This window comes from Camellia sinensis, chromosome 11 (assembly GCF_055761805.1).
Source record: "Camellia sinensis isolate YWXY chromosome 11, ASM5576180v1, whole genome shotgun sequence".
NCBI lineage: Eukaryota > Viridiplantae > Streptophyta > Magnoliopsida > Ericales > Theaceae > Camellia > Camellia sinensis.
The window spans coordinates 98,541,563-98,613,651 of NC_138971.1; the positions used below are offsets into that span (position 1 = coordinate 98,541,563).

Sequence of the window (72,089 nt, forward strand, 5' to 3'; positions counted from 1 at the left end):
CCGATATCGCTTAAGCATTCATCCACTCACATTTGTATTCAAGCTAAAATACATTTGTATTTATTTTGTAGATACAAATGTGAGTGGATGAATGCGTAAACGATATCCGATTAACTTGATTTTTTATAAATAGGTTCGACTTGATGTATTCTAAAATGTGAACGGTTCGGATTATCAAAATGAACCCCGAAATGGTCCCAAATCACCGCACAGCAGACGCTACTGCGCGGGCTGCGCAGCAGCGTCCCCACTTCCTTGAATAATGCAATGGAGAACTCCCATTATAATTTTAAAATGGAGAGAATCATAATCCATCAATTTCTGCCATGACAAAAAATTAATGATATTACCATTAATTAATATTCTTTACCAACATATTTTAGTATAAAAAAAATGAACATATAATTGAAGATATTTTATTATTTGTGTTAACTTAATTACAAAAAAAAGAAGAAATAATTGTTGAAAAGTCCAACTTAAAGAGGGTATAAGGTATTAAGTCCAGTGGATATTTTTATTGGTGAGAAATCCTCTATTTGTGAAATACTCCGATGAGAAGTCCTTTTGTTTGTGTTTGTTTTGAAAGACATTTTATTTTTCAATTTTATTCCTTAATTTTTGTCGTTGGCTTTTTTTGACTATCTGTTCAAATTTATATCTATCTGTTCAATTTTTTTCCTATCTGTTCAAATTTTTTCCGTATATATTTAAGTTTTTCCCCTATATGTTCAAAATTTTCCCTATCTATTTAATTTTTTTTACCCTATATGTTTAATTTTTTAATCTTTTCAATTCAAATTTCCTTTATTTGTTCAAATATCTATCCAAATAAAACCTATCTGTTGAAATTTATTTGTTCAAAAAATTTTATCTGTTGGAATTTCTAATTTTTCCTATCTGTTGAAATTTATAGAGCATATTTTTTTTATCTATTTAATTTTGTGACTATCATGTGTTCTCTCCCTATCTGTTGCAATTTGTTTCTTCATCATCATCATCATCATCGTCGTCAACAACAACAACAAAACCAAAGGAAAAAAAAAAAAAAAAAACTAGTATCTATATACTCCCTCGGCATCATCAACTCAATACATGAAAAAACAATCCTACACGTTGAGATCATCCATAAAAAACATGGCTCAGGCTCCGTTTGGGAAGATAGGTTGTTGGCTTTTTTTGGCTATTTTAGCCATAAAAGACAAAATAAGTTATTTTAGCCACAACAAACAAAACATCACATCCAACCCATAATCATTACACTCTTCTCTCACAAAAAAGTCAAAAAATCAAAAAAGCCAAAAAGTCCTTCCCAAACCAAGCTTTTTAGCCCAGGCTAAAATAGCCAAAAAAGCCAAAAAACCAACCCACTTCCCAAACCAACCCTCAAAGAACGATCACTACTACAAATACAGATAAAGATCACACTTTTTTTGTGTGATGTTTGTTTTTTAATCACACATTTTAAGTTTTATTAAAGTGTGGTCTTTGAGAGTGTGATTAAAAATGCATTTTTAATCACACTTTTTAAGTGTCATTAAAAAATGCTTTCATCACATCTTTAAAGTGTGATTAAAAACATTTAGATTACACCTTTTAAGTGTGATTAAAAACATTTAGATCACACATTTTAAGTGTGATTAAAAACATTTACATCACACCTTTTAAGTGTGATTAATGAAATTTAGATCACACATTTTAAGTGTGATTAATAAAATTTAGATCACACTTTTTAAGTGTGATTAAAAACATTTAGATCATATCTTTTAAGTATGATTAATAACTAATAAAGCCTGTGATAAAAAAAAAAAAAGAATTCGACATATTTAAAAAATAATCAATATTATTTTTTTTGTATGCGCATTTTAGAATATAATACACACTATATACTATATTTTGAATCACAACCATATATTGAATGGAATAACGTCATATATTTCATAAATGGAAGTTAAATGTTCAAAAGTATATACAAAGAAATTAATAAAAAGTTTTTAACTGTGATTACGTATATTTAAAAAAAAAAAAAAAAACTTGAAAAAACTAAGTTCTTGAATTCTTTGACCATATTTTGCATCTCTCCAAGAAATTTCTGACCTGAAAAATAAAAAAACAAATTAATTCAGAAACCGCTAGAAGCATATGAAAAAACTTACTATTTTTGTAGAGATTGTTCTTGTCTTACAGAAGACAATCAAACATTTTCTCACCACACTAACTCTTCATCCCCTGCATCAATAGAAATAAATAATGAATTTGATTATTACTAGTATAAAATTTTTGTATTACCATTTTCTTAATTTTATTTTTTTAGGGTAAATATTTTATATTTTACATATTTATTTATTATTTTGATATGCACTATGTTTCATATATTTGTGTGCTGTATTTTTTAAAAAATATTTTTAAAATATTAAAAATTCATTTTATTTTATAAATATATTTTTAAATATTTTAATTTTTTTTGTTATGTGTTTGGTTACAATTTGAGTGTGGAGTTTTGAAAATAGTGTAGAGTTTCGAGTTATGTGTTTGGTTATGAGTTAACTTTACACTCAAATCATAATTCCAAAACTAAACCAAACGGAGCGTTTTTAAAGGGATTTTAATGCTCATGTAGGTTTCCAATGAGAGGTTGAGAAGGATCCTCGGGAATAAAATTTTCATGTATATAATTCTACCAACTATGAATTATCAGTGAATAGGAGCAACAAGCTGGTAATTACAGTAGATGTCCCAATACCAAAAAAAATAGCAAATTGAAGACTCAAATTTTAAGAGCAACAATTTGCTAGTTCGCACTAGTTTAAAGCTATATGCCTGAAGTCAAACAACATGTGAGAAAAGAACTTTATCATTCCCAAGAAAACTTTTTTTTAAAAAAAAAAGAGTCCAAAATGCAATGTACATACAGATTCCGTGACAGAGCAAAATGGGCAAAAGATGCAGCACGCCTTGCAGCCTCCTGTGATCCTTTTATCTTGTTCCTCAACGTCGTGCATAAACTTGCCGTTGACTAATAAGCATGGTAATATTTTGAAGAGCACTATAAGGTGCACACATTACATCTTTACTTGCGAAAAGATTTTTGAATCAACAATGAGTGAGTCCTACCTGAGATGACACTGTACAAAACTTATTAGCTATTTTGGTCACCTTGGAACTCAATATAATATTAGTTTGAAAACAATTCCAAATATGGCCAGAGGGAGCTATCAAATGAGATATTTCAGAATCATCTCATACGAATCTTATTTTATTTGGTAAATTGGTTATTTTCAACATGGGAAAACAGTACATATAACAGAGGAACAAAGAGGAAATGAGAAGGAAGATATTGCATTCATACCTTGAACCAGGAAGCCAACCACTTAGACCAACAATAGCCCTCAAGTTAACAGGGTAATCGATCCCATTTCCATATTGTCCCTGGGCAAAACAAGTTGCAGAGTAGAGGGCAGTTGCAACACCCATACTAAAACCCCCGATACCAAGTTTAACTGTAAATGAGGTAATACAAAAATAAATAAATAAATGAAAAAGTATAGAATTCCTAATCAACACGGTGGTAATTTATTCATGATAGTTGATGAAACTTTTTATCACGATAGATAAATGAACTACTAACTAAACACATGGAAATTAAGTAATTTAGTGGCCTATAATCAATGAAGTAACAAGGTAGAAACTTACTATCAGCAGGCTCTGTTGACAAGAAGTTTGCAATATGCGCTACTGAAGTGTCTAAACCTTCAAAATCATCAGGACTATCTTCTAAAAGTTCTCTAACGTCAAACCCTAATACGAAACCACAAAAGCACTTTAGATAATTGTATCAGTATCTCAAAATTGGAAGAAATCTAAGCTTTAATCTTACATGCAGTGCGAGGGAATCCACCAAGTATAGCCGCTGGGCAAGTAGGAGCAGTTGGGCATATCCACTTGATCTGCATCACAGAATTTCAGCATAAAAAAATGATATGTACCAACTAAGTTTTGCAAAAATCAAAGAACCATATACACGTGCATGGCCACGAGGCTAAGCATAAAGTTCAAAAATATTTCAAGGGATACGTGTCCTTACATTTAGAAGAGCAAGTTTTTCCAAGAGCAAGTTAATTACAAAAAAACATAAAAATTTAACTACTATAGCATCAAATACAACATTTTTTTTGTTAGTCATCAAATACAACATATTGTCACTTTAAATGAAATTCGAAAACAACAAGTGAATAATAATACACGCAATAATATGATCAAAACTACACAAATTCATAAACTTTATTTACTAATTGATTTTTCATGTAATAAAAAAATTTAAATTTTGAAACATGACTCACTTTGATAATGTATTAAGTGTCACATTAATAAATAAATAAATAAAAGTTATTATAAGATTTATCAATTTATGTAACATTACTCTTAATAGAATTTGGCCGAATGAAACACATGGAAACTGCACAATACTTTGTTGAGTTTTCAGAATTTGTTTATGAAAATCTTTCAAAATTGGTTTAGTCAAGAAAAATCAAAATCAAAATCAAAATTCATTACTTACATATGGTTTTTTTCTTTTTTTAAGACAAAAATAATTTTAAAAAATTAAAAAATATATATTTTTATATTTATTTCTATCAAATTAGTTTATAATTTTTAAAAAATAAAAAATAAAAAATGATTTTTAAAAATACACCAAACATGGATGTCTTTCTATGAACAACGTAATTTATGGTCTGTATTTCAAAACTCTGAAGATCTAAAACAATTCAATGGTTTTAAACAAATAACAACAAGAATATATGTTCGGACATCCACTTTGTTCGGAAACAAGTGGTTTAGATACATTGCACTAACAATATATATTTTGGGAGAACCCCAATATACATTTTGAGAATTCCAAGGGTTTGGAGAGTAAGTTCTAAAGTTTCAAGTTCCAGTTTACCAAGGGGCCATTGGAGGTTAATCCTGTTGTTACCTTCATTGCCTTTGGGGACTAGTTTTAGGCTCGAAATATAAGGTCACTCGAGTCCAATTGAACTAAGGTGGGTGAGAGATACCTCGAATTATTAAAAAAAAAAAACAAAAAAAAATTACATTCAGAGATTCAATTAATTCCATAATCCAGGAAGAGCTCTCTTGAAGATCTCCCCCAAAGGTACCAACTATGTGACGATATGGAATCAACTAAACTATACAAGACCTAATGAGCAGTAACAGCAAGTTATGCCTCGTGTAATGAATAACTCTCCTGCTAGCAAGGGCATCTCCAGACAATCTTCCCTATAGTGTGCAAAGCACATGCTATAATGCAGTTAATTCCTCAAGACAAGATATCAAAAGAATAATTAAATAAATCCAATTATGTACAGTGAGCAGTTTAACAATCATCATAAAATTGGCATGTTAAAATTTTCTATGCATTGAACAAAATGATACGCTAAGACTTAACCACAACCAACCCCAGCCACACTATCCCCATCCCACCAATACCTCTTCTTCCCTCCGCAAGGCAGAGTTCTCATCCATAAGGCAGGGTAGAACCTCCATAGTTTAAACCTTGGTACTGAAACAAGCAGATTACATGAAACTCTTCCACAACTAAAATCTATATTGATTACATCTTCATGTCAATGACTAGCCATTGCGAAAATTAATGAAAAGAATAAAGAACACATGCATGCACCATACATAGAAAGAAAGAGAAAGAAAACAACTTTCACTTACTTTTCACAAGCACCCTTCCTAAACTTTTCAGCCTGATAAATTTTTGCACCTCTGTCATACCGTGATTTGGTATAATTTGGATCTGACTTCCATTTCCTTTGATGCTTTAAACTCTAACAAGAAGAAAGATAACAAAAGTTTGCAATCTCCAGCCTTCACAAAACACAAAATGTAACAAAACAAAATTACTTAAGAAAACATACCGGTCTCTCTGCATTAAGATACCAAGGTGCAGATGACATATACTGAGGAATATGAGGGTTAATTTCTTTTCCATCCTCATCAACCTCAGCTGGTGCACAACCTGCCTTACGTGTTTCTTCCAATTCCAGCTGCTTTCTATGGTCCTCCCTAGATTTGAATGCCACCGCAAGTATCACAATGCCAAATCGAGAATCATATAGTGAATCGAAATCCTAAGTTTGGAAATCATGAATCGAATCGAATCAAATCGAGAATCGTAAACAAAATTAATCGAATAGTGGAAAACCTATATTTCTGAAAGAGAAATAAATAAACAAAAGAACCAAGTTTGTATATCATGAGAGATAAATAAATAAAAACCTCAACCCTACAGCAATCCAACCTAAATTTGAGGTAAAAAACCAAGTTCAGTTAAAAAAAAAAACACTACTACAGGAATAAAATGTTTTATGCACATAATTCTGGAGTTAGGTGTAAATGGCAAGATTAATACATGAATAAATTTTTTGTTAAACTATACTATCAAAAGGACATCCATAAAGCTAGATCTAGAAGGATGAGGGAATAAAATTTAGAGAAAGAATCTTTCCTTTTCTTACAAATTTTTACCAATACGAACCCCTCATGAAATAATGGTGGTTTTTATGTACCAGCTATACTCAGAAACTCAAAAACCAACATTGACTAAATAGATATCTTGAAGAAACTAAGACACAGCAGTTATTTACCTCTGTAACAAACCAGAGAGGGGCAATAGAAAATCCATAACCAGCAATCTCCTTGGTCGTAAGCTCTTTCTGTTGTTTTAACACGTCTGCATCATCTATGTGTTTAGGAACTAATGGCATTCCCTCTTCTAGAGCAGAAAGGTCTGCTTCACTGTCTTTTTTATTCAAATTCCCTTCAAGTTCAATTTCAAAGATGTTACGCTCCGCAATGCAGTTCAAAGGGGAGCTAAATCCAGCAGAAGACTCATTATTACAAGAGCGTTTTCTTATGATGCTACATATCCAATCCTTAATGAATGCTATTGGGAGATAAACTACCATTAGAGAAACTCCAAGATAGGTCACTGCAAATGGTTGCTTATAATCTGTAAAAATACCCTGTTAAAAGGATATGTATATACAAGTTAATATCTGGCTAATGAATAGAAATTATGGATTGTGTGATTTTTAGATAATAAAAAAGCTATTATGCATAAGTGCAAAATTAATTACGAGGAACAAGATATAAAAACATTGATGGATCAAATATTTAAGGGCAAATTACACTCACCTCACCTCCCTTAAGTTAGGGAAAATACAATTAGCCCTACACTTTTGACATAATTGCATTAGCCTCCCTTAACAGTTAAGCCCTTTTTTATTAGTAATTCATTAGTCATATGAATAAAAAATGGAGAAAAAAAAATAAAGCATACTTTTACAGTCAATTGAGGACACATGAAACACCACTTTAAATTAATGAGTTCTTGCATATTTATGCCACAAAACAACAGTTCATCAGGGAAAAAAAAGAAAAGTGAAGGATTTTTCAGTACTTAAAGTGCATGCCTTGGGCATATATCAATAGGCTGATTAGAGAACGGTTATTGAGGGGCCTTGGGAAAATAAAAAAAATTCAAAACTCTGTTCAGGCCTCCAACCTCCAATGCATATTTCTTTCTTAGTTCCAACTTCCAATGATTTTCCATCTTATTTTCATGTTAGTTCAAGATAATTCAATTTTTTCCACATGGAATAAAATCTTTTCCTTCTCCATTTGACTGAAAAAAGACTTTCTTTTTTGCAACTAAAATAAGGAAATCTCATTACCTTACAACATGACGGAAGTTGACAATGCAAGCAAACAACATTTTTAACAATTTAATTTCAGAACAAATCAGCATCCTCCACTAATTAGATCCAAGCAAACATGTTTTTAAGGGTGAAACTTCTGTTAGCAAGAACCTCTGAGTTTACACTAATCCTCTGTTTGGTTGCCAAGAAACCTAAACGGAGGTAAATAATTTGCAAGCAAATGATAGCCCGAGACCTAATTTTCAACTTTTTTCCAAAAACCATGACAGTCCAAAGTATTTAAGTTTTCACTTCTATTTTGCTTTATTTTCCTCCAGTTTTTCTGGGGGTACACACGAAAATGAATAATTGCAATAAGCTTTTTAACAATCAAACTAGTGTTATTGAATCTTTTACTTTTTATTTGAATCCCAATTGACATTTCAGGTTTTTAATTCAAATCTCATTGGCAATTCCTCAAAAACAAACAAGAATTCATCAACTTAGGCAAATGTATAAACTTCACCATATAAATGAAGGTACATGAGCTATGCATACAAACATGCAGAACATACATTGCAAATACAGAATTTTAAAACCTTAAACTAGAAATGAAATTAGAGAAAGAAGTATGACCACCTGGGTGACTTCTGTAGAGGTGACCCAAATGATTACAACAGCAGCAATCAGGAACAAACGAGCCCTGTATCTCCAACCCATCACAAATCGAAGAACGACCCAGATATCAAAATTGCAAAATATACACGAAAATCAACAAATTTCGATGCGGGTTTCTCTCAGATTATCAGATCTTCGACGTAAGTCTTTGTTGTTTCACTTGTCACCAACACACCCAAAAAAAAAAAAGACAAAAAAGAAAGAAAAAGGTTAGCTACAAGTTTACGAATCGATTCGCTTAATTTCTGAAAGAGAAATAAATAAACAAAAGAACCAAGTTTGTATATCATGAGAGATAAATAAATAAAACCTATATTTTTGAAAGAGAAATAAATAAACCTATATTTCCGAAAGAGAAATAAATAAACAAAATTAGGAAACAATGCACCAAACTCTGTATATCATGAGAGAAGAAGGCTTACCAAAGAGAAGAACAAGCACCCAAAAAAAAAAAAACACTCGCAAAGTAGCGAGAAAGACACCCAATGTCGCCCACGGCGAACGACCCAACGACGAAGGTATCGGCAAAGGTATCTGAGACGCCGCACCGCCACTGCTGCTGCAGCTGCTAGCCGTCGTCAATCGCTGCTAGCCGTCGTCAATCGCTGCTCACCGTCGTCGCTCGTTGACAGCCGTCGTCCCCCCTTGCCGCTGCTTGCAGTCGATAGAGAGAGAGATAGTATTTTGGGAATTTTTGAAATTGGGGATATTTTTGTTAACAGTAATGCTACAGAGACCGAATATAGAGGCTCGAATTTGGCTCGAAATTAGGGGGAAGAAGAAGGAGGAAGAGGAGGAGGAGAAGAAGGAGAAGAAGAATTCAACTGGAGGGGCCAACAAAATCGGGCGGAGGTGGAGGTGGAGGTGGAGGCGAAGGCGGAGGTGGATGCGGAGGCGGCGGCGGGCAGAGGCAGAGGTGGAGGCGGGGCTGCGATGCCGACGAGGGACGAGTTGCGAGATCGGCCGACGAGCTGGGACGCCGACGGGCTGCGATGCCGATGACGACCTGCGTTCTCGCTCTCGCCTCTTTGTTCTCTCTCTCGCCTCTGTTCAACTCAACGAAGAAGAAGAAAGAAAAGGAAGAAAAGAAAAGGAAGAAAAAAAAAAAATCAAAATCCAAAACGACGTCGTTTTGGATTTTGAGCAAAATTCAAAACGACGTCGTTTTGGATTTTGAGCAAAATTCGAGCCCCTAATTTCGGGCCCTCAAACATTATTCTTGTTCTTATACCCAGATTCCATGCATAATGCAGTGTCACTAAAAGTTTGCCAATTGGATATTGCCAAGCGAGAAAGTTATAACGGAATGAAGCAAATGCCCATTCCACTGCAACTCCTTCCTCCTCAAACTCAAACCCTAACCCTAACCCTAACCCTAACCCTTCTCCCCTCCCTCAACCCTTCCCCAAAACCCCATCCCAATACCCTCAACTGCCTCACTCCTCTCCAAACTCCCTCCGCACTCACTCCCCACCTCACCACCGCACCGATCCGCCGCAACCAACCTCCGACTCCGGCCTCCGCTTCCGCGAGAAGCTCCTCTACCTCCAAACCCTCAAAGTCAATCCCTCCAAAGCCTTCCACAAGAACCCGAATTTCCGATCAGCCCCACTCGACTCCCTCAAATCAGTCGAGAAATGCCTCTCCTCCATGGGCATCGACCGCTCTGCCTTGGGCCGCATCTTCGACATGTACCCCCAGCTCCTCACCTGCGATCCCTACTCCGATCTCTATCCTGTTTTCGACTTCCTATTGAACCACGTCAATATCCCTTTCCCCGATATCCGAAAATCGACCATTCGCTGCCCGACTCTTAATTTGCAGTGTAGATCACCAATTGAGACCCGCATTACGTTTCCTAGAAAATTTGGGTTTGTGGGGAAACAGGCATTAACTTGCCAGAGCACACTGTTGTTGGTTTCAAGCGTCGAAAACATGCTTATGCCCAAGCTGAATTACTTGCAAGATTTGGGTTTTTCGTATGAGGAGGTGTTGAGGTCGCCGGGGTTGTTGACGTTTAGTATTTCCAATAATTTTGGGCCGAAAGTGGAGTATTTCTTGAAGGAGATGAATGGGGATTTGGCAGAGCTAAAGAGGTTTCCGCAGTATTTTTCGTTTAGTTTGGAGGGGAAGATAAAGCCTCGGCACCAGCTCTTGGTGGAGAATGGGTTGTCTCTTTCACTGCCGCAGATGTTGAGGGTTAGCGATGGGGAGTTCAATGCGTGGTAGATTGAGATGCGATTGCGATTAGTTGATCAGAGACAGTCACAGTAAGTTTCCTTGCAAGTTGCAACTTATATTATTTATGCTTTGCTTCCATAGTGAAAGTTCACGACTCATTGTGTTTGATGGTCAAATGTACATTTTTTGTGCAATATAACGTCTTTATTTATTCATGAGAGACAATTGTTTCATTCCCTCAGTTGTTCTCTAGACATGAAGTGGAAGTTAGAAGCTATAGTAAGAAACCCAGTTTAAAAAAAAAAAAACACCCATTTAGTACACATTAATGTGTGTTTGAAAGGGAAAATATTGAGTACACACTTAACCTTTAGCATAATACACAAAATGGTGGTCCTAAGACTTGAACCCATAATCTCAAGGTTATTAGGCCTAGTCTTAACAATTGAACTAATAGTCAACCCTTAGTAAGAAACCTAGTTAACAAAATTAAATTGGTGGTAATTCACATTTTACACTTGTTTGTTGTTGCTATATTTTAGCTTACCCAAGGTTAGAACTTGATAAATATCCAAATATGAGTTGTTGTTCCTGGCAAGCTTGAAATGAAATTAGTAAATTCTTTACCATTCAAGTAAAATTTAAATTCGTAGTGCCCATGGAAACCAGAACACTAATGACCAAGCAATACTGCTAAATTTGGGGATGATAATGTGAGATAGTGGGGCAGGAAAGAAGCCTTTGTTTATCATTTATTCAGTATTATAGTAAACCCTTTGTTTTGAGACTTTCCGAAGGTTTGAACCTGATTCTGCGATTTATTCAACGCTAATATTCATTTTGTTAGAGGAAACTGCCATAGTGGATTGTCCTCAAGTTATGGACTTAAAATCATTTGCTTCTTTGATGCTTGAAATCTGGGCTTCAGTTATTAGGGAGTTGAATAATTGGGAGGGCATGTATTGGCAGTGATTGATGGGAGATGTCATTTATGTAATCAAACGTTTAGAAGCTTAAAGCCCACTTCTATGGTTCTTGTTCAAATAATATTTGCACTCTGTTTTTGATGATAGGATAGCTAGAGTTTTTATGCATGTTTCCTCTCAGCAAAGAATAATTAGTCTAAAATTATCCAATATTTGTCACAGAAACTCCTATAGTCTGATCCAACTAGAATGCCCAATTTTCTACTGCTGTCATGGAGAAGCTGGTTTTATAATCTTTCCACATACCTGACCCTTCATCAGTAATCAATCGTCACCATATTGGTCTTGTATGCATAATGTGGTCACTTAGTAGGGTAAATTATCAATAGGTCCTACTTTTGGGGCTTATTGCCTATTAAGTCCTATTGATAAATTTATCAAGTGATAAAATTATCAGTCTCTCTTGTTTTTACGAATAAATTTACAGCCAGGACCTGTAGGTAAATAAGTCTAGTTAATATGACTGATTGGTAAGTGTCACAACTTAGTAAGGGCCCTGTCGTGGTTATTGCTTGGAAAACAAAACACAATGTTGTTTATTCTGACCTATAGCTTTTGCTAAATTTCAAGTAATGGGTCCATCCTGCGTTCGCTGCACTCATCCTTTTTGGGTGATCCTCAGAGGCATAAGCTAGCTAGCAAAGACTTAAACAGGTATGAAGGCTTTGCTTGGTTCACTGATATATGAGCCCTTAACTTGTTGAGGATGCAAGAAGGGTGTTTTATCCCAGATTTGTGTACTAAACTATGTTATTAGAGTTCTACTTACACGACAATGTTATCTCCTTGCACTCAGTTTTCTAAAATTCCAGTCTTCCAAAATTAAAAAAATTATCATTTTATCTCATTACCCTCTCCATAATCCCGTATATATATATATATATACTAGAGGTTGTGCACACCCGCATGGATGTGCTTAAAATTTTCATTGTGGGTTGAAGTTGGCTATTATGGATTGAATAGGTAGTTATAGAAAACTTGTGCTTCAATTCTTTGTTACAGAAAGGTAATTTGGGAGTAAAATAGTTTGACACAAAAGTGTCAATGCCAACTTAGCCCTTTACATATATAATGGAATAGATAGATATATCCATTGCTAACTTTTTATTTTGCTTTAGTAGTAAAAATTGTTTATTTAACGTTTAATTAGTTTGCAATTGATTGAAATCTATGTGAAAGTGATTTGATATATAATCCATCAAAATTTTAATTCCAAGGGGTTGGCCTGGTGGCAAGGCCTTAGGTCTTGCGGGTGTGCTCCCTCCAAGGTTTGAGGATCGGAACCTCTTAGGTACTAACAATTCCTTGGGGCTATTGGATTGGGAAAAAGCCCTTGAATGAGCTGCAGTGCACTTGCGGGAAACTCCTTGCCGAGGGCCTGTGCATCCCTGGGAATTAGTCAAACTTTGATCTGGACATCCTGATGCCAATAAAAAAAAAAAGAATAGAAAGTATAATCCATCAAAATTTTGTTTAAAACTTTGTTCAAACTTCCAGTGTGAAACAAACTTAAAATTTTCGAACTTATGTGGCCGATCAAATTTGAAACATTTGTATTTTTTCTGTGGAACAAAACTAATTTGTTCAACTTTTAGGCATTTAGCCAGAAAAGTCCAAACAAATTAAGTTTGTTCATTCGTAAAAATCCGAACCAAATTCAAATCAAGAAAGGAAACCTTTTGTAGGTGGTTGATGGTGGGTCTAAATCAGACGACCAAGGTTTTAAATAACGGTGGTGGTTACCATAATGGTAACGATAGCGTTGATGCAGTTGTGGGGTGTAATGGTGATAGCAATTGAAACCGTGAATTTTTTATTTCTTCGCACAACTTTAAGAAAATATACAAATAGGCATGTTTTTATTCCAGAATCACATTTAGTGAGGTTTTGGGGTTCAGTTCACATTGAATTTGGTTGATTTATCAATGCATATCAATTGTTTCATTTTCGGTTATGGTGAATTCTCAACAATCTGAATGGTTCTAGTCGAAATGTGGTATGAGACAAGGGGACCCATTGGCTCCGTACCTTTTTATTTTGGTGACTCAAGCCTTATCTTTGGGTTTAGATGTTCTTGCGTCCCAGGGTGTTTGTACGGGGATGTCTATTTGTCGTAATGCACAGGTTATTTCTCATCTCCTTTCTGCAGATGATTGTTTATTTTTCATGGAGTTGGAATTAGCAACGATTTGGTGTTTGAAATGGTTTCTGCAAGCCTTCTATCACCAATTGAGTCTTCAGATTAATTTTCATAAATCCAGTCTCTTTGTTAGTCCTAACATGAGTCCAGCTCATTGAGTTTTTCTTAGCGAGTGTCTTGGGGTTGAACTAGTTGATAGACCTGGGTTATATTTGGGAGCGGTTCTGGGTGCTAGTTCTCATAAGGCAGATTTGTTTAGTCATATGAATAGATTTTCTGCTAAGCTGTTGGGGTGGAAACATAGTCCTCTATCATTTGCCGGAAGATGTGTCCTGATTAGACACTCTCTTTTGTCAATTACTTCTTATCTGTTATCTGTGTTTAAGGCTCCGGTGTATTTCACCCGTCAAATTCGCAGTATTGTGGGGAGTTTTCTGTGGAAACATTCAGGTGAAAAGGGGATAATTTGGAAAAGCTGGGATAGTTTGTGCTTACCTAAGGCAGTAGCTAGTCTTGGATTTCGAGATCCGGGGTTGTTGAATCAATCTCTGCTGCCTAAGATAGCTTGGAGAATCATTTTGATTCCCCAATCTCTTATAAGTAGACTTTTCATGGCAAAATATTGTTCAAAGGGTGTGTTTCTAGATGCTACACCACACCTAAGTCAGGTTGCTCATGGGCATGGAGTATCCTATGGGAAAGGATCTTCTTAAAAAAGAACTGGGGTGGGTTGTGGGGAATGATGAGAATATTGATCCTTTTGAAGACCAATGGATTCCTACTTTAAAGAATGAGATGGTAGGAAGGGGGATGGGTAAGTTGTTCAGCTCTTTTAAAGTTGCACATCTTATTAATCAGGATACTAAATCGTGGAGAGAACCATTGATTCGGGCCCCTCTTTTTGGAACATATGGTCACTAATATATTGAATATACATATTCCCCAAATTAGTAAATTTGATCAATGAGTGTGGCAGCTGGCCAAGGATGGACAGTATCCAGTTAAGTCGGGTTTTTTCTCAGTTATGAAAGAGTGTCAGACTTTGCATCATCCGGGTAATTGGGATAGTGGTCGGTGTTGGAAGAGGTTGTGGAAATTAAATTTGCCTGCTAAATGGGCATTATTTGTTTGGAAGATTTTACATAGAATCCTACTTGTCAAAAATCTTCTTGTCCACTGGGGAATACCATTAGATCTTGTGTGTTCAAGGTGTGGTGTTAAAGAGGAATCATTAGAGCATCCTTGTTTCCAATGTATTTCTCTAAACACATTTGGCGAGGGTCTAGTGTTGGCCTTAATTTTGAGGATGGGGAGGGATGTTTAGTTCATGACTGGATGGGACAATGGTTCCAAAAGGCACCAGATGATGATGATGCAATTCATGAATCTGTTAAGGTTTTGTGGGGTATTTGGCTTCATAGGAATACAGCTACATTTGAGAATGTGGTGGAAGACCATGTTTTGAGATTAATTAGCTCTCTGAATTGGGTACATGATCAGAATAGGATATTAGATATTAATGATTTGTTCACAAATCGTAGTAACATGGGTGTTGCTTCACCTGGTGATTCTTTTGTATTATCTAATTCTGCAAATTGGTGCCCACATCCCTGTTTTGACTGGTTTGTTATCGACGGGGCGTGGAAGGAACTTACGGTCAAGGCGGGTGCAGCTTGGGTTGGAATGGACAATAAAGGAAACTAGTTTGCATGGATGAAATTTTCCTTTGTTGCATCGTCAGCCTTGGTAGCTGAAGCCAGAGCTTGGTAGCTGAAGCTGGAGCTTGCTTAGAAGTAGTAAAGTGGTGTGTGCAGAACAATGTGAAAGCAGCTACCATACTCACCGACTCTTTATTGTTAATCCAGCGGTTGCAAAACGTTAATAAGACGGAATCGGACCTGACAAACTTTTTGCAAGATTTATGTTATTTTTGTATTATGTTAGATTATGTTTGTATTACTAAGGTCCCTAGACAAAATGTAAAGGTGGCTCATATGTGTCGGCAAAAGCAGCCCTATCAGAAGGCTAAACTGTGTGTAGTCTTTCTTTTATATATATATATATATATATATATGTGATTATCTTGGTTTTATTAAAAAAAAGAAGAAAAAAACAAGTTTAAAATACAAAATGTCAACATAATAATGTAAAAGTACATAAGATGAAATCTAAATTTTGTTCAATAAATTTAACATAAGAGAAATAGATGTTAGCAGATAAGATGAAAAAGTAATGAAATCTTGAAGATTGGGCATTCAAAACATGTATAAATAAGATTTTTACTTAAAATATGTATGGACATTCAAAAGAGAAAATAGTATTACTTACAAAATTTATAAAAAATAACATGTTCAGTGATTTAATTATTGAGAATGTATAAACATTTATTTGGGCTTTAGTTTTTGTTCCAAACATTTTCATATGTTTCCAAATTGTTTTTCCATCTCCCTTATGTTTCCGAAATGTTTTAGTTTTCAAGCTAAATGAAACAACACATTGAATGAGAAAATAACATTATATACAAAATTTATAAAAAAAAAAAAAAAAAAAAAAATTAAAAAATACAAGCGTAACTGTTGTAGTGACTGTAACTGTGCTGTAGCGGCAATGTAACAGCCGTTACGGCCTTTATGTAACGGTAGCGGTCATTACGGTTGTGAATTTTTGTCACACTGCTATAGCCGCCATAACTGGTGACGGTAACCATCACAACTATTACATAACGGTTGCGGCCACTTTTTAAAACTTTGCAGATGACTTAAATCTTAAATTTTTGGGGCTTAAACTTAGTGGAATAAAGGGATAATGAAACTCGAATTTAGTTAGGGAAGCAAAATTTGTAGAGGGTTAATTTATTTATTTATTGAATTCAGGTCTCCTACTGCCGATGATCCAGCACCCCTGAATAGCACGACCTAGACTTTCACAATCCATCACCTTGCGCAACCTAGTTCATCCTCCAAAACCAACACTGTGTACTACAAAGAAAGAGAGATTCAAGGTAAAGGTAGAAAAAGAAGATGGAAGGTGTGGGAGGTGACGACGATGAAGGGTAGTGTCGAATCTAGGGAGTTGGGGAGGAGGATCGGTGACGAGGGAGGGGCTAAAAAGGGGGTTGATGAAAGAGAGAAGCGATTGGAGGGGGGGATTGTGATGGTCGGAGAGGTGGGAGGTGATGAAAATGAAGGGTAGGTGTCAAATCTGGGGATTGTGGAAGAGCGTTGGGAAGGAGGGCATCACGATGGTTAGAGGTGGCGACCATGAGAGGGTGGCAATGTAGAGGTCACTGGTGGGAGCAAGGCTAGATGTTTGTGGTTGAAGATGGCGATCATGGCTGCTAGAGGTGGTGATTGGGGGGTGGGGTAGAGCAGAGTTTTAAAAGGCTTTCTTGAGGCTCACCTCACCTCAATGCTCGCCTTGCCTTTGAGACTAAGGTAAAACGTATCAAGCTTTTGATTTTGAAGTATTACTCTCCAAAGGCTTGCGTATCACAGTTTGAGACATGCGCCTTAGGTGTGTTTTGTACATTTTTTTGTGCATAAGCATGTGAAGAGTACTCACATGCAAAGGTTGCTTTGGGTTTTTTGTTAAACTTAGTCTATTAGATTATTTACACATAAAAAAAATAAATAAAAAGAATTCATTTTGCAACTATATTCTACAAGAAAAATTAAGTAAATGGTCAATAAAAAAAAAAAAAAAAAAACAGTTAGTGGTCTAGTGAGAAGCTCAATCATTAAAATTAAGAATATCAATTTCATTTTTAGTGATAGAAAACTTCCACCTACGCAGTAAAAGGTTCAACATCTTAAGGCGAAAAGTATTTACACCTTTATATTTTAATTTTTTTAATTTTTTTTATTATTTTAAAATATTTAATTCATTCACTTAATATTAAAATTTAAAATTTGAAATGCTTACGTCTCAATGCCTTGAGACTTACACCTCGCCTCATGAGGGGTGAAATGCCTCGAGGTATGCATTCACCTTTAAAAACTTTAGAATAGAGTTAGGGTTTGTTAGGTTTGGGATGTAAGAATGAGGGTTGTGATTGGTATTATGCTGATTGTGAAAAGATAAAATTAATAATTTAAGTTTTTGTACATTGTGTAAGGAGAAATGGAGTGTGATGAGAAATTTTATTGTGTAAGAAGAATTACTAAAAGCATCCCGATGCTATTAATGTCGTGTATTTGAAGTTTCAGTTTTAGCCCCCAAAATGCATCAAGTTGCCCTCATCCCACATTGGAGTCCAATGTAGAAAACATTAGGCATTAACATCTCTGGTCTGGCATTGTCGGTTTTCCTTTTTGTTGATTGTTAGTTTTTTTGTTTTGTTGTTTGGTTGGAATGGCCGTTTCGGGTCTTGATTATGTCCTGTTATTATTTTTTATTAATATAATATTTCTCATGTTCTTAAAAAAAAAAGAAAAAACTCTGGTCTGGCCATAGGATATGGATCATAATGGGCCCAAACATCTAGAGGTGGTTACTGTGATGCTCCACTTGACTTTTGCATCCCATCTGTTTGAAACTGATTTTGCCTTCTCCTCCTTTTATGGAACAATATATATCCCACATAATGTTAAGACATTGTTGACTCACTTCTCTATTACCTGAGGTAGTGTTTAATGGAATTGTAATACATTATAAGGGCATTTACATGTAAATCTTTAATTTATGAAATTATATTCCATTAAGTCTTAATTAAAATTTTTTAGACATTCAAATTCTATTAAATTCTTAATAGTCTGAATTACCTTTTAAACAATGATTGTTTATCGTTTATGATAATTTATAAAGAAATATGACGATTTGACATTTATTTTGATTTTCATCACTTTAAAACATCGACTTTCAAATTGAAATTTTTTTAAAAAAATTGTGCAATTTTTTTTTTTAAAAATTGAATTATTTTTTTTGTGCAAAACTGAAAGAAGAAACATGATGATAGAACATTAATGTGCAAAATTGGAAAAAAAAAAATTAAAATGAAAAAATTAATAATGTTCTCAGTTTTAAAAGTGAAAAAAATTTGATAATATTATTAGTTTTATTGGATAGTGAAATTAAATCAATAAGTGGAAAGGCAAAAACGTTTAATCTTATCTTTTGTTGTTTTTATCAGTTAGTGAAACAATTCTCTAGAATATTACTATGCAAAATTGATAATGTTTTTAGTTTTAACAAAAAAAAAAAAAAAAACTGATTCAATTTTACTAAATAGGATTTATTAGTTTAAAAAATCTTAAATAGGATTTGAGATAGCATAACATTTGTAAATAGGACTTTTAAACAATTAATTCTACATTGTATAAGTGTATAAGATCCAAGTTGTAATTGCCTTATGCCCAGGGCTTTTAGATTCTCAGTGTCAATACAGTTGATTTAAGCCTAGCTAGTAGGATACTAAAATAGAGACGCAACCAATATCAAACCAGTAACTATGGGAAAACTTGTGAGCTTTATTATAATTATTTAAATTCAATTGGGGTTGAATTATAATAATAAAAAGTTTAAATTTTCCAAGGTCATTATAAATTTGTAGTTATGTTTCTAAATTATTTAAATCCATATATGTTCATTCTTTCTAAGGACATGTAGTAGAAAATTCTGGTTTTGGAATGTTTTGACAGAAGTAAGATTAAGCAATTGTCGAAGTCATTAAAAAGAATTTTATCACTTTGTTTGGTTTCGGTTTTTAGAATTCACTTATAAAAAAAATTTATTTTTTTGTTTTCCATATTATTTTTTGTTTTCACTGAATTTTTTAAAATATTTTAAGCAATTTTTAATTTTTTTTTAGACATGTAATATAAATACGCTTAAAAAATATTACATTTGTGAATTTTTTTTTTTTTACTAAATATCAAAAATACAAAAAAAATATGAAAATTTAGTTTATTTTTTGTATTTTTGTGTATTTATTAATTTTTTAAAATATTTTTCACAAATATTTTTTTATTTAGATACATCTAAGTAAGGTGTATCTAACAAAGTAAAATTTTTTTTGAAATTTTAAAAATATTCACTAAAAACAAAAAAATATAAAAATTAAAAAATTCAATTTTTAAAAAACTGAATTACGAAAATTAAAATTAAATACACTGATTATTATTATTTTCTCAGATCACTTTTTGGGTAAAGAAAAATGTTAGTGGTCAATGGTGTTTTATTATCATTTTACATTGGATCAAGTAACAAAACTTACTAAATTGTAATCGATGTCATTTTATGAGATACTATGGTATTTTTCAACTCAGTTGAAAAAATAAACAATAAAAAAATCTCACATTTCAAAGTACTTCCATTATGTTAGTATTTGATAAAATTTAAAATTTAAATATTAAATATTGATTTTTTTTTTTAATTTAAAAAAGAGTAAATTGATGATAAATCCACTCTTTATGAAATAGTTTGGTGAATGGTATCATGACATGCTTACGTTGAGAGGCAAAACTGAAGAATTTCCATTCCTCTAGAGTTCTCAAGTGGCATGAGAACTTGGGGAAGTTGTAGAGATGTATTTTTTAGTAGGACCATGTGGGTTAAAGATTTTGGGTATGCATGTGGTATGACTTCGGGTCAAGGTGCCATGTGGCATGATAATATTGGCCAAGGTTGTGGCATTGGTTAAATTTCAGCACACACAGGAGGCTATTGCTGTAATGTAACAAAACGCTTGTACGAGTATGCTCCAATAACAAACTAAAGCAACACAGCACCGAACACAAAAGACTTGATACATTAGAGACAGTTTAGCAATAATCAGGTTCACTAAACACTTGATTGGAGTGCTTACGATTGTTACCCACAAGCACACATTTAATATCACAAAGAGGGAGAAAGGGGGAAGAGAGTTTTATTCATCTTGCGTATTTCACTATGGCATCGACGAAATGAGCAATGTTGCATTTCCACTTTGATACAACGTACATATAAGGAAGCTCAAAACCTTAAGCCTTTTCGACTATTTCTTCCATCTAAAAGGTTGAACATGCTTCGGCCATATGTGGTTTTCATCATATTTAGGAGGAGGGGAAATTGTAAGAAAGCAAACAAAGTCACTAGTGCAAAGGACATTATGACCACTGAAATTGGTTTCCAAGTTTTCGGTTCTTCGAAAAGCATGAAATATTGGGCAAAACCAAAAGCTATAATAGTGGATGTTATAGAGACAAACAGGGAAATCAGGCCAATTATTAATCTATTGGGCAGGGAATATAGAAAATCAATTGCTGCATAGCGTGTAGTGAAGATGGATAAAAAGATTAAGAATGTGGAGATGGCCGAGTATAGCGCGGCTGCATTTGATATGGCAAATAATCTGAAGGTGGATCCGTTGATTTTGTTATTTAAGTTTGGATGGCCTGTTTTATCGTCTCCCCCTGGCACTTGAATGGCTGCCGAAAATGCTATTGTGCCAATGATTGTTGTTGAAACAGTGCATGCACTTGCCAGGCTTACAATCCATTGCTCTTCAGATTGGATCATACGACGATGGTCCTCGTCAAATACCATCATAGGTGTCTTTCCATCATGGTTCAATGTTGTTGTTGCCTGCACCGGCACCAGCTTTTCTACTTCCTACGCCATCAAGTTAGTTTGGAATGTGAAAGCAAGTTTATGGTGCATCCCAATAAATAATAATTATGCATGCACAGAAAAATGTCATTAAAAAGTGCACAAAAAAATGTTCAGATTTATTCAGAGCACTTGTATTTATACTTTCCTATGCATGCAATATTATTGGGTACTGAAAGGTAAAATAGTTGACGAAATTCTATATAAGAAAATGACACATAATAATAAAAAAGAATAATCGCATGCTTCTATGATTTATACAAATTTTGTTCCGCATATTTTATTTTGCTGAAAATCAATAATTTATTATTTATTATGTCTTGAGCTTCCCTATAGTTTTTTCCCCATTTTGTCATTTTCTTTTGTAATGGTAGAGATAAATAACAACTTAACTCTTGTTTGTAGGGAATTCAAGAAAAAAAAAACCAAGATGTAATATAAACTTGAGAACTTTTTGCCTAGATACAAAACAAATGTATTACCTTGTACCATTGCAATTCACGCTGCATTTGTAAAACTGCACCAGAAGCAACTTCAAGTTGTGGTTGATATGGCATTCGTCCAACCAAGTGCAAGATATTGTTGCCTCCATTGTCTACTTTCAACAGTAACTTTTTACTCACTCTCATTTGTTGAATAATAAAATTGAAAACATGTTCACAACGGTACATAACTGCAAGATGGAAAGCAGAATGCCCCTCTTCGTCTACATAAGAAATTGCATCCGGAAATACCACTAAGATCTCTTCTACTATTTCTTGAATCCCATTTTTTGCCCCTAATAGAAAGGCCTTTTTAAGGATTGATGAATGTTCTGGACTACCCTGAAGTCCCCAGCAAAACATTCTCACAAACAATTTTGTGCGATCATGCATTGATTTTATCTCTTGAATGTGCTTGACATATGGCACTACAATTAGAATGAAGTCAAGAATGAAGTAAGTTTATAATCAACTTGTGTGCAGTTAGTTGCAAGTAGCTACTGCAGAATTTCAACTATCTTTTGAACCATTTTTTGAGTATTAGTTGCTTGTAATTTCTGTCGAATTGTGAAAGAAAGCAATCCAAACCAGTTAAGAACTAATAATTAAGTTTCACTGAGAAAAAAAAAAAAAAAAATCCAAACCAGTTAAGAATTAGAGGACAGTGCCGAACCTGTTAAGAATTAGAAGACAGTGCCAAGGTGATAGTTGGGGTTCATACTAATTGTACATAATACAACTCTCAGCAAGGGTACATGAAAATTCAATGGAATAATGATGGTTTTCCATCTTAAATTGTTATGCCCTGTGTTTGTGTTCTTTGTTCTTTGTTTTTGGTTTTGTTATCATTCTTAAAAATATGTGCTTTATTTCACTTTGGTTCTCTAAGTTATATTTTTTTGTCAATTTTGTCTTTAAACTTTCGTATTTGAGTTAAATTGGTCTAATTTCAATTGTGTCATCTAAATTGCATATATAGTTCCCAAAATATTTGTGTCACTTTAAAATATTAATTTTTTCAATTTCTTCCTATTCCCGTTTTGTGTCATTCAATTTCTTTCCAAAATATCCGTATTTGAGTTAAATTGATCACCAGCTTGTTGGTCACCCATTCCAGTCTGCTTTTTTAAGGGTTTGCGATTGATATATAGGCTCATAAGGCAAGGCTGGAATGACTTTTTAGCTTCGTTTATTAAATGGGTTGGACTTAGGAATGCTACTAGCATTAATATATACAGAGGACAGTTTTATAATACATACCCTTTTTTGGAGTGTGTATTATATGTTTCAATTATGATGTTTGTGATATTTGGTTATGACATTGTGATTTTATTTATAACTTGGTTATGATTTGATTATGACTCATTGTGGTGTTAGTTATGATTCATTTTAATATTGGTTATGACATATTATTATTATTTTGGTTATAATTCAAAAGGTCTTCAGATATGCCTTATATTGTTTTTGGTTACAACTCATTATATATATATATTTTATAGTTATGGCTCAAAAGAATTTAGTTATGATATTTGTGATAATTAACACTACAAATGTCCTAACTTATATATGATATACAATCTTTTTGAGGATATGTATTACAATTTCTAGCATGAGCCAGTATATACATGCATATAATTTACTTAGTTTTTATTTATTTTTATATAGAAAAGATTTACTTAAGATGGAAAACATATCTAACTTAGTCTATAGTTAAAATGTAACGACTAAATATTAAGTTTTTGCGTCAACTCAATTACAAATTATTAATTTTAATTTTATAATATATTTTTTATTTAATAAATAGTTTTCTTGGATGAACTTGGGATTGTAATACCATGTTAGGGACGGGTTTGAGAGAGATTTTTATGTATAGGGTCGATCTTGGGCAAGAGATATTTTTGTATTTCTTAACTTAGGCTCAGCCCTAATCCGACGCGACTTCATATTTGTCCACCCCTACTAAACACTGTAATATGCTTAGTCTTCTTCCGTCATTGTTTAGGAATCAAAGTCACTTAACACACTTTATGAATGGTAAATTTTATTATCATTTTGTTACAATTTTGACAGTACATTAGAAATTGGATCAATTTGACACATTGAAAAGTGACATAAAATGCATACTTCAGAGATTATAAATCTTTTTATATTTGGCTCTGTTCGGTGAAACTTTTTTTAAGTTAAAAGTTGATAATGAGAAAGTAGAATCTAAAAATATCTCTTTTCCAGCTTCTAAATAATCAAAAAAAAAAAACTTATTTAAGTTATTTCTACCTAATAAATTATAAGTAGAAACTATATCAAACAGTCCGACACAGACTTTTAAATTAAAATAAATTATAATCACATCCTAAAAAGTGTAACAAACAGCCCTTTTAAGTCCGCAACGGTCTAATTCTTAGACAATAGTATGGATCAAACCATATTCTCATTTAGTTTTTTCTAATATTTGGATTAGAACTTATTTACCTATAGTCGGCTAACGCATGATTTAGTGACACCCAGTTGGTTGGGCTTCTTGTGTGCCGGTTGTTGTGTGTTGTTGACTTTCTCACATAGTTGACTTTTATTTTAATGTAATTATCTATCTTCTACAATAATTCCCAAATTATGAGTTTTATTGCATTTTAATTGCTAATCTTTTGATTTTGTCAATTTTGATCCCCCATTTGTGAGTTAAATGTCCTTGCCACTCACGCTATCTAAAATAGTTAAATGGGAAGTGAGGTATTATTTAGACTTTATTAAAAAAGGGACAAATTATACTAGTAATTCTTATATTTTGATTTTTGTATCATTTTGGTTCTTATAGTTTCAATTAATTCAACTTTGACTTTGAATTAATGACTTTGTCAATTTGAACTAATTGATTACAATTGTTAACATGTTATTTTTTTTTTTTTTCTTTTAATGAAAAATCCACTCAACAGCGGCATGTGTCAAACTTTTAAAAACAAAATTGGAAAGTTGCTTAACTTGATGAGTTAACATGAACCAATTCAATGATTGTTTTATGTAAAAAATTCTAACAATATTATCAATTGGACTAAATTGACACAATTTAAAATTACTAGTCAAAATTAATCAAATTGAAAGTATAAAGAACAAAATGACACATAGGACAAAATATAAGGTGAGAGGGTAATTTGTATAGCACAAATTGGGCCGAGCTAGGCTGAAGTGGGCTTAAGACTTGGGCCGCATTAGTGAACTGAGCTATGCTTTAGATAGAGCTTGGTTTGGGCCGCACGAAGGTCAAATTGGTCAAAGAAGTTTGACCGGATAGGTAAACGCTAATGTTCTTAGACCGAGCTATTTTCTAATGGCGGTCAAAGGTTTGACTGAGCTATATGGGAAGGTGGTCAAATGTAAATGGTAGTAAAGCTTTAACTGGGCTAGGAGAAAGGCCATGCAACGTTAAACATGGTGGTGCGTCGTGCTAGGCTTGCACAGCGCTGCGTGTTACACAGTTAAATCAGAGGCGGACAGAGCAAGGTAGTTCGACTACTTGGCTGGAAGTCGTGTAAAGAGTTGTGCCATCTCAATTGACTTGCAGTGAGAAAGATGTTAAAGGATGAGCATTATTCTTTAAGAATGTGATTCCTAAGAGGACTCTACAAAGGAGAATTAGAATCCTACTAGTATTGTGTCATGCAAAACTTACAAAAGCTCAAACCAAACCCTAATTTCAAGTATTGCAATTATTATTACCGAATTTACAAAGCTTTTGTTTCATTCTTAGTCTATTTGCTGACTTAAGCATTGGAGGGGTTTCTGGTATACACTCGCCGACTAGCTGACGTTTGTGATTTCAGGTCTTACGACGATGTTTGAAGGAACGTAAGTTTGATCAATAGGATTATACAAGCGACAATTATTTGTGCTCGTACATAGGGATTATTAATATAGTTTACCTTAAAAAAAATCTAACCAAATTAAAGGGAAAATTATGCAAATAGTCCTTGTAGTTTAACCAAATTAAAATCTTAACAAAATTAAAATATTGATTTGAATTAAGTTTTGAAAAGAGTTTTGAATTATGTGTTTGGTTATGAGTTTTGAAAAGTAATGAAATAAGTGTAGAATTATGATTTAAAAGCTCAAAACAAACAGCACACTCAAATCAATGGGTGAAATTATAATTTGAAAATTCTGCCAAACAGAGCCTAAATTTTTTATTTAAAATTAAAACTAGGGCTCCGTTTGGCAAGAACTTTTTTGGCTATTTTAGTCACAAAAGATAAAATAGGCTATTTTAGTCACAACAAACAAAACATCACATCTAACTCATAATCATTACACTCTTCTCTCACAAAAAAAATTAAAAAATCCAAAAAGTCCTTCCCAAACTAATTTTTTAGGCCAAGCTAAAATAGTTAAAAAAAATCAAAAAATTAAAAAACTAATCCACTTCTTAAACGGAGGCTAAAGGTGTTTAGTTTTTTTATTTTTTATTTATTAAACAGTTAAAGGTGTGTAGTTTGAGAACCAGGTTGATTAACTATTATATTTCACTGAATCAAGTTAGTGAGTAGAGCTTTATATATACTTGCAAGACTGATAAGTAAAAGCAGAGAAGAAGATAAGCAATTCTGACAAACCAGATAAGTAGCCTTTTCTAAAAAGTCGAATTTGTGAACTTTGAATTGGCTTCTCCGTGTCCTCAGTAGCATTCGGTGAACATTTGAAGACAAAAGGACCCTCTTGAACCGGAACAACTGAAAAATATATGATTCCACATGTGAACACCACTTTCCATGTAGAAATTTAGGTAAATTACACTACTAATCTCTCTAGTTTGAGTAAATTACATTATTAATGTCTCTAGTTTGAGTGAAATTTCACTTTGCTCCTTGTAATTTCAATTTGAACATTATACTTTTAATTTTATTACAATATAATTCTTCCGTTAGTTACTGGTAGAATTTTGAACGGAAAAAGAGCACATGCAAAACTAGAGAGACCAAATTGAAATTCAAAAGAAATTATAAAGGTCACTGGTATAATGAATAAATTATGCTAGTGGTTCCTATAGTTTGTTTTGAATTTTATTTTGACCCCTCTAGTTTGGCATATAGTTTATTTTATTTTTATTTATTTATTTTTTTCCGTTTAAAATGTCAACCGCATATGATAGATATATGACATTGCAATAAAATTAAAAATATGAGATTCAAATCACAAGGACTAAAACTAGGGGTGCAACTCGGGCGGGCTCAACCCGAGCAACCCGAGCCCAGCCCGAGTTTTTTTAGGGCTTGGGCAACTATATCTTGCAATATGGACGGGCTTGGGCAAAATTTTGATGCCCGAATTGCAATTCGGGCTGGGCTTGGGCAGAACCAATGACCAACCCGAGCAACCCGAACCCGAATTGAATTTAATATATTATATAAATTATATAATATATAATATATATATATATATATAATTTAATATATATATAATTTAATAAATTATATAATATATATAAATTAAATAAAAGAGTTAGTCTTAATTTTTACTTTTTATTTTTTTTTTGTTAGTCTTTTACCATTAGATTAGCATCTTTTATGTCTACCCTTAGATCTACCTACAGGTTTCTGGACTCGGGCAATTCGGGTAATTCGGGCAATTCGGGCTAACCCGAGCTCAAAATACAAAGCTCGGGCCGGGCTTGGGCAGCAATGCTCGGGTTCATGGTCGGGCTTGGGCACTGCCAAATACAATTCGGGTCGGGCTTGGGCAGACCCCCAACCCGACCGAACCCGTCCGAGTTGCACTCCTAACTAAAACTATAATGACTAAAGTCAAACTTCTGTTAGACTACATGAACTAATAATATAATTTATTCTAAGATTTATTTGCTTTATCAAAATAAACAGATATGCCATTTCATTAAATTAAGAGTAATATGATTGTGGATAATTTAGCATGGGATTATATCACAATCTAGAGGTTATTTTTACCTTTTTTCTTTTTCCCTTTGATTTTTCCTCTTTTTGTTACCAAAAAAAAAAAAAAATCTCCAGTGGATGGTTTGTTGACATAGCTCTTTGCCTCAAGAAGAACGGACACTTACATGGACTTGAGGCATTTCGTGGTGGACACCAAGAGGGCTGAGCAAAGAATCTATAAAATTCGTAATTCGATCCAGTCTAGTCTAATTCGATAGGTTTGGATTGGTTTTTTGAATCCGTGGTTCGGTTTCGGATTGAAGAATTAAAAATTCGTAATTCACGGATTGGTTCCGGATTGAACCCCACGGTTCTAGATTGGAATCGATCCGGACCGTATACAAATAGTCGATAATTTTATTATACATCCTCTCCCATAGTATTTTCTCTTATTCCATATAAAACTAAACTCAAACCTAAACCCGCATCATATCTTATTTTATTACTTTTGTTTGTTAGTTTTTAGTTTTAATTTGTAATGGTCTAAATACTTATGGTGAAACCAATTTTCTTATGGTTGTTTAAATTCTAGAATAATATGTCGCTATTACAGAAAGACATGTTGCTATTGTGGAACTAATATAGCGCTATGTTTATGTTTTTATGAAATTAAAGCGTAATTATGTGAATCCGTGGTCCTAAACCGATCCAATCCGTATTTAAATGGATTGGTTCAGATTGGTTCCATGATTTAAACGGATTCGATTGGTTCCAATTTTTCAGGAACCGTAAATAACAGATTGGTCCTGGTTTTACCCCAATCTGATTCAATTCGGACCATGCTCATCCCTAAACACCCACATTTTGTGGATACTCTTAAAATCGTGCCACACACTTTTTTAATTAAAATTTTAAATTCATAATATCAGACAATTTTTAACATCTCGTGGGCATTTTGAAAACATATCTTGAATCTTCTGAACACAATCTATTCGATGATTATCTTCATAATAATAATATTTTATATTCTTCGAAATGCAACTTGTACACTCTAAGATATGGTTTGGAAAATAGGTTGACTTTTGATTTTTTTTGGTTATTTTAGTCTGGGGCTAAAAAGCTTGGTTTGGAAAAAGTTTTTAGCTTTTTTAATTTTTTTGTACGAGAAAAAATGTAATGATTATGGGTTGGATGTGATATTTTGTTTTATTAGGTTAAAAAATCTATTTTTTTTGGTGACTATTTTAACGAAAAAAACGTGGCTTTTTTCTTCTCAAACCATGCCTAAATATATTTTAAAATATTTATGAGATAAATACATTATATATATTTTAATATTCTATAATTACTTCACATTCTTTAAATCAATTGCAGATGTTAGCCATCATGCTGTTGTTAAAATTTGGCAGGATAAGTACAAAATGCTCCAGTAGTGCTATCAATTGTGCCAAATTTGAAATGATAGAAGTAGTTTGCCAAATTTTAGCATTATGAATGACTATTAATTTTATTAAATTTACCATATTGCCCCCCCAAAATGCCACGTCATAGAGCCAAAGGGTGTTTTTCCAATGGTAACCAGAGTCCTTCCAATGACATTTGGTGGTCCAACGGTCCAAATATTCACCATGAGTAGCACCGATTGACCTCGTGGCAGCCAATACTCCAAAATGATCACGTTATGGATATTAGCATCCAGCGGTAGGCCCCCACGAGCCTAGCCACATTTTTTTTTATACCATTTTACATTGGGTAAATTATGTCTTTATATGTTAACTCTTATATCATTTTAGTTCCGGTAATTTAATTAATTTAATTTAAATTTAAATTAATAATTTTATCTAAATTTGAATCAATTAACAGTAACTCTTATAATTTCTTTTTATTTGTAAAAAAATACGCATATAAGTGGCACGTGTCATATTTTTAAGAGTAAAATTTTAACTTAACTCAGTATGTTAATCAATTCAGTGATTATTTTTCATCAAATACACTAATGACATTATCAACTTGATTAAATTGACATAAAATCTAACATTAATGATCAAAATTGAACCAATAGAAAATATAGAAATTAAAATGACATAAGGTATAAAACATAAGGACCACAGGTATAATTTGCCCTTACATTTATCATCACTTTTTTTACCACATTATTAGTGTAATAGCTCTTATCACTCATACATGGTATAAAATTTAGTAAGTGAAACATTACTCTTGAACTACACAAGAGTTAAATAGATTTTGTTTTTGTTTTTCTGTGTGAAGATAAATAAACTAATAAATGTGAAAAAGACAGCATAAAAATCATGAGAAAGGGAAATAGCCAGGAGACTTACAATAATAGATAAAACGCTTCCAGATGTTTAATTTTGTTCCGCTAGGAAAAGCAGACGGCATTTGGGCTAGTATTTCCAAATGAAAGACATCCTGCCACTTGGAGAATGCTAATCTAGGGTTGCTTGCAAGTAAATACATAGCCAAATCTGAAACATTAATGGCATAAATCAACAAAATGATGATTATTTTTTAAACACTTAAATTGAAATATCTATTATTAGAACAAGCAATTAAACTTGTATTATTGTGTTTGGTGCTTATAGCTTAAATCAAGCTATTTTTCAGCTTATCTCAAAAGCTGGTCAGGAGGTGTTTAAATTTTTGACTTAAGCACGCAGCTGGTGTGGGGGGCCAAAATTACTTAAATGCCCTCGTCAATACCCAAATATTAATATTAATATTAATATTAATTAAAAAATAAAAAATTGTATATTTCTGAAGAAAAAGAAAAAAATCAATATTAATTGAAAAATCAATATTAATTGGTATTAATTATTAATAAATTCATATTGTATATTTTTATATAAATTAAAAAATAAAAAATTGTATATTTCTAAAGAAAAAGAAAAAAAATAATATTAATTAAAAAAATCAATATTAATTGGTATTAATTATTAATAAATTAATATTGTAATGAATTAATTATTAATTGATACTAATAAAAATTAAATATTAATATTAATTTATACTAATTAATAATTTTAATATTAATTGAGACTAATTAAGTCATTAATTGATACTAATTAATAATTTTAGTATTAATTGATACGAATTAATTTATAATGGAAAATAATTGTGACAATAATAATTCCGTTACATTTTTAGCAAATGTATCAATTTTTATATTAATTGATACTAATTAATACTACTTATAATAACTTTTATTAATGAAATATATATACATATATATATTTTTAAATTAAAACTGAAAAAAATGACAAAATAATAATTTTTATATCATATAAGGGCATAAATGACAATTATAGAGTAAAAAACTATTTTACAGTTTAAATCCATAATCTCACAGTTGCACCAAACAGGATAACCGCTTATATTCACAGTTATAAGTCATAATCTGTTAAGTTATAATCTATAATCACTTTTCCACAACTCTACCAAACGGGGCTTATATATCTCTCTATCTCATATGCAAGCTCACATCACCAATTTATTTTGATTTAAGTTTTATACTTACCAATTTATGTGGATTAAGTTTTATTCGTGAATCAATTTAGGCTAGCTCAGTTGGCCACTCCTACACACTTCCCCTTCGAAGACTAGGATCCTTAGTACTAATTACAAAGATTGATAATTTCTCACTTATTATGGGGCTTTGGTATATTATTTACTTCTTTTCCATTATGAAACTCTTTCTTAGGTCGGTTAGACTTTTCTATATTGTATATTGTATACTTCTACTAATTGAAAAAAATATAAATAAATAAATAAAATAATCATTTCTTAGTTTGATTGGGCTTCTCTATATGGTAAATATTCATATTGACTGAAAAAAAAAAAAAAACTTCTTGTTTGGTTTCCAAACTGAAATACAATTATTTATTTATTTATATTTTAAATTTTTAAATGCACCTAATTTATAATTAAAGGCTAATATTTAAATGGCTCTCCCTCTCTCTAAAACTCCAACCCTAAGGATTGCCATAACCTAAACATTTCGATTTTTGTTATTAACAATATAAAACCCTAGTATTTAACACATGCATACATCGGAACTTAAAAATATAAATTTTTGCTTGATTTATGTTTATTTTAGATTTCTTTTTTTTTTAATTCATGTTATATTATAAATGACTTGAAGGTCATGTAGTTACTGTTAGATAATGTCTCAATGGGACCACATAATTAAATGTGGTGTTATCATTTATAAGAAGCCTACAATTTAAGTGATTCAATTTAGTTAATAGGCTTAAGGGTATATATGTGTTATGGATCTAATGTGTAGATACTAGTTGTATAATTTCTATTTCTATGAGGGGCAGAAATAGAAATTAAAACATATTGGTTAAAGTTGGTTTTCATTACCTTTCAGTTTTAAAACCAATAATGGTTAATTTATTGGTTTTCATTACCTTTCAGTTTTAAAACCAATAATGGTTCATTTATTGGTTTTTATTACCTTTCAGTTATGAAAACCAATTACAACCTTTAAAAGGTTATGGTCTCTATTCCTTCCCAAGGTGAAAGATAAGAACACTGTTTTGTTTTCTAAATCCTCTCAAGGAGAAACATAAGGCACCAAAGGGGAAAGGATTAGAAGGCAATAACATAGTCAATATCAAGGTTTTATTGACAATCAGACGCTTCCGTTTAACCGTTCATCGATGGATTCAGGTATGTCATTTTGTCTTGATTTCTTGATGATATACATGGTAGATGATCTGAAACATGAAGTTTTATGTTCTGAAATTTATGTTTACAAGTGGTATCAAAGCGGTTATATCATGTGTATTATCAAAATTGATATGCTTTTATTCATCCTATTTAGTTTCCTGGAATCAGATTCTGTTTTTTGTATTTCTGTTTTTTCCTCTGCTGCAAATTCTGTTTTGTTTTCTGGAAATGGAACATAATTCGAATGGGAGGTTCATTTTTCAAATGGTGAACATCATGTATTTATATATATATGTATATAATTGGGATTGCTGCAGATTATATAACATATACGGGGTAACAAATTTAGAAATCTTTAAATTTAATGTAATTTCATACAACGTCTACGGAAATTTAATTTTCTAATGTTCTAAATATAAGTCAATTCAAACAAGATGTCACAAAAGTGATCTCTCTTGTCTAGATTGTTTTATATGGAATGTTTTGAAATTCATGTCTGTGTATCTCATGCGGGTATTTATCGGTCCAAAGACACGATTAAGACTTGGCAGAATTACACACACATTTTGTGGTGATAAACATGTGCCAATTGTCAAGGAAACCTAATGTGAATAATAAATCCATCAAAAGATAGATTTGTTATTTGACATAACTTATTGTCAATGTTTGATCATTACAACAAGAATACCACTTACAGTTAATATCACTACCCAAAGGCTTGGTATTAATGTTGTGCTAGGTATCTTGAGATGTTGTCATTAAATTAATTTATTTAGAGATTATCTGTTTGGTAACTTAATGTGAGTATAATTGTTTATTCCTTTTATTTTCTTTTCGATTCAGCTTTAATGTCGACTACTTCAATCTCTGCCAACATGAACAATGTTCCAATGTTAAATGGAACAAACTTTAAAGACTGGAAAGAGAACATATTGATTGTTCTCGGCTGCATGGACATAGACTTGGCATTAAGAATACCAAAACCGAATGCTCTCACTACACAAAGTACTCCTGAGGAAACTGTGTACTTTGAAAAGTGGGATCGTTCTAACAGGCTAAGTCTTATGATCATGAAGCGTGGGATTCCAGAAGTTTTTCGGGGTGCAATAACAGAGGATGTTACCGTTGCCGGTGAATTTCTTTTAGAAATTCAAAAGCGTTTTGCTAAAAACGATAAGGCTGAAACAAGCACGCTTTTAGCAAGCTTGATTTCAATAAAGTATAAAGGCAAGGGTAATGTTCGCGAGTACATCATGGAAATGTCTCATCTTGCTTCAAAACTTAAGGCACTAAAGCTCGACCTATCTGATGATTTGCTCGTGCATTTAGTTCTCATCTCTCTTCCTGCACAATTTAACCAATTTAAGGTCAGTTATAACTGCCAGAAGGAGAAATGGACTCTCAATGAGCTCATTTCATTTTGTGTGCAAGAGGAAGAGAGATTGAAGCAAGAAAGGACTGAAAGTCTAGTCTAAAAATATTTGCATGTGTGGGGGTGTCCTGCTGAGGCGAGGCCTTATAAACCTCATGAACGAAAATTGGACTCTAAAACCATTAGCAGCTACTTTATTGGCTATGCCGAATGATCACGGGGTTACAAGTTTTATGATCCCACAAATAGGTCAATATTTGAGACGAGAATTGCAACATTTTTTGAGGATGTTGAGTTCGGGGGGAGAAATCCAGTTAGAGACATTGTCTTTGAGGAGGAAGCAGGAGTAATCCCACTTCCTACTACTACTTTTGACCAATCACAGGTTCCTATACCTGTCATTGCTCGAGAAGTAATTTCGAATCCTCAACCAGACAATGTTGTTCAAGATAATATAGTTCAAACCCCCATTCAAGATGAGGTAATTGTTCCTGAGGAACAAACTCTACAACCTCAACCTCAAGAATCTGTGCCATTAAGGCGATCCACCAGAGAAAGGAGATTTGCATTTTCAGATGATTATATTGTATATCTCCAGGAACATGAGGTAGAAAATGGAATGTCGAAAGATGATCCAATCAACTTTCGTCAAGCCATGGAAAGTTCCAACTCTCATAAGTGGATTGAAGCCATGAATGAAGAATATAAGTCTATGCAAGACAATAAAGTTTGGGAACTTGTCTCATTACCAGTTGGTGCGAAGCCCGTAGGTTGTAAATGGATATTTAAAACCAAAAGGGATTCAAATGGTAATGTGGAGAGGTATAAGGCACGTCTTGTAGCCAAAGGCTTTACTCAAAAAGAAGGAATTGACTTTAAAGAAACTTTCTCTCCAGTTTCTTCGAAAGATTCTTTTAGGACAATTATGGCGCTTGTTGCATATTTTGATCTTGAGTTGCATCAGATAGATGTCAAAACAGCTTTTCTTAATGGTGACATTAAAGAAACAATTTATATGGTGCAGCCAGAAAACTTTGTGTCAGGAGACCCAAAGAATATGGTTTGCAAATTGACTAAATCCATCTATGGACTCAAACAAGCTTCTCGTCAGTGGTACTTCAAATTTCATCAAGTTCTCACTTCGTATGGTTTTGAAACTAACGTTGTTGATGAATGTGTGTATCACAAGTTCAGTGGGAGTAAACACATATTTTTGGTTTTATATGTTGACGACATATTGGTTGCCACAAACGATATAAACTTATTACATGACACCAAGAGATTTCTATCTAAGAATTTTGAAATGAAAGATCTTGGTGATGCTTCCTTTGTATTAGGAATCGAAATACTCCGAGATCGTTCTCGGGGTATTCTAGGATTATCACAAAGGAGCTATATTGAAAAAATACTCATTAGATTTGGCATGCAAAATTGTAAATCAGGTGAAACCCCGGTTGCTAAGGGAGACAAGTTTAGTCTCAGCCAATGCCTGAAGAACAGTCTTGAAATTCAAGAAATGCAGAAGATTCCTTATGCCTCAGCTGTAGGGAGTCTAATGTATGCTCAAGTATGTACGCGTCCGGATATTGCGTTTATAGTTGGCATGTTAGGCAGATATTTAAGTAATCCTGGCATGGATCATTGGAAAGCAGTCAAGCGTGTTATGCGATATTTACAGAGAACAAAGGAATATATGCTCACATATAGGAGATCGGATAAGTTAGAGGTCATTGGATATTCCGACTCCGATTTTGCTGGATGCCAAGACAGTAGGAAATCCACATCAGGCTATATTTATCTGTTAGCTGGCGGAGCAATTTCTTGGAGGTCTACAAAGTAGACGCTCATAGCTTCATCCGCCATGGCTGCAGAGTTTGTAGCATGTTATGAGGCATCAAACCAAGGAATATGGCTGCGGAATTTTGTCACTGGGTTGCGTATTTTGGAAGGCACTGAAAGACCACTTAAGATATATTGTGACAATAAGTCTGCAGTTTTATATTCCAATAACAACAGGAGCTCGACAAAATCAAAGCATATTGATATCAAGTTCCTAGTTGTAAAAGAAAGAGTGCAGAGTGGACAGATTTCCATAGAGCACATTGGGACAAACTCCATGATAGCGGATCCACTTACGAAGAAACTACCACCCAAGGTCTTTCATGAGCACACTGCTCATATGGGTGTTGTTCTATTTGAGAACATTCTGGTTTAGTGGGAGTTTGTATTTATATTAATGCTTTATGTCAGCCTTGAGTTTTATCTATGTAATTAGATTAATTTCTGCAGAAATGAAGTATTCAGTTTATTACGCTCTATTACGTATTGTGAAGTATTGATCTCAATAAAGTTAAGTAGGACCAGTTGGACATAGGCATGTATGGATCACATCACATGTAATTTCCATGCTACGCATCCATGATTGATCTATGTCATTTAGCTATATTTGTATACGTGACCATTGGTGGGTCGAGTTACGATTGATGTAACGAATACCGCTTTGATCCTATATTAATATAGTTAATGGACAAGATTGTTTGGATACCCTCAAGTTATGATAACAAATTTCTGAGCTCACTAAAGTTAAGCACATTTTTCAAGATACATATGTGGTCCAGTGGGAGATTGTTAGATAATGTCTCAATGGGACCACATAATTAAATGTGGTGTTATCATTTATAAGAAGCCTACAATTTAAGTGATTCAATTTAGTTAATAGGCTTAAGGGTATATATGTGTTATGGATCTAATGTGTAGATACTAGTTGTATAATTTCTATTTCTATGAGGGGCAGAAATAGAAATTAAAACATATTGGTTAAAGTTGGTTTTCATTACCTTTCAGTTTTAAAACCAATAATGGTTAATTTATTGGTTTTCATTACCTTTCAGTTTTAAAACCAATAATGGTTCATTTATTGGTTTTCATTACCTTTCAGTTATGAAAACCAATTACAACCTTTAAAAGGTTATGCTCCCTATTCCTTCCCAAGGTGAAAGATAAGAACACTGTTTTGTTTTCTAAATCCTCTCAAGGAGAAACATAAGGCACCAAAGGGGAAAGGATTAGAAGACAATAACATAGTCAATATTAAGGTTTTATTGACAATCAGACGCTTCCGTTTAACCGTTCATCGATGGATTCAGGTATGTCATTTTGTCTTGATTTCTTGATGATATACATGGTAGATGATCCGAAACATGAAGTTTTATGTTCTGAAATTTATGTTTACAGTTACAACTTTCAACTTTTATTTTATGTACAGTCATATTATTTCAAAAATATATTAGATTTTACAATTAAAAACAATATTTAAGCATATTAATTATATCATGTAATGAAAATGAAGTATGGAAATTTTTTAGCATTGAGTACATACTAATCTTTTAAAAGCTTGAATATTTCAATGCAAATTTATTAGTTGAATTTGAGGCAAAATACTTACACAATCCCGCATATCCAGCATTTTAGAAGAAGGCAGAATCTTACACAATCCAGCAATCTAACGCAATATGTATTTTAGAACAGGTTAATTTTACACTTATTCATATATTTGTTTCTTTTTATTGTTGGGGATTGATATAAATATTTGTATTTAAAAGAATGTTTAATAAAGACTTAAGGCTTAATTTAGTTTGGTTTGGTTTGATTTGATCTTTAGCCTCGAGTATCCACATGTCCAAACATATGTATGTTAACGTATTTGTAAATAATAATATACGTTTGTGATGTTAAATATATGTTCATATGTATGAATGTATCATAACTTTTATTCACACATTTGCTTTTAAATCATTGTTCAATTTATTTTGGTTAATTGATTGATCCTCCATACATTACTATTTCGCAAAATTTGTTCTTAAAATCCTCATTAACTATATTGATTTTAAGTTAATCTTCTCTCCAAATGTTTATCATTCAAAATATATCACTCAAAATCTCAAATCCGAAAATTACATCTCGCCTCTTGAAGTTTAAAATTTCATAACAAATTATCCATTTTATTAAAAAATATCAAATCAATTAACAATTTTTAGTGATATTAGAAATATATTTCAATTAATAATTCAAATAGTTTTATTATTGTATAAGAGACTAGTTAGGAATTAAGATATTTATAATTTTTCAAATTACAGTAGACAATTTGTATTAAACAAAATTCAAGAGGTGTATTTATAATTTACTGTTAATTTTGAAATTAATTTTAAGTTATTTGTTTAGCCTGTGCATAACGACGTATGCTAACATATTTATATATATATACACTAGCAATTTGCAAACGCCAAGAAAATTTGAAAATTTAGGTGTATGACATAATATAGGTGTATGTCATAACAATAGTAGTGGTAGTAGTACCAACTAGGCTTAGCTTAGTTGGTCACCATGTCTTCCTTAAGACTTAATTCCAATGAGGTCATGGGTTCAATTTTTCTTAAGAGGTTGAATTAAGGGAGTGCAAATATTTAGGTGCTTTGCCAAGTGTGGAGATTTTCTCCCATAAGTGCTAACAACTAACATTTGCCGATCACCAAACAAAAAAAAAAGAAAAAAAAGAAAAGAAAAGAAAGTAGTGGTAGTAGTAGAACTTACCGAAGAACCTGGCAGTTATTTCAAGATGCATAAGCATATCCAACTCCGATTCCGATAGCTGTATGTTGTGCACCTCACCTACTCTCAGAAAATAAAACAGAATCTCCCTCTGACCATAGGCAGCGGCCAAGTGAAGCGGTAAATACCCATCCGAATTACGACTGTCTAGCAAGCTTGGGACTTTTCCCACTAGTAACTCAGCAGCCTTTAAATGACCAACAATTGCAGCTTCATGAAGTGCAGTATTCCCCTCTTTGTTCACTCTTCTCAAATCCACCCTTCCAAACTCCACTTGATTCGTTATGAATTCTATTTTCTGCCCCGACATAATCCCTACCATCAGCGCTGTATCGGAGCTTTCTGTGATGCTATTTGTCACTGCTTCTGGATGTGACCTGTAAAAGCTTTCCACGCTCTCCCAATCACCTGCCAGTATCGCTCGGTGCAGTGGCCGGTATTGGCTAAAATCGGCTTTTTTTTTATTTTTATTTTTTCAAGTTAAAACACACGTACACAAAAATGAGATTTAATTAAAAGTAGTTAGGAATGAATGAAAAATTAAAACATTGTCAACTTACGATGAGTTCCATACGATGCGGGATTGAAATCACTAGTAAAGAACCTTGTGTAGTTGCCGGAGATTGCTTTCATTTTATTTTTTTCTAAACTCCTCCTATACTCGAATGTATTATTGCTATTGCTAATGCTACCTCGATTTTATTTATTTGTTTTTAATCTGTTTAGAGATCGCTCACTGTCATCTTATTTATGCTCTTAGTTTCACCTTCTAGTCTGATTATTTTTTAAGCCTTCTATATATATATATATATATATATATATATTTTTTTAATTTGACTTTTTAAATTTTTGATTATTTTAATCTTATTAAATTTTTTTTTTGGTTTTTGATGAACTTTTGACTTTTTTTTAATATAATTTTTGTAAGAGAAAAAGTGAAATGATTATGATTTGAATGTCCCATTTTATTTTATTGACTTTTTAATCCTATTTAATCTTTTAGTGAACTAAGGAATTATTTGAGGTGATTTAAATAAATATACTTTTTGACTTTTTATGAAAAGATGCGCAAAAAATTCGAAAAGATGTACAAAAAAAATAGAAATGATATGACCTAAATAAATACACTTGTTTAGTTTATACTAAATAGTAATTAAATTAATTTCAATCATCTTGTCAAATGGGACCTAAGTGAACTTAATGAAAATTAGCCATTTAACCGCACACCAAAAATGAAATAAAATAAAAATATCCCCTCCAAAACGAAATTCTACACCACACAAATATATTGAAAAATATACAAGACCCGACTCTTCAAGTCCAAGTGCTGCTTCATACGTGGGCAGCCTACGTAAAGCACTTTTCTTTCTTTAAAACTGGAAATTCTTTCTTTTATAAATCAATAATGCTAGCTATCATGAAAACAATGTCATGAAAAGTTTTCATGAAGATTCTCTACTCTTGGATTAAATTATAGTGTTTGTAGTGCTTTATTGTATGTTATGCATTCACCCTTAGATTAGTTTCATGAAGTTTTTCATGATATTTATTTAGCATTACTCGCCATTCGAACGGTCAATGCAAGGAAGGTTCTATACTATATATATATATATATATATATATTTTTACGCTAAAAAATATTTTATTTATAAAAATAATAAGAAAGTTATATCAATAAAGAAGTTAAACGTATAAGTATTATAATAAAGTAAAATGATATCAATTAAGTTAGTATTGTAGAGCGAGTCCAATCATTTGCTAATATACAACATGTTAGTGAGAAACCAAGCAAAATAAATAAATAAGTAAAAAGCACCAAAACAAAACAAACACCCCTCTGCTGACAGATCCAGGATTTTTATTCTTAAGGGGCAAATATATATATATATCTCAATTTAAAAAAATTATCTAATTTTATTTTTTATTTTTTATTTTTTTATACCATATCAATTTCTACCATAACAAAAATTTAATAATATATTCTTTATATACATATTTGAGTGTAAAAGTTTAAACATGTAATTGAAAATATTCTATTGTCTGTGTTAGCTTATGAAAGAAAAAACATTCATTGTTATATGTTTCTATTTACTAACGCTGTGTTCGGTTGGGGGATTTGAGGAGGGATTCGGAAAAGGAAAGAAAAAATTTAGGTGAAATGTGAATAAAATATATCTACATTTCACCTAGTTTCACACATCTTTTCGATTTCCTTTTCCAAATCTCTTTCTAAATCACTCAACTAAACACAGCATAAAGGTAGGCATTTATAATTATTCTTAACACTTTTTCATGATATAGAAAACATCTACGATAATGTCACTTCTCAAATTCCTCACCTCGACTTAAAAGTGAGATTAAACCAAAGAAAGGCCAGATTATTAAGTTAATCGATGTGAAAACCACTTTTTGTATTAAATCTTTGAATTTTGTATCAAACTTAAAAATAAGATTAAACCAAAGAAAGGCCAGATTGTTAAGTTAATCGAAGTGAAAACTACTTTTTGTATTAAATCCTTGAATTTTATTTTAAATACAAGAATAACAGTAACTCGTGATAATATTGTGGGAGCCAAAAAAAGATACACCTAAAACGGTAAACAGAGTACATCAAAGCCTATCCGAGATGGGTCGAATGAAGCCAAAGCCCACTGGATTGAAAATCAATGCCGAATAGACACGAAATACAAAATGAGGAGAACATCGAGTTAAGGGTACTTGTGCCATATGTCGGAGTCGAGTATATCAGGTAAGTTGGCATTGTCCCATTAAGTGGGACCAGGCTATCCCTTTCTAAAAAGTATAGTAGGGAGATGGGCCTTGACAGAGTGATGATGAAGGACTAAGCTACATAGAGAACATATCAAGGAGAATAACTCTATAAGAGGAAAAAGGAGGCTGAAGGAGGAGATATGTTCTAAAAACTGTTACCTTAAGAAACCAAAAGCAACTAATCTTTTCATAGAAGCTAACTTGCTCATTGGAGTGCTAAATCTGGCATCACCAACCAGAGTTATTCTTCTGTTTCAGGTGAAGTCTCAAGGATCTCTCGAGGGCTTGTCTGGATTAAAGGAGTATTCGAAAACCATATCCTCACAATTGGCGTGGTCTGTAGGAATACTCAAACTCATCGATGGCAGGCCTAGCTCAAGAACCTTCAATCATTGGAGATGATAATGTTTTTCCAGGAATGATATTCGGTCCGGAAGATACCCTCGCACGAAGGTCTTTGAACTTTGACCTGACAACTCGTTCTTTGCCTTCCATAGCAGTGGAAGACGCCATGCAATCCTTGATAAACCAAGCAAACGGGAATAAGTAGCGTTTGGAGGATATGGCAGCTGACAATGAGAGTCTACGCCACGAATTGGCAAAATCCCAATAGATTGGACCACGGCATGAACGAGTTCAATGTCCAAGAAGGAAAGCCAAGCAGCGAAATCAATCTCAGAGGCATGATGATAATAGTAGAATGTCAGATTCCTATTGGGAAGAACCCAGAAAATGAGGCTGAGTAGACATGTCTAGCTCGTCAGATAATGGAAGTCCTCTGCAAGTGCGATGTGGACGTAAAAAGAGAGATGATGATTTAGATTCAGAAGATAAGTATGATTCTTTCATACGATGTATAGCTTTTGCCTAAGAATTTTAAAGCACCGTCGTTGACTCTATATACTGGAAAGTCAAACCCCGTGGATCATGTTCGTCATTGTAAGCAAGCAATGACATTGCATGCAGCCGATGAGGCACTCTTGTGCCAAATATTCTCTAATAGTTTGGGACCGCTTGCCGTCAGATGGTATTACAAGTTTGAACCGACTTCAATTGAAAGTTTCCATCAACTCCAAAAATCCTTCAGGGCTAGATTCATTAACAATGAGACTCATCCGAAACAAGCAGAATCTTTGTAGGCAATGAAAATCAAGCCGAACGAGACTTTACGTGAGTACACGGCGTGTTATGGGGAGTGCTTTAATTTGGTGGATGATGATTGCAATGACTCCATGGAAATCATTGCCTTCAAGATGGGATTGCGTCCTGATAGCCCGCTTAGGAGTTCATTGACTCAAAGGCCCCTCAAGACAGTCTGGGCCCTGATGAAAAGGGTCGAAGAGTATTGCAAAGTAGAAGATGATGTAATCCGAGTTAAAGTCGGATTGTAAGCTATGGAATCGGCATCACCTATCTTGGTATAACTACTGACTACTGTAGCACCAAATGAAACCCCATCACAGAGAAGCCTAGAGCCAAGAGGCCTATCAAGAAGGGAGAACTGCTGAGATTCACACCGATAGAACGAACAATATCGGGTGAAAAATAGGCACTCTAGGTGGTTAGATAAGAAATACACAGAACTGTCTGAGTAGATTAGTAAGATTCTGTCACAAATCTAACATCTAACTTTCTTCAAATAGCTGACTAAGATGTTCAGGCTCCCTGACATGAGAATGAGAGACCTGAGACGTGACAATCACAAAGACCATGGGCACGTGATCGACAAATGTTATGCTTTGAAAGATTATTTAAAAGACTTGTTCTAGGGTGGCTGACTAACTGAATACCCCCCAAAAAGGGGTTGACCCACCATGTGTACTTGTTGTATGCCCCGATTTGCCTCCACTCAGCGTACTTTACATGATATACAACTTACCCCCACCAAACATGGTGAATACAATCTAGTTGTAACAATCCTCCTAACCTAGCTTTGAGCCTAGTATATCAGCCAAACGACCGCGGTTGTCAAACGAAATTAGCTTCTCTGATGCCGATCTCAAAGGGGTCACCATGCCTCATGATGAAGCTCTCGTGATCGAGTTACGAGTAAATAAGTTTGCTGTTGGGTGTATCCTGATCGACCAAGGAGCACCTCTGAGATAATGTCTTACAAAAGTTTCTCAAGCTCGACTTTAAGGATACGGATCTCATACCGGTTGACTACCTTATTTTTGACTTTAATGTCAATCCGGAATACCCTCTAGGTAAGATCATATTACCAGTGTGTATAGGCACCAAGATGCTAGAGGTTGAATTACTAGTCATCTAGCTTCCATCACCTTATAATATAATCATGGGCCGAACATGGCTCCACGCAATGCAGGCCATACCGAGTACTTAGCATTAGCTCATTCGTTATCCGACTCGATATGGCATCGAGCAAATCCGTGGTTCTCAGAAGTCAGCAAAGGATTGTTATCTCACAGCCTTGGTGAAGAAGCAAAAGGAATTGGAAGTGAATTCAATTGAAGTTTTGGATCAGGAGAGGGTTAAGGATGCTAGAAAGAGCTCGGTTAAGAAAGTAACAAAAGATCTGGACCAAGTGAAAATTAATGATGATCTTGAGAAATTCTTTTTGGTCGGTATAGGTCTTGGTGCCACCGAGCGACAAGAGCTAGTTTCTTTCCTCCTCAGCAGCATCGATGTTTTTGCATGGTCACCTTATGACATGCCAGGGGTAGACCTTGCCATCGCTATGCATAGCCTGAATGTCAACCCCAAAGCTTAGCCAGTTGTACAGAGAAACCGCCATTCAGCTACCGAACATGCCATGATTGTAGTTGACGAAGTTGACAAGCTATTGGAAGCTGGGGCAATTTGGGAAGTTACTTATCCCACGTGGTTATCCAATACTGTCGTGGTAAAGAAGGAGACAGGATCATGGCGTGTCTGCATAAACTTTGTAGATTTGAACAAAGCTTGCCCCAATGATTAATTTCCTTTACTCTGAATTGATCAACTTGTGGACTCAACTGCCCAACATTAGTGCATGAGTTTCCCAGATGATTATAGGGCGTATCACCAAATTGCCATAGATCTAGCCGACCAAGAAAAAATGACATTTCTCACTCCAAGGGGAACCTATTGTTACAAGGTCATGCCCTTTGGATTGAAAAATGCCGAGGCAACATATCAAAGATTGGTCACTACCATGTTCAAAGATCAAAGTGGCAGAACCATGATAGTTTACATTGATAATATGGTAGTGAAGTCCAAAGAAAATGGTGCACAATTAGCCAATCTTGCCACAACCTTTGATATTCTACGGAAACACAAAATGAAGCTCAATGTCTGGAAATGTGCATTCAACATTGGATTAGGAAAATTTCTTGGCTATATTGTAAATTATCGTGGAATCGAAGCTAATCCGAAACAAATCAAGGCCATCATGGAACTTGGCTCACCAGGGTCGGCCAAAAAAGTTTAGAAGTTAATGGGTATGGCTGCAACACTTAACAGATTTATCAGTCGGTCCTCAGATCGGTGCAGGCCATTCTTTCAAACACTTCGGCAGGGAAAATTATTTAAAATGGACTCCAAAATGTCAAATCGCTCTGGAAGGGTTAAAAACCTATCTCAATTTCGTCCTACATTTGGCTACCCCTTCGTTAGGCGACGTGCTTATCTTATATTTGGCAGTGTCCGATTGGGTAGTAAGCATCGTCTTTCTTAAGGAGGAACTCCGTGAGAAAAAGCCATCTTCTATGTTAGCAAGGTAATGGTAGATGTCGAAACCTAGTATTTACTCTTGGAGAAGTTAATTCTAGATCTTGTAGTGGCTGCCTGAAAATTAATGCATTACTTTCAAGCCTATACCATTAAGGTATTAATTGATCACCCCCTCTGTTAACTCCTTCGCAAAGTAGAATCATCGGGATGAGTTTCCAAATGGGCATTGGAACTCGGACAATATGACCTCCAATTTTCACTAAGGACGGCTATCAAGGGGAAAGTTTTGGCCGATTTTGTTGCTGAGTTTACTATGCCTACTTCACATGCCAAGTTAAACCTCTAGAACCAGTTAGCTGCCCAACCATAGCTGGAATGGAGAATATATGTTAAGGATATTTGGCAGTTGTATTGTGACAGGTACCCAATCAGCGCGGCAGTGGGGCAGGAGTAGTTATTATGACCCCCAAAGGAGCAGTCATAGAACAATTAGTTAAACTTGGCTTTGACGCCTCAAACAACGAGGCTGAATATGAAGCCTTGTTGTTTGGCCTCAGAAACTCACTTCAAATGGAAGCTAGACGGTTGCAAATCTTTTGTGATTCGAAATTGGTCATAAACCAGTTAAAGGGTGAATATGCAGTTAAAAATGACCGTATGATGGCCTACATGAGGATTGCTAACTCCTTGCTCGTGAAATTTGGTAGCCATGAACTAAATCAGATTACTTGTGATCAAAATAAACAAGACGATGCTCTCGCTTATTTAGCTTCAGTTGTAAACTTAGAAGTTAAATAAACCATCGAAATGGGTTTCATTTCGGAGTCGAGTATCAACACCCCTGAATATCCCATTGTGAACACCATCTAAAGGGTGCTGAGTTGGATGGATCTCATTGCTACATTCCTTGCTTCGGAACAATTGCCAGAGGATAAGAAGGAAGCTCACAAGCCGCAGAATAAGGCTTTGAGATATTATTTGGATCTTCAAGGAAAACTTTATAAAATATCTCTCTCTGGGCCATACTTAGAATGTGTTCATTTGGACAAGATTAAGGATTTTTTAGCTAAAATACATGAAGGTAGTTATGGCGTTCATTTAGGAGGTAGAATATTAGCTCATTAAGCTGTTACTCAAGAGTATTGTTGGCCGACTATGCGTACCGATGCTGAGGATTATGATAAGAAATGCGAACAGTGTCATAAGTTTTCTCCATTAACACATCTGCCCACCGAAGAACTAAACTCTATGACCAATCCTTGGCCTTTTGCTTAATGGGGCTTGGACTTAGTTGGGCCACTGCTGAAAGCTCCGGGCAATAAGCAATTCATAATTGTTGCTATTGACTATTTCACAAAATGGGTTGAAGTAGAACCATTGGCACATATATGAGATACAGATATCAAGCGCTTTGTTTGGAAGAATATTATCACTTGATTCGGTATACCTAGTGTCACGACCCAAATCCATCCTTGTAAGTTTAGCATCGTAACCGGCCAGTAATCTTACCGAAGGCCTTTGTAACAAATTAACAAAATTAAAGGGGTTGGTGGAAGCAAATATCAAAATACAATGTCCACAGAGCTGTGCAAACGTATATGAGACAAAAAATTTAAACTTATATTCACACACACACACACACACACACACACACACACACACACACACATATCTATAGTGACGTCATAGGTATATATACATCAATGTCTTACGTCACCCACTTCTAAACAAAACCAAAAAGGGGCTTAGCCCTAAATTCAGATTATACAAAGGTCTTAGTTAACAAAAGAAAGGAAAAGATTAAGACAGACATCACGTACGCTAGACTTGTACATTTGAAACACTTAGGAACCTCCTCGGAAGGCACAGTGGTTGGTTTGACAAAACTAAATTCCAGGCTAGAAACTTAGGCCTGGTCCCATGCCTAATCACCTACATACATAAATAATACAGTGAGCTAGGAGTACAGTGAATAACAACAGAATAAAGGGTTTATGAATGATGTCCAAATTAGATCTAGAAATCAGAGTTCATATCAAAAACGGATTCAAATTGGCATACTTATACAGATTTCATATACGGTTATACGTGGTACATCCATTAACTAACAGATCAAATTGGTCATAAAGACCCACATGCATGGTCGGTACCGACGACCATAAAGGTCAACATCTTTGTGCACAAATAGCCATGGTATTATTATCCCCAGGTAAGGGCCACGTGAATATAGGCCTCAGTATTGTTACCCCTGGGCAAGGGCCACGTGCATATTGACCACAGTATTGTTACCCCCGGGCGAGGGCCACATGAACATAAGCTACGGTATTGTTTACCCTGGGCAAGGGCCACATGAACTAAGGATGCCACAAATATATTTCAGAAAATTGGACATTCATTCATGATTCATAAAATAACATTTCAGAAAATAGACAATATCATTTCTGTCAGAAAATACTTATAATTAAACATAGCTTTACAGAATTATTACTCATAGATAGCTCCAGTAGTAGTAGCACAGATCACTTGAACAGAACAGACTGATCAGACGGGCGGTAACACGTGACCTACACAAACACGTGACAGATACACATTGGACACACATCTCAAAGGTGTTTAACTTATCATTCTTCTTCCTTAACTTCTGTTTCTAACTCTTATCCTCATTACTGTAGCTTAATCATGGCCTAGAAATGTAAAGGATGCAATGGCAATGCAAACATGCTTTGGAATACTTAGCTAAGTTTATGAAAACAGGGCAGTTCGCTTGAGCGGTCTGTAAAGTCTTTATAAGTACTGAGAGCCCTCATTTTACGCTCGAGCCAACTTTTGGTCGCTCGAGCCAAGTCTGAAATAAAGGGTGGTCGCTCGAGCGGTCTTTTGGTCTCTCGAGCCAACCATCAATCTCTGCAAAACTTCTGAGAGCTCGAATTTTACACTCGAGAGAAGCTTTGGTCGCTCTAGCGGTGCGACGAAATTTTAGAATTTCCATATTACTGTTCAGGATGCAAAACTCAAATTCAAAACTTCAAAACACATTATTTGGCCCAAAACTTAAGAAAACATGTAGAAACTCATAACACATCATGACTTGAAAACCATTTCGCAAAATCAAGCCCAAAAGCATTGACAATTATTCAAAACTTTACTTGAAATTCAATATATAGAACATGGATGAAGTGATATGAGTTCTTTTCTTCCAAAACATGATCAATTGAGACGCTTAGCACAAAAACACGTTGAACTCTTACAGCATAGCCAAGATAAGAACATGCATGTGAGAATTCTTTGACAACAACTTCAAAATGAAATGAGATTTGCATGCATGCATGTATTAAGCTTAAATTCTTCAATCCTAGCTTCATTCTTCTAATTCTCTTGATTTCTTGCACTAAGTGACTCAAATTCATAATTTAAGAGTTGAATTACCTACCTTAAGTCTTTAATTGGGCTTTATATAGCAAATCCCTTGAGTTTCCAAGCCAATTCTTCCCAATTCCTTCTAATCTCACCAAGTCTTCCTCAATTCCCTTTTATTTGATCTCAATTTCTCCCCCTTTCTCTCTCTCTCTCTCTCTCTCTCTCTCTCTCTCTCTCTCTCTTTTTCTCTCTCTCTCTTTCTCTACATTTTTGAGGTCAAATAGATGAAGAAAGTGTGTATAGGTTTGATTAGCATTAGGCTAATTATGTGTAATTAGTTCTAATTAATTTATTCTAATTATTTGATTCCGAATCGAATTTCAATAAAACTTACCATAACATTCTAAAAATTCTAAATAACACATATACGTAGTCAATTTCGTGTTCAGATGCTGATTTTGCCTTCAATTAATAGGGCAAAGCAGAATTCTAAACAGATGTTCCTATAACAGATAGATAGAAGCACAAAACATGCATATAATGCACAATTAACTCATAATTTTGCCTTAATTACTTGTTAGGCATTCTTAACTAAGGATTATATGCTAATCACATGTCATTGTTGTTACAGTCTTCCCCCCTTTAAGAGTTTGTTACCCTAAACTCTAATTACCTTCATTTCGAAAGAATGTCGGGTCTAGAGGGAACAAATCCAGATATCTTTTCATCATGTCTTTTTCGGTTTCCCACGTCGCATACGTTCCTGCATGATTTTGCAAGTCAACTTTCACCAACGAGATTTTTTTATTTCTCAATCTTTTGATTCAGCAATTAACTATCTGTATTAGCTATTCTTCATAAGTAAAATCATCTTTTAGAAGTATGTGAGTCGGTTCTATGACATTAAATGGATCTCACAAATAGTCCCCGAAGCATTGAGATATGAAAAACATTATGCATGTTCTCCATAATTGGAGGTAAGGCCACTTGATATGTCACCGGATTAACTCCAAACCATGTGTGGCCCTTCATTGGAGTTATTTTAATGAACACGTGGTCACCGACTTCATATTCTCTGTCTCTTCTTCTGACATCCGCATAACTCTTTTGACGACTCTAAGCGATTTTCAAACGTTACTGAATCAGTTTTACTTTCTCAGTCGTCAGTCGTCAGTCGTCTCTTGCACAAGTTCCGATCCCAATAACGGTCTATCACCTACTTCGGCCTAACAAATCAGAGATCGACATCTTCTACCATACAAAGCTTCATAAGAAGCCATTCCAATAGTCGAATGATAGTTGTTATTATACACAAACTTGGCCAGAGGCAAGTATGTCTCCCAATTTCCTTGGAAATCTAACACACACAGTCTCAACATGTCTTTCAAAGTTTGAATGGTCCGTTCTGATTGGCCATCTGTCTATGGGTGACAAGCACTACTCAGTCTCAATTCAGTTCCCAAAGCTTGTTGCAAACTCTACCAAAATCTCGAGGTGAACTTAGAGTCTCTGTTAGACACAATAGACACTGGCACTCCATGCAGTCTCACAATCTCATTAATGTAAATGTTAGCCAATTTATCTGCATTATAAAAAGTTTTAATAGGAAAAATGTGAGCAAATTTAGTCAAACGATCAACAATGACCCAGATAGAATCCATACTTCTAGAAGAACGAGATAGAACGACAATGTAGTCCATCGTGATATGTTCCCATTTCCATTTTAGCATTGGAAGCGGTTGAAGTAATCTAGCAGGTCATTGATGTTCAACTTTTACTTGTTGGCAATGCAAACACTTGGCTACAAAATCATCAATATGCTTTTTCATTCTAGGCCACCAAGAATTTTGTTTTAAATCATGGTACATCTTTGTATTTTCCGGATGCATAGCAAATTTGGAGTTGTGGGCCTCAGTCATAATACACTTTCTCAAATCTGAATGATCCGGTACACAAAGCTTACCCTGAAATTTCAATACATTATCTTCCAACACGAATCTCGGTCTCAGTTTCAATTCAATTTCATTAACAATCTTTTTTCAGGAATTCATCTTCTGGCTATTTTTCTTTAACTTCTTCAATTATGGCTGGCTGTGTAGAAATGGCAGCTAGAACCCCACCTTGCTTACGTAACACAATCTTAATTTCATTTCTTTCTAAGTCACACAACAATTCCTTCTGACCGATAAGCAAACATGCCAAATTCCCAATGGATTTTTGGCTCAAAGCATCTGTAACTGTATTTGCCTTTCCCGAATGATACATAATTTGCAAATCATAATCTTTTATCAACTCGAGACATCTCCTCTGTCTCATGTTCAATTCTTTCCGAGTAAAGAAATATTTTCGGCTTTTGTGGTCGGTGTATACTTCACAAGTTACTCCATATAGATAATCCAAATTTTAGTGCAAACACTACAGCTGCAAGCTCAAGATCATAAGTCAGATAATTTTCTAATGTGGTTGGAGCTGTCGAGAAGCATAAGCAATTACCCTTATATTTTGCATTAACACACACCCCAAGTCTTTGTAAGAAGCATCACTATAAATTTGAAACCCATCTATACCATTAGGCAAGGTTAGAATTGGAGAAATTACTAATCTGGTCTTCAATTCTTGAAAGGCAGATTCTCTTTGGTCATTCCAATCAAATGGTACTCTTTTTTGTGTTAACTGAGTAAGTGGCATGGCAAGCTTGGAGAAATCCTTTACAAATCTTCTGTAATAACCTTCAAGTCCCAAAAAACTCTGAATTTCTGTCACAGTAGTTGGTCTTGGCGAGTCCATAATAGCTTCAATTTTCTGTAGATCAACTGATATGCCATCTTTGTTGATTACATGTCCCAGAAATGTTACATTGTCAGGCCATAACTCACATTTGGACAGTTTTGCATACAATTTCTTTTCTCTCAGAGCCTGTAACATAGTTCTCAAATGATTTTCATGCTCTTCCCTGCTTTTAGAATATATCAGAATATCATCAATAAACACAACAATAAATTCATCCAAATATGGCTTGAAAACCCTATTCATTAGGTTCATGAAGGCGGCAGGTGCATTGGTTACCCTAAACAACATTACCAAAAATTCATTGTGCCCATATCTAGTTCGGAATGCAGTTTTCTCTATATCTTCTGCCTTACCTTTTAACTGATGATAACCAGATCTAAGGTCAATCTTAGAAAAGACTTGGGCTCCCTGAAGTTGGTCAAACAAATCATTTATTTGGGGTAGTGGATATTTGTTCTTCACAGTTACTTTGTTCAATTCACAGTAATCTATACATAGTCTCAAAGTTCCATCTTTCTTTTTAACAAACAAAACTGGAGCACTCCAAGACGAAGTGCTCGATTGAATAAACTTCTGGTCTAATAGTTCTTGAAGTTGGACTTTTAGTTCTTTCAATTCAGTTGTAGACATTCTGTATGGGGTCTTAGAAATTGGTTGGGTTCCAGGTACTACTTCAATAGTGAATTCAATCTCTCTATCAATTAAGTCCCTAGGTTATTCATTAGGAAAAACATCAAGGAATTCATTGACTATTAGGATATTTTTCACATTAGTACTATCTAGAGTCACAGTCAAGACACTACACAGGTAACCCCTACATCCCTTTTTAAGCAATTTGATGGCTTTCATAGCAGAAATCAAATACGGAGGCGGTACCACACCATTTCCATAAAACGCAAACTCAGGCAAACCAGGTGGTTGAAATATAATAGATTTGGCAACGTAATTAATAGCAACATAGTATTTCATTAACTAATCCATCCCCAGTATGCAATCAAAATGATCAATAGCCACAGGCATCAAGTCAACTTATAACAATACACCACCAATCATAATGTCACACTTAGGATACACATAAGCACATATCATAGAAGCCCCAGATCGTGCAAATACAGATAACACATAGTTCATTTGTTCTAGAGGTCTAGTCAATTTACGAGAAAGAGAATGCAACACAAATGAATGTGTAGATCCAGAATCTATCAAGATGTATGCATTTTGGGCACAGATAGGGAGTATACCTAACACCACAGATTCGGTGTTCTGAACATCTCCTGGCACAAGTACAAACACTCTCCCTTGCTTTAAGGTTTCTTTTCCGTATTGGTTCTTATATTTGTTCTCGGTACAAAAGCAAATCCAGCTGAACTTCCGCAGAATGGTTGGCACCTTGAGCTATGAGTGGGCAATATTTTACCACGTGACCAATTTTGCCACACCGAAAACAAGCACCAGTTGCATGGTAACAAGCACCTTTATGTCTTCTCCCACATTTAGAACAAATAGGTGCAGGTTCACTACTTTGACTTGAACTGCTAGTAGATCCCATATTTTGCTTCTTATTCATGGAAAATGAGTGGCCTTTTTTGAAATTGAACCCAGATCTTTTTCCTCTTCATTCATTTGTTAGAGTTTTAGTTTGTTTCATTAATTTGAGGTCTCCTTCAAATTTTTGAGCTTTCTTGTAATCCGTGTCTATCATGTGAGGAGGAAATCGAGCTAATTCAGTGAAATTAGCTTCATACTCAGCAACAGACATGTTTCCTTGCTTAAGTTGTTCAAACTTTGACACTTTTCTATCTCGGAAGCACTGAGGGAAATATTTCTCATAAAAGATCTCTTTAAACTGATTCCATGTCATGGCTATTTTACTATCTCGGATCTATATCCATCAACGTTGGGCTTCCTCTTTCAAAGTGTAAGTAGCCAATAGAACTTTCTGAATTTCAGTACATGGAAAGACTTCAAATAATTTTTCAGTTTCTAACATCCATGTTTCAAGTTTCAATGGCTTAATACCACCTGGAAAAGTTAGTGGCTTCATCTTGTTAAATTTCTGAGTCTACCCAACAATGTCATTAGTAATCGGTTCCACTTGCACTGGAGAAGGTGGACAAGGTAGTGATTGTTGCCTTTGTTGTTGTCTCATGTATTTAGTTAAGGCTTCTAACATTCATTCCATTCGGTCCATCTGTGAATCAGATAATTCAGATGCATCATCACTTCTTGTTCTTTCCATTGCTATATGTAAACAAAATGATAATAGACATAGGCAAATAAATCTTTTCAAATGTTCACTGCATTTAGTTTCATTCATTTCATGTTACATATGTTCACATAGTCATTTTGTTCAGATATGTTCACATGATTATCACACACAAATGCTGATGCAATATCCCTAATTCTATTCTAGGACGTCTTGTAGCTCATATGAACTTTTTTGTGTGGTAGAACACGTTTTCTGATACCACTCTGTCCTGACCCAAACTCGCCCTTATAGGTTTAGCATCATAACCGGCCAGTAATCCTAGGATTACTGAAGGACTCTAAAACAGATTAAAAAAATTAAAGGGGCTGGTGGAAATAGATATCAAAATACAATGTCCATAGAGCTATGCAGACGTATGAGAGACAGAAAATTTAAACTTATTTTCATATACATATAGTGACATCATAGGTATATACACATCAATGTCTTACGTCACCGACTTCTAAACAAAACCAAAAAGGGGCTTAGTCCTAAATTTAGATTATACAAAAGTCTTGGTTAACAAAAGAAAGGAAAAGATTAAGACAGACATCACGTACGCTAGACTTATACATTTGAAACACTTGGGGAACTTTTTGGGGAGGCACAGTGGTTGGCTTGACAAAACTAAACTCCAGGCTAGCAACTTAGGCTGGGTCTCGCACCTGATCACCTACATACATAAATATTACAGTGAACTGGAGCCCAGTGAATAACAATAGAGTAAAGAGTTTATGAATGATGTCCAAATCAGATTTAGAAATCAGAGTTCATGTCAAAAACAGATTCAGATTCACATACTTATACAAATTTCATATACAGTTATACATGGTACATCCATTAGCTAACATATCAGATTGCTCATAAAGACCTACGTGCATAGTTGGTACCGATGACCATAAAGGTCAACATCTTTGTGCACAAATAGCCATGGTATTGTTACCCCCAGGCGAGGGTCATGTGAACATAGGCCTCGGTATTGTTACCCTCGAGCAAGGGCCACATGCATATTGGCTACGGTATGGTTGCCCCCAGGCGAGGGCCACATGAACATAAGTCATGATATTGTTTCCTTCATGCGAGGGCCATAAGAACTACCACAAATACATTTCAGAAAAATGGGCATTCAATCATGATTCATAAAATAGCATTTCATAAAACAGATCATATCATTTAAGTTAGAAAATACTTATAATCAAAGTTAGCTTTACAAAATAGTTACTCACAAATAACTCCAGTAGTAGTAGGATAGATCACTTGAACAGAACAGGCTGATCAGGCGGGCGATAACACACGACCTACACAAACACGTGACAGATACACATTGGACACACGTCTCAAAGGTGTTTAACTTATCATTCTTCTTCCTTAGCGTGTGTTTCTAACTCTTATCCTCATTATTGTAGCTTAATCATGGCCTAGGATGCAATGGCGATGCAAACATACACTTTGGAACACTTAGCCAAAATTTTAAAAACAGGGCAGTTTGCTCGAGCGGTCTGCAAAGTCTTTAAAAGTACTGGGAGCTCTCATTTTATGCTCGAGCCAACTTTTGATTGCTCGAGCCAAGTCTAAAAATAAAAGGTGGTCACTTGAGCGGTCTTTCGGCCACTCCAGCCAACCATCAATATCTGCAAAACTTCTGAGAGCTCGAATTTTACGCTTGAGAGAAGCTTTGGTCGCTTGAGTGGTGCGACCAAATTTTGGAATTTCCAGATTGTTGTTCAGGATGCAAAACTCAAATTCAAAGATTCAAACACATTCTTTGGGCCCAAAACTTAAGAAAACATGTAGAAACTTATAACACATGATGACTTGAAAACCATTTCACAAAATCAAGCCCAAAAGCATTGACAATTATTCAAAACTCAACTTGAAATTCAATATATAGAACATGCATGAAGTGATATGAGTTCTTTTCTTCCAAAACATGATCAATTGAGATGTTTAGCACAAAAAAATGTTGAATTCTTAAAACATAGTCAAGATAAGAACGTTCATATAAGAATTCTTTGACAACAACTTCAAAATGAAATGAGATTTGCATGCAAGCATGTATTAAGCTTAAATTCTTCAATCCTAGCTTCATTCTTCTAATTCTCTTGATTTCTTGCACTAAGTGACTCAAATTCATAATTTAAGAGTTGAATTACCTACCTTAAGTCCTCAATTGGGCTTTATATAAAATCCCTTGAGTCTCCAAGCCAATTCTTCCAAATTACTTCTAATCTCACCAAGTCTTCCTCAATTTCCTTTTGTTTGATCTCAACTTCCCCCCCTCTCTCTCCACATTTTTAGGTCAAATAGATGAAGAAAGTATGTGTATATGTGTTCTAGCACTCACATTAGCCTTATATAGGCTCGATTAGCATTAGGCTAATTATGTGTAATTAGTTATAATTAATTTATTCTAATTATTTGATTCTGAATTGAATTTCAATTAAACTTATCATAAAATTCTAAAAATTCAAAATAACACATATACGTAGTCAATTTCATGTTCAGATACCGATAAGGCCTTTAATTAATAGGGCAAAGCGGAATTCTAAACAGATGTTCCTACAGTAGACAGATATAAACACAAAACGTGCACATAATGCACAATTTACTCATAATTTTTCCTTACTTCCAACAAATTAGTCCTGGATGACATCAAGAAGTGTTTGGAAAAAGCCAAGGACAAGTAGGTTGATGAATTACCAAGCGTATTGTAGGCCCATCGCATTACGCCAAGACGATCTACGCAGGAGACACCATTTCCTTTAAGTTTTGGCAATGAAGCTATCATCCCCCTAGAGATTGGTTTACCAACCCTTCGATCAAGGGCTTTTGATGCAGGCCAAAATGATATGATGTTGTCCTTGGATATGGATTTACTTGAAGAACGTCAAGATTTGTGATTATGGCACGATACCAGTAGCAACTTGCTAAATCATACAATCAATGAGTGTACCTGAGCTGATATACTCCTAGAGAGTAGGTCCTCAAAAAAATACTACGTGCTACTAAGAATCCCGCAGACGGTAAACTCAGCCCAAATTGGGATGGCCCATACTAGATCAATTCCATCACGGGGACATGAGCATATCGGCTCTCCGACATGAATGGCAAGAAGTTAACTAGGCCTTGGAATTCAACTCATCTCCATAAATTTTATCATTAGTATTGATGGTTATGTTAACTTCTTCAACTTTCTCAAATTGATGTTTATTGGCTTTTGTGTATATTATTACTTTGTATATGTATAGTCAATCAATGATACAAGATGTTATGTTGTTTCTTTATTTATTTAACTATGATTGCCTTACTTTTATTCAACTTCTGAATTTGGAGGGAAATCTCTTCATACTCAGCACAAAACTTAATCAGTTTAAGCCTCCGAATTCAGAGCGCTCTTGGTGCTTGGCACGAAGCGCCATCAGTATAAGCCTCCAAATTCAGAGCACTCTTTGTGCTCGGCACAAAGAACAATCTTTTAAGCCTTCAAATTCAGAGCGCTCCTCATGTTCGGCAAGAAGTGCCATCAGTTTAAGCCTCCAAATTTGGAGCACTGTTCATGCTCGGCAAGAAGCGCTATCATTTAAGCCTCAAAATTCAGAGCGCTCTTCATGCTTGACACAAAGCACCATCATTTAAGCCTCTAAATTCGGATCACTCTTTGTGCTTGGCACAAAACGCCATCATTTAAGTCTCCGAATTTGGAGCGCTCTTTGTGCTCTGCATGAAGCGCCATCAGTTTAAGCCTATGAGTTTGGAGTGCTCTTTGTGTTCAGCACGAAGCACTATCAGTAAATCCTCTGAATTCAGAGCACTCTTCGTGCTTGGCACGAAGCACCATCAATAAAGCCTCCAAATTTGAAGCATCTTATAAAGTATCATTTTTAATTACAGTATGTAATTTAGAGACATAATTAATCTGACGAATGCAAACAAACAGAATTGAATTTTTATTACGAAAGCATCATGACAAATTCAAATTACATTACGAGTACATTTATCCTAAGGCCGATCGGCGTCCTAGTTACAGGAGTTAAAGCCAAGAATCAAACCGGAGTTTATTATGCCAATTAGCTTTTCTCAAGGTTCGTGGCCTCCTCCCCATCGTTCATTTTCTAGGCGTCATAGGCTTCAAACGGCATTACATAGCTCTGGCATAATGGCGACGCAAAATCCACACCCGCTACTTAAAGTGCTTTGGTCCATCCGTACTTGAAGCCACGGTTTTCACATCGGCAAACGTCATTGGCCAGCTTCTCCATCGTCTTGTCAATACCAATCTTTCTTCCTTCAAAGAAGCCCATGTTATATGCTCAGGTCTCTACGGCCTCTCTTGCAAAAATGTTGGCAGTATCACGATTGGCTATCGCATGATCCATGAGGCATTGTGTAATTGTGTCTCTTGATGTTGACGAAATCATTGTCCTCGCCGTTCCGAGCCTAGTTCTTTGCCCGCTCCGAGGCTTTCTCAAGTTGGAGCTCTAAATTTCGGATCCGCCCATTTTTATGATCAATTTCCTTCTGGACGGCGTAAAGACGAATGACAACTTCATATGAACTGTATAGTCCTTTGATAGCCCAGTGGGCTCTTTCCCTCGAAACCTCATAGTCGCCCTGATTGGTCATTGGTTAGTGCACTTCAAAGGGAAAGATTTGCTGTGTAAATTCAACTGCCACATTCGAGTTGTAGATAATTGAATCGACTTCGGTTATAGGTTTGTTCCCAATAAAAAACGGAGAAACTCAACGGACGTGGCGGTCTACTCGACTCATTTTGAAGGTTAGGGCACCAGCAGTTCTAGTGTTTCCTTTCTTTTGGATCCTATTTCTAGGAGATCAGCTTCGTTCATCCTTTATGGGAGATCTGCTTCGTCGTCTGGGCGATCGACACCTATTTTGCTCTTCTCTTCCCACAGTCCCCTTGAAAACAGAATCGCTGAGCCCTTCTTGACTCATCTCAACGTCTAGCTCTGCCAAATTCTTCCCCTCTCCTCTGCTATTGAAGAATAGCCTTCCTAACATACATGATCCTGTGAGCTTCGACGAAGGAAAATGTTTGTTTTGTGTTTGGTGTTGCTCCAATGGACCCTTTGCGAAAACTAAACCTCTTCGTCAAATGTGATGAATCTATTTAAAGCAACCAAATTGGCTATAGGTTGGTTGAATATACAACTTTATATTAACTATAGACGCACTACTCTCGATACAACTAAAATGACTCCACGTATGCTCTGTCCCATTAATCATTAGTGCGTGTCGCCGATGCGTATCATATGTGGTTGGCCCATTTTTGGCATACCTTTCCTTCGTTCTCGGCCAGGGTAGGGGCAGTTATATGAATCTACTCAGACTTAGGCAGTGCCCTGCCCGTAACTCGACAGTATGCATTTGGTCATGCACAATGCATTCATTCTCAACTGGAACAGGGATAGATATATGAATCTATTCGATAGTTAAGTCGTGTGAAAACCATAGAAAGGTGCCGAATTAACACAGTGTACCCTATTTGAGAAACGACAACTCGATCGCTCAACTCCTGCTTCGCTTTCGGGTTTAAGCCCACGTTTTTACCCTTGGTCTCTTAATCACCGTAAGAGCAGGTATGTGATCTATTCGACAGTAAAGTCTACCTCATTTGCCAAATCACAAAATCATGTCGAATTAACATTGTTCAAATTGCGTCAATAATTACATTATGCCGATTATACGAGCACTAATTCAAAAATGATAAGTACAATTCACTTACAACCATTCAATAAGACAATTTTGATGCACAATAGAATGTTTTCATTTATAAACTGACTTGATACATGAGTTGGTCACTTTACATATGAAAACAACCCTAGCACATCGATTGTAAATCCTTAATATTGATCTTAATTTTGACCCTATATAGTTTTCAAATCCTTTTGTGATTTTTTGTGTTCTTCTTCTTCTTGTAGAATCCTGTTGTGATTATGCATGAAATGACTCCCCAGTTTCGAATCAATAGGATAGAATTTAATCATTTAACCCAAGAGGTTTTTCTTGGAGACACCATAACATTTTTGTCCTGTATCAACTATTTTGATGGACTAAAAATATCTCTAATTCTTCATTTTTTTTTATCAAATTTATAATAAAAAATTATTTTCAATCCTTTCATCAAATGTTCATCAAATCAACATTAAAACTTTTGTGAAATTTGAATTTGATGAAAATTTAAAAAAATAAATTATTGGAGATAATTATTTGAGTAAATTTCATTTTGCCTCTCAAACTATCAGTCAAAAATCAACTTAATCCTTATCCTTTCAATTATATTAATTTTATACCTAAACTATTCGATTTCAGATCAATTTCACTAAACTTCATTTAATATTTTATTTTACCGTCTAAAACTATCTATCAAAAATCAATTAGACCCCTGAATATGAAAAATATAAATGAATAAATATTTAATATTAATTTTTTATCTAAAAAACTGAGAAAAATAAATTTTGAATAATTTTTTTTTTTTTTTTTTTTTTTGAGCATTCTCTAGAGAATTGCTGCTAACTTTTGCATCGAAGTGCCATTCACTCAATTCTACGACTAGATAAGTACTAACCACAATTTTGTAGGCAGAGATCTTAATATATTTATTTTGATCGTTCAATATAGGTTGCCAAATGACGAAAGATATTTTTCTCGTAATAAGTGTGGTCTAAATTTGTTCTCTGAAACTTGGGGAAGTAGAAACATATTTGACTCTCAAAACCAATATATAGGCACTAATTCGTCATATTTAAAAATCTCGGCTTCGGAGTTTAGGTATAAAAGGGGAATGCCATTAATTAAGTACACCTCTCACCTAATCAATTGAGTAGCCTATACTAATCCGTTATTTTATGAGATTTTATGACTCAAATTGACTCTCATGAACTCAATTATTAACTCTAATACTTTAATAAATTATGGACTACATAATTGAATAAACAAGATATCACCTAAGTTGGATAGATGAATACAACCATATAAGCCATGATGTTCACAAAACAAATTGATTTTCTTACTAAAAGGACAATGGTTTAACCATATATGATCATAAACATGATTCGAACTCAAGTAATATCACAAAACATCCAAAACATACAATTAAACCACATAAGGGATATAAACTTTCATTATTGAAAAGACAATGCATCACACAAGCAATATGCTATGAAGAAAGAGGACTCACCTAGTGTTGGTATTTTTTCATAATAATACTACAAAAATGTATAAAATAAATTAAATAGAAATGAAAAAGAAATTTTTCTTTAATTAAAGAATGAAATACAAAATAAACTACAAAACTAAAAGTATAGGAATGAATTAGATTACATCATGGAAGTTATTACAAGATGGATTACATAGACATACAAAATAATATATAAGAAATAGTTTAAATCTAAAAATTTGAAGGACAAAAGATAAGAGACGCAAATCGAAACCTGTGTGATACCACTGTTTTCTTAAAACAAATTCACCGCCTCCCAATGGGTGCTGGAGGTATGTTGGTGTCTATCACCTAAGATACGACGGTCGAAACCAGCTCATGCAGAAACACCTTTTGAATAGCTTCGGCAAACTTGACAATGGCATCACTCTCTCTCTAACAAGAACCAAAGAAGGGGCTTAGAAAAAGAAGATAAGAAAATTTCTTTGGTATAAAAAATCATCTCCAACTTTATTATCTGAAAACACCATCTCATTTTACAGCATTGAAAAACCTCTCTAACAAGCACCTACTAAGTTGGAGGGTTTATACTTGTATGGGAGAGCCTTCTTTAGAAAGCTAACATCAATAGGGTCATCAAATTTTCATTAACCAAGCCTATCAACTTTAGTCATTAGGGCTAGAGTTACAATGGTTAAAAACTCATGGCCACTAATATAATCATCAACTCCATCATCAAAAGTTGAGAATTACAAAAGCTTAAACCTCTCATGTGCTTCATATATACAAATAAATATGTATATAATGATATTTGAATAAACCGACTAGATGGGTCACAAAATGAATACTGATGTTAGGTCATAACCCAACCCATGCACAAGCTAAGCTCAACGCAGCATAACCCAACCCAACCCAACCCAATTTCAAGACTAAATCCAAGTCCAAGTCCAAGACCAAACCGAGTACATGCGCAAATAGAAGCCTAGGCCCAGTACAAACTAGACTAAGTCCAAATCTAAGTCCAACTTTTATTGATGCCAATTTATGAGACAATCTCATTCACAACCTAATGGTTTCGGCTCATTATTTCTATATTGCAACCTTCTCACTTAAGAGAATTCAAAACCATTTAGACCAATCTCAACGGGCGGTTGGGTTCCACTTTAATTTTGAATTAAAGTTGCTGAAAAATCATTATTTTCCAACATCCCCCACACAAATAAAATTGGCTGAATAAAGAAAAATGCTTAATAACAAAGACTCAGAGAGAGAGCACATAGAATAACTCTACATTAGAAATAGGTAGTTGTCGGCCTTGAACTTTTCATAGTGAAAGCCTATTGGATTAACTTGATATCTTGAACTGTTTTACCATTTGTGTAAACTGAGACAATAGACCTCACACAGGAGTTACTCCAACCATTGTTTTGTTCTCACTGTTGCGTCCTGTTTGGCCCTGGAACACTTGCCTGGTTCAGTGAGTGTTTTTAAAGAATTTGGCCTTGTCAATTCTTAAAGAAGTGGCCCCACTTCGCACTCACATAGGAGACTTGCATAAGGTATCTCGCTATACCACAATTGACTATTCACAGCATTAGGTCATTAAAAGCATCATCTTAACCTTCCACCTCACAGGGTATCACTGTATAAAGGAATGAGCAGGAGGACTTACCTTTATAGTGACTCACCCGTTACACGTAATTAGGTTATCCCTTTGAACCTAAATCTTAGGATCCCCAGTCAACTAGTATGGGTTTTCTATTCCGGTAATATTCGGTAAAGGCCTTAACCCCATTCCTCTTGACAACTTCTTACTAACTCTCGATTTAACCCATAGGTTAACGGATCCGTAATATTGTCCTTAGACTGTATATAGTCTATAGTGACAATACAAGAGAGTAGTTTTTGTATGGAGTTATGTCTTCGATGAAAATGTCTAGACCTTCTATTATACGTATAACTTTGTGCCCTACCAATATTTGATTGGTTATCACAAAGTATACAAAATTGCTAGCACAAGTTTCGATCAACATGGAATATTCTCAAGAAAATGGCAAAGCCATTCAACTACTTCAGTAGCTTTATCTAAAGCACTGAACTTTGACTCCATCATTGATCTTGCGATACACATATGCTTGGAAGATTTCCAAGAAACGGTTACACCTCTATAAGTGAAAAAAAGTCCACTAACGGACAAGATATCTAGTAGGCGCGCCTCATAGTACAATCAGATATAAAGTGTAATGCTACCTATACTCCCGATTATGCCGTAAGTACCTTAGTACCCGCACAATTGCCTCCTAAAGATAGGCATTGGGATTACTTGTGTATCTACTTAGCTTGTTAACTTAGTAGGCTATATTTGGCCTTATACAAGTCATCAAATGCATCAAACTTCCAATGACCCAAGAATATTCTAGTTGAAACACTCTCACCATTATTCTCAGCCAAATGTGAACTCAACTCTACCGATGTCCTTGACACACTTGTATTTGATTTACTAAATTTCTCAAGTATCTTATCAACATAATGAGATTAAGAAGTACAATACCACCAGATGTTCTGGTGATCTTAATACCTAGAATCACATCTACAAGGCCCATATCTTTCATGTACCAAACTTAAAGTTTAATAATTTCTTGGTAGTTCTGAACATTTTCTCATAATTACGAAATGTAGAGACGCAAATTTGTCAGTGTCTTTGATATCTACACAATTGTCAATACCTGTTTATTTGAAACCCACTTGACAATATTATGTTGTCAAATTTCACATGCCTGTGTTACGATGCTTATTTCAAATCATATAATGATTTTCCAAGCTTATAGACTTTCCTATTCTTGGAATCGACAAACCCTTTAGATTGCTCCATAAAGATTTATTCAACTAAATCTTCATATAGGAAAGCTATCCGAACATCCATCTTGATGTATCTCCAGATTTTGCACAATTACGATCACACTCACCATAAATGGTGATCACGTATCAAAGTAATCCAGGCCTTCTTTTTGCCAGTATCCTTTGATAACAAGCTTATCTTATTGACTTTCATTTACTTGCATCCCAAGGCTTACTACCTATGCAAGATCAATTTAATTTAATAACTTCTTTATAGAAAAATGATAATTTCAAAGAAGTGTTTAGACTCACTAGCCACCATATAGATTTAAAAGGATTAGACAGATGAACTTTAAAGTCCTAGCCTTTAACATCTTCTAGGCTAATCTCTTTCCTCATGAAAATTGTTTTCTTAATTCCATGATGATATTCTTGTGTAAATTTGAATATAAGATTTGTCTACAAGAAAACCGATATGCACTACTATATTGTGCATAAGCGTTGAACACAAAGTTAATGGATTTTTAGGCATATCCTACCCCGTTTGGGGTTATTGTCACCTTTTGCATGACACCCCTACATTTGTAGAACTTATACGAAGGTTCCTGGCTTATTCATACATGGTCTTTAAACAATTGTGTCACAATGACTATGGAACTTCAAAATCATATCACAAAAAACACATTCCCAGATTGTCATCAACCGAATTAGGTCTTTTCCAAATTCAAGGCACCAAAACATACTTGGTCCAACTTGTCATTTTGAAGTCAATAGCCTTACTATTAGGAATCACAAACCTAGTGATCAATAGTCTATGTGGTGAAACGGATTTGGAAATACTCTCTGATCCAAACAGACCTGCTTGATCCTTGAGACGCTACCTGAAATAGGAACAAACACTCTAGTCGGGTGTGCCAGAATTAGCGCTTCGACAAGCAAGTTAGTCTTATGATTGAATTTGCTTTGCTCACAACTTACCTCCTATTTTTCACCTCCCTTCTTTTGATCGATGCTTCTCCTTTTATGTTGTTCTCCAGGGGCCCACTTCATCCTTTTAGAGCTCCCGACCTCATAGTTGGGCCCCCATATAATCTATGGGCTATTCGGCTTAGTCGGCCATTTAGTTTATTTAGCGAGGGCCTTTCCAGATAGGCCTAGCCTAAGCCATCTTGTTGCCAGCCCTTCTCCCGTCGACTATGAATCATGGGTTTTTGCCGGCTTGTCTACGACACCTTACCCAATCGGGCTGACCGCCTCATTTATTTATTCGGTCCCCATAATTGCCCCCCGAGCATCCGATTAAACATCTTTTAGTCAGCGTGATCTGTTGCAATGCATAGCACACTATTCACCATGAGGTGAACTGTCTCGAAAGTCAAAAATATGGCACATGCACTCCTTTCAATATTGGTTCGTCAACATAGACGCGATATGAAATCATTATAGCTTCCCGCCCCTTTTGTATTTGACACTCATTTAATGTGATTTGAAAAGGCGCTGTCTCTCAATATGTTTTTGTTTCATTTTGAAAAAGCTCTTCATTCTTACTCCTGGTGCTCCTTCTATCAACCTCTCACCTTCAAGATTACTGCAATTTCAACTCTACGCCCTAACGTCGTTCTTGCACTACGACCTGTAAGTCCCCCTTTCTCTTCCTCCTCTTGCTGTGTCATTCTAATTCCCTTTGTGTTTGTTATTAGTATATACATATTTTGTTTTATTCCATCTCGAATGATGAATCATCTTAAAGCTCTCCTCTCTAATGATCGAATCGCAGCCTTCCGTCATCATTTTTCAATCCCAAACGATGTCCATCTATCCCTTGTCATAGACAATGTGGTTGATATGGAGAGGTCTGATGCGAACACAATCATCTTTCCTTTTCTATCAATCGCTAAGAGAGGAGTCCGCTTCTCCATTCACCCTCTTCTTAGGACTGTTCTACGGTATTGGGTTCTAATCCCCTCCCAATCCAACATAAACTTTTATCGAATAATCATGGGCATAGTAGAATTGAACTGTCGACTTCGGCTTAACCTAGGAATCCCATCTATTCAGCATTGTTATGTTATGGCGAAATCGATTGGTCGGCAGGGTCGCTATTTTCTGAGGGCCAAGGACATAGATCACCATTTGGTGACTATGCTTGCCAGCTCTGGCAAGAGGGCTGATGATGTCATGGTCACCGTTCGAGACAATTGGGAATTTGGCGAGGGGGAAGATCGCTTAGACCTAGTGCCTAGACAGAAAGGTGAGCCAAGTGGCCGAATAGATTTTTTTTCTATTTACATGATTTGGCTGGTTTAAAGTTTTTATGTTGACCATTCTTTTTATGCAGGAAAAGATCTAAAAAGAGCACTTACATTGGCAGACGAAGCCGTTCTCGCCCAAATGAAAACGGTCCTTGATTACAAAGGCCGTGCAAATCTGGAAGGACAAGGGTGCGCCACTCACATTCTATTAAAGTACGATCCAACCTATTATACTTTCTCAGCTACAGATTATATCCCAGTGCCGAAAGGTGAATGACAGCTTATTGCACTTATATTCTCCAAGTACAAGAGAGCTTAAGGGATTTTGGTCATAAGGGTTCAAACGCCAGCGAACAAGACGATGAAGAATCTAAATTAGAGGGCCGTTTGTTGGAGAAAGAACTTAATAGGGAGATCGAATTGGCCATTGAGCAAATCATCCCTAACCACTGTACTGGCCATCCCTTCACTTCCGGCCGAGTAGCTTTAGCTTCTCTAGAGGAGGACATCTTCATTAATTTGGAACGTTTACTTGTGGCTGAATCTGAGGAGATGGATGGAGAATCCCTTGCCCAATTTTCTAGAAGAATGAATGTCGAGAAGATGGTGGCAAGGAGGAGAGTTGAAAGTACTGGGGGAAGCCAAGCTCCTTTTCTAATGGCTGATCTAGAAGAAACGGTCTGTGATATTGTTGTGGCCGACTCGATCCCTATCCAGCAGCAAACAGAAGTCTCAGATGCCGAACAAAGGGGAGAGAAATGCTCTGCCGAGACCACTGCTCAGTTATCAGAGGAACCGATGGATAAACAGCCCAGGGTGGTGCCTTCGCCTGATTTGATCGAGCGATTAATCAGTCAAGCAAGGATGAAAAGTTTACCGGTTCTCGCTAGTGGGTCGGCCATCACAGATCCCACCGTGGCTTTAAGTGTGGCTTCGGCATTTTCTTTTCTAGTTGATAGGGCTGCGTTCTGTGTTAAGCCGGATGTGGTCTCAACTGCTTTGGCAGCTCAATCGGCTATACTAGTAAGTAGCACAGTTTTAAGTTTCAATTTCCACGTCGATTTTTTTTCATTTTCCACGCCGATTAACGTGCCTTTGCCTCTTTGTTTTGTGTTAGGCAGCGGGAAGGATTGCCGAAATCTGTCATCGCCAATACGACGCCGTGGAGGAACTCAGCATTCTCAAAGCTCGAGTTGAACAGGAGCAAAGTAAGGCCAAAGCAACTGTAGCCGACTTGGCTGTGGCAACGACGGGGGTTGAGGTTGAAGCTGAGAGGGCGAAAGAAAAGTGAGCGAGGGTGGCTGCCGAAGAAGAGAAAGCTAAGCATGCTGATTTTCTTCGAAGGGCTGCCGAAGAAAGGGAAAACTTGACAGACGACGCTCTGAGGTCAGCCTAAGAAGAGGTCAAAAACTGAAGGCCGACCTTGAGGAGGTGAAGAAGGCCAAGGATCTCGTTGAGGCAGATGCGTCCAAAGCATTTGATGCCCGGGAGCTTACGGCCAAGGAGCTATATGTAGATAAAGCCTTGAAATTTGAAAATTGAGGATTCAAGCATGGTTGGCTCAAAGCTTTAGTGGCAACCAAGGCAACGCTTGATCAGCCGATTCCCTACGAGTAGTTGGAAGTAGAACCGCTGGAATCGAACCCTGAGGAGCCATAACCTTGTTTTGTTTTATTTTGATTCATGTTGTTTTCCTTTTACTTTTTTGTCATTTTGTTAATTGTTTTTGTATTAGGGTCGTTTTCATATATAAACTGATGATTGTACTTGGTTTAGTTTATTAATGAAATGCCCGTTTTGTTAAATGCCTTCCTTGTATTGGGCCCTTTTTTGGTGATAAAAGTGACTGTGAACAGAGATTGCTGAATAAATAATGTACAAATCCAAACAAGTTCATGATAAGGCACTTCTGTGGTCAAGTGGGGCACATTTAGAAGATGCCGAATAGATTCATATATCTACCACTGCCCCAATTGAACATGTCGTGCCAACGCCGAATAAAATATAAACCACACCAAGTTCACAATAAGGAACGCCAGTGGTCAAGTGGGGCATGGTGTTTTAATTCGGCCAAAGCATTTAGAAGTTGTTGAATAGATTCATATATTTGCCCTTGCCCTAGTTGAACATGTCGTGCCAACGCCGAATAAAATATAAACCACACCAAGTTCACAATAAGGGACGTCAGTGGTCAAGAGGGGCATGGTGTTGTAATTCAGCCAAAGCATTTCGAAGTCACCAAATAGATTCATATATCTGCCCCTTGCCCCAGTTGAACATGTCGTGCCAACGCTGAATAAAATATAAACCACACCAAGTTCACAATAAGGAACGTCAGTGGTCAAGTGGGGCATGGTGTTATAATTCGGCCAAAAGCATTTTGAAGTCGCTAAATAAATTCATATATCTGCCCCTGCCCCAGTTGAACATGTCGTGCCAATGCCAAATAAAATATAAACAACAACAAGTTCACAATAAGGAACGTCAGTGGTCAAGTGGGGCATGGTGTTGTAATTCAGCCAAAGCATTTCAAAGTCGCTGAATAGATTCAAATATCTTCCCTTGCTCCAGTTGAACATGTCGTGCCAACACTGATTAAAATCTAAAGCACCAAGTTCACAATAAGGAACTTTAGAAGACGCCAAATAGATTCATATATCTGCCCCTACCCCAGTTGAACGTGTTGTGCCAACGCCGAATAAAATCTAAAGCACAAAGTTCACAATAAGGAACTTTAGAAGACGCCAGATAGATTCATATATTTTCCCTAGGGCGGAAATACATAATGTTGATGTCAAATAAGTGCGGAGGTGGCATCAGCTATGGGCGTATCATAATCATTGCTTCCGTAATTAATGAACAGGGTAGCCAGGCATTTATGGGGCCCTGGGCTTCTTGAAATAGACATTGCACAAACAACGAATGTGCATTCGATAGTGAAAGAGTAATCAGTGAACAGAGTGTGGAAGATGAACGTACTGTGTTGAGGTGAGCAAAGTCGCATGTTGAGAAGATTATTCTTCAACAATAAAGGAGAAGGGAAGAGCTTAGCAGAGCTGGACGCAGAAATGAATTGAGGAGTAGGTAGCGAACCCAGACATCGAAGTAGGTCCCCAAGAAAAGGTGAAGTAGATAAGTCTCCCAGAAGTGGGGCACAGCAAAGAGGACGCATAAGAGCTGCGAGCGTGTAGGCTTTTGTGCGAAATGAGCCGAGTAGACGGCCACACCCTCTTCATTTTTCGGTCTTTATTGAGAACAAACCCACGACCGAAGTGGACTTAATTATCCGCGATTCAAACGTGGCGGTAGAATTTACTTGGAAAATTTTTCCACCTGAAGTACAACAATTCATGGTCTGACTGGATGATTACAAAGTCTTCACAGAATGAGTCCATGGGGCTATCAGAAGACTCTATAGCTCATACGAGATTGGCATGCTCCTTCGTGTTGTGCGGAGAGAAATTGATTAGAAAGATGGATGTATTCAGAACTTGGAACGCCGTGTAGATAGGGCCGAGAATGAGGTGCGAAGAGCCAGGGCCGCCGAGACACAACAGGCAGGCGCGACAAATCCGGCCGTGATCAACAAGATGAACCAATGAGTGATAGATCACTCTATAGCTGATCGTGACATGGAAAGTGTTTTTTCAAAAGAAGCGATACGATCTCGGGCTTATGAGAAGGGCTTTTTTGATGGGCAAAAAATGGACATTGAGAAGACCAGAGAGAAGTTGGCAGATGACATTTGTCGATGAAAGAACTGCGACTTCAAGCACGGATGGACTAAGGCCCTTCAAGCTGTTGGTATCGACTCGACGTCTCCGCTGTACCAAAATTACAAGGTTCCATTCAAGTCCTATGACGCCGAGAAGACGGATGATGAAGAAGAGGTGGCCGACCCATAGAAGGCCTAAACAGCCGGCGGTCATTTATTTGTAGATTTAATCTAGTGGAATTGTTCTAATAAATATTGCCGTTTTTTGAAATGAATATTGCTGCGTTTGATAATCAATATCTTTGTTTAAAAATGAATATCTGCGGACCAATGGAATTTCATTGTATTTAGTTAATGATGAATCTGTTGATTTCAGTAATTCTTATTGCCTTGTTTAAACACAAAAAGGTGCTCTAAATTCCACCTAGGAATTGAGGGTTGTTTTGTAATGGCCTATCGTGAAGGGCGTTATGAATTCGGAGGCTTTTTCTGGCGATCGTGCCAAGCACAAAGGCGCTCTGAATTCAAAGTCTTTATAATGGCCAATTGTGATCACGAAGGGCGCTTTGAATTCAGAGGCTTTTTTGGCCAATTGTGTCGAGCACGAAGGCGCTCCAAATTTAAAGTCTTTGTAATGGCCAATCATGATCACGAATGGCGTTCCAAATTCAGAGGCTTTTTTGCCTAATCGTGCCGAGCACGAAGGTGCTCTGAATTTGGAGTCTTTGTAATGGTCAATCGTGATCAAGCACGAAGGCGCTCCGAATTCAGAGTTTTGTAATGGCCAATCATGATCAAGCACGAAGGGCGCTCCAAATTTGGAGTCTTTGTAATGGCCAATTGTGATCAAGCATGAAGGGCGTTCTGAATTCAGAGGCTTTTTTGGCCAAACGGCCATTTGACATTAATCATACGAGAGAGGTATTGAATACTGAACTGCTGATTAACTATATAGGTGCATATACGGTTACATAGCAAAAAACAAGAATATCCTCCAAGTTTTTTAATGATAAAATTTGTGCAAGTGGGTCGAATTCCAGGGTTGAGGTAGTCTTTTCCTAGTCATGTCCAAGAGCCGATCTGCCTTTGCACCGACAATTGAGTCAATCTGATAGGGGTTGTTCCCAATTTTCTGTCTGCTGGATTTTTGGTGGGAGGAAGCACTTTCTTGAGAACCAATTCTCCAGGGGCGTAACAGCGCAACTGCACGCGCTAGTTATACGATTTGGCAAGCTGTACTGGTATCGTGCCATGTGCACAAGAGCTCGATCTCAGCATTCTTTAAGAAAATTCAAGTCTAAGGCCAACATCATATCATTTCATCACGTGTCAAAAGCTTTCGATCTTAGCGTGGGTAGGCCGATTTCAAGAGGGATGATAGCTTATGTCCTAAAGCATAAGGAGGAGTAGTGCAATGAGCCCACAATACACTAGGCAGTTCTTCAACCCACTTGCCCTTGGCCTTTTCCAACCATTTCTTCATTCCATCCAGGACAACTTTATTAGACGCCTTGGCTTGACCGTTGCTTTGTAGATAAGCCGGTGAAGAAAAGTACAGTCGAATGCCATATGCGTTGCAGAATTCCCGATAGGCGCCACAGTCGAATTGGGTGCTGTTGTCAGATATAAGTGCTCTAGGTTTGCCAAATCGGGTTATAATGTTCTTCCATACAAAGCGTTTGACACCCACGTCCTGGATATGTGCCAGTGGTTCTGCCTCAACCCATTTTGTGAAGTAATCTGTTACAACAATCAAGAACCGTTTGCTTCCTGGAGCCTTTGGTAGTGGTTCGACAATGTCTAGGCCCCAGTACGCAAAATACCAAGGACTAGTAGCAGAATTCAATTCTTCAGTAGTCAAATAAGTTAAGGGAGAAAACTTTTGGCATCGTTCACACTTCTTTACGTACTTCTCAGGATCAGTTCGCATAGTCGGCCAATAATATCCATGGGTTATGACTCGATGAACCAATGAACGCCCTCCCGAATGGGCACCACAACTGCCTTCGTATATTTCAGCTAAGAAATCCTCCACTCTATCTGGATGAACACATTCCAAGTACGGCCCTAAGAGAGATTTTTTTTAAAGCTTTCCATGGAGATCCAAATAGTATCGTAGGGTTTTACTCCGTAGCTTATGGGGTTCTTTCTTAATTGTTGGCAACCATTCTGAGGATAAAAATACGGTGATGGGATCCATTTGACTCGGCCCCAGGTCAATGATGTTAACACGAACTGACTTGGGGGAACTGATACTTGGCTCTGGGATGAATCTCATCTCAATGGTTTGCTTAAATTCTGAGTTAATGGCAGAAGCCAAACAAGCAAGGGCATCTGCATAGGTATTTTGATCACGGGTAATCTAATTAGCTCTGGTAGTTGAACTTTATGAACAAAGAATTTTCCGTTTTTACATAGGCCGCCATTTGGCCGTTTTTAGCCGCATACTCCCCTTTTAATTTATTGATGACCAATTTTGAGTCACAGAAGACCTGTAATCGCTTGGTGCCAAGGTGAAGCGCGTTATGGAGGCCGATTAGCAATGTGTCATATTCGGCCTCATTGTTTGACGCATCAAAAGCTACTTTGACGCTTGCTCGATTATTGCATTTTCAGGGGTCATGATCACCACTCCTGCCCCGCTGCCATGCTGGTTAGATGATCCATCGCAGTACATCTGTGATATATCCTCGACATACATTCTCCACTCCTGTTGGGGTTAGAGGGCTGGCTGCTCCAATTTGAAGTCAGTATGGCATCCTGTAAACTCAGCAACGAAGTCGGTCAAAACCTACCCTTTGATAGCCGTTCTAGGCTAAAATTGGATGTCATACTAGCCGAGTTCTAATGCCCATTTTGAGATACGCCCTGATGATTCCACACTACGAAGTACTGTTTGGAGAGGGTAATTTGTCAGTACCTTTATCGTATGGGCTTGGAAATAGTGCATCAGTTTCCTGGTT

The 72,089-nt window shown here is 35.5% G+C and overlaps 1 protein-coding gene and 1 pseudogene across 2 annotated transcripts; one reads left to right on the forward strand and one right to left on the reverse strand.

Annotated features, from left to right (window-relative positions):
* The first annotated feature begins 9,686 nt into the window (after nucleotides 1-9,686).
* Nucleotides 9,687-10,780, forward strand: LOC145802501 (transcription termination factor MTEF1, chloroplastic pseudogene; annotated as a pseudogene).
* Nucleotides 10,781-20,362: 9,582 nt separating this feature from the next.
* Nucleotides 20,363-39,103, reverse strand: LOC114282082 (uncharacterized). 2 transcript variants are annotated; one of them, XM_082894379.1, is made up of 6 exons: nucleotides 38,866-39,103; nucleotides 38,288-38,758; nucleotides 29,973-30,119; nucleotides 26,359-26,475; nucleotides 21,758-22,185; nucleotides 20,363-21,278 (listed from the first exon to the last, which is right to left on the reverse strand). In XM_082894379.1, the coding sequence occupies exons 1-6, from the start codon at nucleotides 38,936-38,938 to the stop codon at nucleotides 20,640-20,642; spliced, it is 1,875 nt and encodes a 624-aa protein (XP_082750505.1). In that variant the 5' UTR covers nucleotides 38,939-39,103; the 3' UTR covers nucleotides 20,363-20,639. The 2 variants fall into 2 exon arrangements, with proteins under 2 accessions (XP_082750505.1, XP_082750506.1); XM_082894380.1 differs by lacking the exon at nucleotides 26,359-26,475.
* Between the last annotated feature and the right edge of the window lie 32,986 nt (nucleotides 39,104-72,089).

What these genes read in the sequence shown, in the direction of transcription:
- LOC114282082 (XM_082894379.1), bottom strand. Translation starts at nt 38,938, where the DNA reads ATGAAAGCAATCTCCGGCAACTACACAAGGTTCTTTACTAGTGATTTC. An exon ending in AATAACTGCCAGGTTCTTCG is followed by an intron (nt 30,120 to 38,287) that starts GTAAGTTCTACT and finishes TTAATGTTTCAG; the next exon opens with ATTTGGCTATGTATTTACTT. An exon ending in TAGAAAAGGCTACTTATCTG is followed by an intron (nt 22,186 to 26,358) that starts GTTTGTCAGAAT and finishes TTCTAATTGTAG; the next exon opens with TGCCATATGTCAAGCACATT.